The following is a 72,089-nucleotide window of genomic DNA, read 5'->3' on the forward strand; positions in this document are numbered from 1 at the left end:
TAGCAAAAAAAAATTATTGAAAATTATCATTTTTTTGGGCCTCTGACCACCCCTAACCCTTAAAAAAGTCTGATGAATTCTGAAAACATAAAAAATTAAGCCACTACAGTCAAACCTGTGAGGCCTTTTTTAATGAATTTTAATTTCTTGTTTTTTTGTGCTGTTTTGAGCGATTTTTTTATGTGTTATATGTTTTGCGATCCTCCTTTTGTGCCATACATGACACCTCTGTCTGTGTTCCCTTTGAATTCCGAATATAACTCTGAGGCCAACATTCTCAATACATTTTAGTATTTGGACTATTTTATCGAGTTTCATTTCCTCCTCTACTGAAATATGTTTACCCAGCCCATGTTTGGCAGTCTCATCTTCCTCCCTGCAAGTTCCATTGAAGTAGGTATGTTAGGAAGATGATAATTCAATTGGCAATGTCCTGTTACAATTTCCGGGACAATTCTAAAATTAGGCTTATTTAATTCTATATAGTCTTTGTATCGGCTTAGGTTAAAGCTACCTATCATTGATTTTTGTCCCCTGTAGATTGTCCCAGTATGATCCTCTTTGTCTGTCGTGTACTTCGTGAATAAGAGAGGAGGAGCGAAACTGAAACTTTTTTATGCAGCCATACTAAAAAAAACAAAAATGACTCAAAAATTTTGTGAAAAAATATCGTTTTTGGCTATTTTGAAAGTTTTTGAAGATATTTTTTTTTTTTGTTTTTTGGTGTTTTGTTTTTTTGGATGATCCTTATCTTTTCTTTTTTTAAGTGACGCTACAACCTTTTGTTTTTTTTTTGTTTTTGGGTGTTTGGCCGAGCTCCTCCTCCTATTTCTCGTGTGCGTCTTGATGTTGTTCCACAAATGGAGGGACCTACAGTTTTAAGCCGACTCCGAACGGCAGATATTTTTTTTATGAGGAGCTTTTTCATGACAGAAATACACTTGGCGGCTTGTCATTGCCTGCCAAGAGGCGACCGCTAGTAGAAAAAACTTGTTCTATCCTTTTGGTGTTTCATGCACGAATATTCAAATGGTAGTCATGCACCAACCCTTCGGCTGCGGCGGTCGCCTTAAATATCATTATCTGCCGCACTGTTTATTGTGTTCAACTTCAAGGCAAGTGGGCAACGCTTCTTTTTCTTCTTTCACTACTTCTTATTTACTGAACTCCACTTTAAGCCTAACTAACATTTTAAAAAGGCACATAAGCTAGCTTTTCTTTGATTCGATTCGAGAGTTGAGCAGACTCTTAAGAGAACAAAAATTGGGTTCATCAGCATGATAAAGTGAGCTTCAGTGTGAGCGGTTAGTTAGGTGTTTTTTCAAAGAACTTTTTTAAATCACAATTGGAGTTATGTTTTTTAACTTTTTTGCTGTTATATATTTTCTTAATAGTAGGTTCTATGTCCTTATACATATAATTGATTTAATTTTCTTTAAAGCTGACTGTTGGCTGGTTTTTGAGAATATCCTTAAAATTACCGGTTTAATTGTTGTGCTTTTACGACTTATTGTAATATGGGTATGCACGTATGTAAGTGTACGCCGTATCGTTGTTAAAATAAGTAGCTATATTTCCATCATTTGTTCACTTTCCTTAGTGAAGTTCATAAATGTTAAATTTCGGTAATTAAACACTTTCCATATGTTACAAATTACTGCTGTCTGCCGGTGTTAAAATCCCTATAAATCAGACCCACGCCAATATGGCGGCCACAATATTCCAAAGCCAACTCTCGCAATCGCCATTGCCTCCAATCGCAGATATCACGTGACCTACGTGTGAGCGCGTGACAAGTGTGAACAAATTGACGCTGATAAGGCGCAATGGGCACGTACCAGCACACACACACATACATACGCGTATTCTACATAAATATGTGTATGTATAATTGCGCATATAGCCTAGGGCCACAGCAATGCAACAGCTCCGGCCACACATGGCATGTATGCACACACACATATATGCATATGTATGTGTATGTAAGCGTACGCATTTGGTGTGAATTTATTAATGTATTTCACATTAAATTTAAGCGTCTCTTGTAAACTTTAGCAATTATTATTATTTTTTCATTGCATGCGCTGGGAAGCGCTTTGCTGGAAAATTATGTGTTTTCGTGTATGGCCGGCGCAGACCCAGTTGGAAATTATTGTATTATAAATGTCTTTACAATTGTTAAAGCACTTAGTCTATTGCGATTGAAAATACTTTCTCGGCATATTAGCATTATAATCATCACATTTTTTTATTACCCAAACACCACAAATCGACAAATTCTAACCCTGATTTTATCGTCGCTCAGGCGACGTAATTTAATTTGCAATAATTTGCAAATGCATAGCCAGTCCATTCTATTGCTCTGACAAACTATTTCTTAAATTCGAGTTTTACGAGGTGTGCTCAAAAAATAGAGTGAGTTTTGAATTTTCTCAAAAAATATTTTTTATTCAATTTCTATTTTATCTCTTTCGAAGTAGTCGCCCTCAGAAATAATACACTTGTGCCAGCGTTTTTTCCAATCCTCGAAACACTTTTTGGTATATGCTTGAGCTCTCTCAGCGATTCGGTTTCTATCTTCTCAATCATCGCAAAATGCCGTCCGTCGCAAAATGAAAAGACCTATGAACTCTTCAATCTTGGGAACAGCAGAAAGTGGCAGGGGGCCAAATCTGGTGAGTACGGTGGCGAGGAATGATAACAGTGTTGTTTTTGGCCAAATAATCTTTCACAAGCAAAGATGAGTGAGCAAGTACATTATCATGATGCAAAAGCCATGCATTTTTTTCCACAATTCTGGGCGTTTTTTTCGTATTGCTTCACGCAAATGGCGCATTACTTCAAGGTAATACTCCTTATTTACCATTCGACCTTGTGGTGAGAACTCCTGATGCACTACGCCATGGCAATCGAGGAAAACAGTGAGCAAAACCTTGACATTTGATCGAACTTGGCGTACTTTTTTTGGTCTTGGCTCTCCTGGACACTTCCATTGCGTCGATTGGGTTTTGGTTACGATGTCATAATTATATATATATATATTTTTTCACCAGTTATGATCCTTTTAAGCAAATCTGGATTATAGTTGACGACATTCAACAATTCCTGAGCGATGCTCATGCGAAGCTGGTTTTGGTCAAAAATTTCGCTGCCACACGTTTCATGCCCAAAATTTCCGAGAAGATTGCATGTCATGAGCCAACCGCTTTACGTATATGCCAACATCCTCAGCAAGTTCTCTAATCGTGATTCGACGATTGTCTATAACAATTTTCTTCACTACATTTCATTCTCAACATTTTCATCGGTTGTTGATGAGCTGGGGCGTCCAGAGCGACCTTCTGTGAAAAGTGTGTACCACTTGTCAAAATTTTTTTGACTCAGAGTACTCTCACCGTATGCCACTGTCAACATTTCAAGTGTTTCAAGTGTTTTAACTTAACTCCATTTTTTACACAAAATTTGATCCATTTTTTTCGATAGCAGAAAATCGGCGAACACGCAAAACACTTGTCTTATTTATGCCTCTCACAAATAGACAAAAACCTCACTATTGCTTAAACTATGAGCAGATCTTCAAGACGATTGTACAACATAAAAAAAGAATCGATAGTCGAATCTACGTAGTGAAATTTGAAAATTCACCTTATTTTTTGAACACACCTCGTATATGTAGGGGACAAGTAGGGGTAGCAAGTAAATATTTTTCTTCGGGACCAGAAGATAGTGAGTGAGCAGATCTTTTTTTATCCGTATTAAAAATTTCTCGCCGATATCTGATTGATTTCTTGAGAAGCTTGTTGGTAGGCCCTTAAGTAAAGCAAGGACTTTTAAGTCAACCCAAAGTTTGCAATTTAGGCATCATAAAAGATTTTATGAAGGATTTGGCCAATATTACCGTACGTCTCTTGTGGGCTGAGGGAATCCAGACGTTAGTATGCCACCGTGATGAAAAAGTTCCCGGAATATAGCCATCAAAGTCGTCTTTGATTTTTCTATTACTTCCTTTCGGCTGTTAAAATGCCAAAGTACAGAGCCCGGCACTCGAATTGTAACCAATTAAAAGGGTCATAAATTTAGTTTGGAGAATTATTTTTATTCAATTAAAAGTAAAAAATGTGTGAAAATAATAAGAAATTAAGAATCAATTTTCTTTTGCTCCATATGACCACCTTTTTCCTTGACTATGGCATTGTGACGGTCCAGAAACGAATTCCAAACTGCCTGAATGTAACTTGCAGGTCACATTGGCCCACTCGCGGACAATGGCTTTTTTCAGCGCCACAAGAATGGTGAATCTTTTAGTTCGAACTTTGCTCTCCAAAATAACTCAAGGAAAAAAATCCATCGGATTCGCGTCTGGTGAATTTAAGAGCCATTGTGTGGACGTTATGAAGTTCGGAACAATGGTTCACTCGAGCTTTGTGAGACGGTGCTGTGTCCTGTTGAAACGTCCATGGCCTGCCACCGAAATGTTTGTCTGCCCACAGCTTCAAAGCAAACCCCAGAATACTTTCCCTATACTATTTCGCATTTACCTTGACGCCAGACTCGATGAAACCGATTGGAGAGCGTCCATTTGCGGTTACAGCGGCCCAAACCATTACCTTTGGCGAGTAATGGTGCGATAAACAAAAACTTGATTTACTTGACCGTGCTCGAATAATCGCTGGTTGTGATTTACTAGCCAAATATAATGCGATCACACTATTACGTTTGAAATCCATTACTGATTTTCTTTTTTCGCGTTTACTCTCGGGAAAATGCATCATCATATTTTTTCTGTAATTTTTTTCGTGAAAATTATAGTAAGTCTTCTAGAGAAATAAGAAAATCTCTAAACATACGTAAGTCGAGAACAAAAAAGCGCGAAAATCTTTTTAATCCAAAAACAGCCGAAACGGCTGAAGGTAATTTCAGTGTATCGGCAAAAAAATTTAATGAACAAGAGAAAATCTCAGTTCCACGTGATCCGTCTGTTTAGTATCGCATTTTAAATTTTATAACAGTGTTTGCAGCAATTTCTGAACGTGTGAAATGTAAGATCTGTGACGGAAATGTTAAGTTTCAAACTATTTCTAAACGAGGACTTGGTTTTAAAAATGTTTTGCAGTGTGATAAGTGTACAGATCGCAACATAAATTCCACAATTTTTACTTGCCATGAGAGTTCTCCGATTAGGGTTAAAAGGTGCAGCAAAATTTTGGGGATTAATGGGCACGCGAGCTTTTATATCACAACCCACTTACGGTTTAATATGAATAATATTAACTCCAGTATAGAAACAGCCACCGAAAATCTTTTTCAACAGGCTTGTATTGAAGAAAAAAATTTGACTTCCGAACATCAAGATGATGAACATTCAACAGAATTAACTGTATCTGGCGATGGCACACGGAAAAAGCGAGGGTTTACTTCCTTGTACGGTGTGACATCATTGATTGGATACTATTCTGATAAAATCAGTGATATTATTGTAAAAAGTGCCTACCGCAAACTTGCAGGAAGAAACTCGATACCGAAGAATATAATAAATGGTATGCAGAACATAAAAATACCTGCACTGCAAATCATTTTGGTTCTACTGGGAAAATGGAAATAAATAGATTCATTCGTCGAAATGTTCCAACGTTCATTGGAAAAATTTGGAGTCATGTACAAAAATTACATCGGAGACGGTAACTCCAAACTCGGGAGTTTTAAATACTGCACTTTTCGGTGATCAAGAAGTTGTGAAAAAAGAATGTATTGGATCCGTACAGAAACGAATGGCACGCAACTCCGGGATTGTGTCAAAAAAATGTTGAAACAGTTGAAAATAAAAAAGGAAAAAATATACAAAAAAAAAGTTGAAAACGTAAGCTTACTGGAAAGATGATCGATAAGTTGACAGTTTATTATGGCTTAGCAAAAAGGATAAATTGTGTTTCCGTTGAAAAAATGTATAAAACTATCAGGGCCACATATTATCATTATTGTTCAACTGACGGCAAACCTCAACACTATAAGCGGACGGTCCAGACTCATGGTGCAGCTGCCAATCAATTATCCACTTTCGAGCATGATTATGAGCCATTACCAGAAGATGTTGTTGAGATATACTTCGAAAGAGAGGGTGAGCAGCGCGTGAACATTTCCGATATCAGAGAGCGTGAGAGCACACGAGATGGAAGAATGGCCCGCAGAAAACATCAGCTCGAGTTATTAGAAGCTGCCAAGTGGCGAACACTGTATTATATGGTCCTGGTATAGACAACTCCATGTAAGTTAAAAAAAATGTTTATCCTATCTAAATGCAACTGTTAATACAGCGAATATTTTCCACTGGGCACAACCGCTTCAAAGGAGTATTTATACTAATATGAAAATACGTGCACATGCATACATACACATACATACGTAAGCACTCACACCATTTGTTTACATATTTATTTTTTTTTATTTGCGTATTTTATTTTTTGCATTGTCCTATTATTGTCGCTAATTTAAGCATTAAGTGTGTGAATGGCCTTATGTACATGTATATGTGCGTATGTATGTGCAGGCATGTGTGTGTGGTAGTAATTAGTAGCCGCTTCTCATTATTGCTTAATTCTTTTTTTGCATTACAAATTTAAGTTATTGTTGTTGTACTTGTGCAAACAATGGCTCTGCATGCGCACAAATCGCGTGAAAAGCTTAATTTTGCAACAGATTTTTTGCTTCAATTTTTATGTATTTGAATCTTTATTATGCATAACTCATGTTAATTATCGTATTCTTGGGCGATAATTTAGCCAACGGTGTTGAAGCGTAAAATAAACTGCAATTATTTTGAATTCTTGTTATGTGTATGTATGTCACTGTGCCTGCATATGTAATGTGAGATATGGAATTATGTACATCTGTAAGTGTGTGTGTGTATGTACAACAAAAATTATATTTAATATTTAGTACGAAATTGTAATATCGGTGCGTATGCCACACTAAATTTACTACAAATATAGGTATATTAAAGGTGGCGCAAAATTAATCACCCTATCAGAAGATTTATAATTTTTGCAAAGGGCATATTTGACACTTGTGAACTAGACAGGTGCGGTATATGGTATGAACAGAGAAGCAATGTAGCGCGTAAAAGGTCGAAATAAAGATTTCCATCACTCAAATTTTTTTTTTTTATTTAGTAAAAAAGTTATTCAAAAACAAAATTGGATGATTAATTTTGCGCCACCTTGTATAGTAACAATATACACTGGTGGGAAAAATAGATACATGTAAATTTTTAGAATTTTCTTTGTATCTCTTTTTTCAAAAATATTTATATGAGCCTTTAGGTATAAAACGCATTAAGGGGTTAAATACGTCCAGAATTTTCAAAACATCGATTTTTTTACAAATTATTATTCTTTATAGTTTGTAGGCATATTTCTGTGGAAGTCGACTGCCAAAATTTCCCATAGACAGAATCGGCTATAAAAAAACTAATCAATATTTTTTCAAACTTTTTTTTTTATTTTGAAGATTGAACATCGTCATTTAGGAATGAAAAATAATATCGTTCAAATGACTGCCACGACTGGCTTTACAGTAGGCCATTCGATCAACCCAATTTTTAAGTACATTTTAAGCACATTTTCGATTGTTTGGACTCCAATTTCTTGAATGGCAACTTCGATTTCGTGTTTTAAAGCATCAATCGTCTCTGGATGGTTCGCATAGCATTTGTCCTTAACGACTCCGCACAAAAAATAGTCCAACGGGCTTAAATCACAGCTCCGAGGCGGCCAAATGATATCGGAATTTCGGCTGATTATTCGGTTTTCAAAAACGGTAGCCAAAAGTTCGAGTGTAACTTTGGCAGTGTGACAAGTTGCACCGTCCTGTTGAAACCAAATGTCGTCCATGTCATCCTCTTCAATTTTTGACGGTGGTGCAAATGAAGATGTCAACGGCAAGCCAAACAAAGCAAGGGCGGCGGTCAGGAAAATGCGTACAGTATGGGCGAGTTGGCCAATCTTCAGACGCTTTAAACTGCGAATATTCAGTTCATGTGTGAAGTCTGTATTGTTGTACGGAAGTAAATTATGGCTGGTATCCAACACCATCACACAGAGGCTACAAACTTTCGTTAACAAAGGCATCCGCATCATCTGTAGAATATTCTGGCCGAACACCATCAGTAGCGACACGCTGTGGAGATCAACCAATATGGAAAATCAAACGAAGAAAGTGGTAATGGATAGATCACACGCTTAGAAACCACCAGACAACACCACAAGAATAGCACTGGACTGGAACCCACAAGTGAGCAGAGATCGCGGCTGGCCAAATATTACTTGGAGAAGGTCGATGTTGCGCGAGCTAGCAGATGGATCAGTGACATCACATGGGACGGCGCAAAAACAACATACCAGAACGGTGTACGATGGAAGAGTCTTATCGAGGCCCTATGCTCTCGAGCGGAGTGAGGAAGGTAGGTAGGTATTGTAAAATAGTTGAAGTGCCAGTCTGGTACTCCTCAAGTAGCAAGAAAGGGGTTTTGATACCGTTATGAGACCTCCAACAAGCAGATACCTACAGCCAGCCAGAGCTGTTGATATAATAGAGAAGATTGATGGGATTTCGGTTGACGCACTGCCCCAGGCTATCGAAGAAAGGAGCACCCAGTGATATCAATCGTCTAGCTGCCAAGCCCGGACATTTACAGAGAAAGTGCTCAACAGTCTCCTTCTCTGAAAGGTCCCCACAGCTTCTGCAACGGGCGTTAAATGGTAACCCTAGCTTTGCCGCGTGTGTGTCGATCGTCCGGTGACCGGTAAATATAGCTACGAATTTGGAAATTGCATGGCGAAGAGTCCAAAGAACTTTTTGAGTTCTTCGTATATTGAAATGGGGGCAAAGAGTTCTCGAAATAGCACATAAAGAAATGAAGCTCCATTTTTTTTGCGCTTTCCTGAGATGTAATTTATGCAGTTCCCCTTTAACAGCTGTCAGGAGGATGCCGATGCCCGGGTAGGAGGTATCTGAGGCCAATTCAGTTGGCCCTTCCTGGCAAGCTCATCAGCAATTTCACTTCCCTCTTTGTTCCTATGTCCTGGAACCCAGATCGGAGAAATGTTACCTGCACGCCCAAGAGATTTGATCTCCTCTTTATTAGAGTTTACTAATTTCGTTCTGCACCATGGCGTCGTCAAAGCCTCAATCGCGGCTTGGCTATCGGAGAAAATATTAATATCTACCTCGCTCCCACGTTCCCTAAGCATTTTGCATGCCTACGGGATCGCAAAGATTTCTGCTTGAAAAACACTAACAGTATTCGGCTATTTAAAGGATAATAGATAGATAAATTGGCTGATTTAGAGAAAACCTCTGGTCCGACTTCCGATTCCATCTTGGAACCGTCAGTGAGGACAGAGGTGCAAGCTTTTATGCTGACTTGTTTCTGTGTTGAAATTATTTACATGCATTTTTTCTAGACATTTAAATAAGGAATAACGGGAGTAAATAAGAAATTAGAAAATTTATGAACGCTTTTAAGAAAATTGAACCATTTTTATCTTAAGTCTTTCTTTAGCTGCGAAAGCAAAATTAAAATGGGTTTCCCATTTTTAGGGTAGGCCATTTTTACTACTCTAGAAATGAACTAGGCATTTGAAGTTATTATTTTAAACCACTATGGTAAAATTTCCCTGATGCCCTCACCCGAAATGAGTACACCACTGTTACTTCTCTGTAAATGAACCAGATCATGGAAATTATGTTTTTTAGGGAGCTTCCGATCTCACACTCCTCAAAATCTGCGAGAACATAACTGCCGCGTTACAGTGGAGTCTTAACCACTCCTTCCCCAATAATTAGATTTCGTCTAATTAGACGCACTTCTTAGCTAGCAAAACAAAAATCACAAAGACTTAAAAATAATGCGTAAACTGACCTTCCCCACTTGGCAGCGCCATTGTAACTAACACCAAAAATAGTTGCACTTCGCTGCAAAGCCACTTTTTAGCACATCGAAACTCACTCAATCGCCTGGGCTGCAAAGCACCACAATTGAGTAAAAGCTTCGCGCTGTGCTGGACCTCAAACCCACTTCCGGCGGCGACGTTCAAGTGGATTTTGCGCAGTTCTCAAGCACTCACTGTGCTGCACAATCACTGGCAGGCGGTATTTCTTAAAAAGTAATAAAACCCTATACGAACACACAAACACGCAGCATTTGCACGGGTGGCGTGTGTGACTGCGGGCGCATAGGTAACCGCACCACCCCCGCTGTGACCGTGCAAGCGACATGAGTTACACAAATTTTGGGGGTGGCGCCAAATGGCATATTTACAAATTCTTGTTGTACTTATTGTAATTTACTTCTTCTTGTTGTTTTTTTTTTATCTAGTATTTGTTATTGGTGTAATTTATGTTGTTGTTTTTGTTCTTTTGTTATAGCACTTATTTGGCATTTGGCATTATGGGGGGTGCGTTAGCCATTTTTCTTCGGTCACCTTCGGGAATCGCCTACTTCTCATCACATCTTCACATTTATACAATATTGCTGCACGGGCGCTACCTCTACTTCGTCTTCCTCTCCCTCTGCTTCTTCTTCGTTTGCCCACATTTATTACATTATGTATTCGTCGCATTTTGAGCTACTACAACGGGATTGGAATAAATTAAGCGCGTGCAGAGTGGCTGGCAGCCGGCTAACGAATATGAGCAACGAACGCTGCGTGGTAAATGGCCATTCACGTTGTTGCTTAACAAGCATACACACACACACACACACGTATACACATACATACATGGAAATTTAAATACATTGTTACTTTATTTTTTATTTTATTTATTCTATAGCACAGGTTATTATTTAATTTCAATTGGGGTGGTTGTTTTTGCTCCCCTCTATGTATTAGTGAGTGTCTTCGTATCATCGCCTATTATGTTAGTTCATTCTCGCTCTCACGCTTTCGTCCTTTTGACTGTCCTCTTGGGGTCATAGCTGAGTGCAACGAACCTCAGATTGCCCATGAAAAATGGCACTTTTCAGCGTTAAAACCAAGTCAGCTGATGAAGCCAATATTTACAATGTTGCCTGCCAAGTGAAAATATCCATTGATATCCCCTGCGTGGCGAATGTGAGTGGGTGTGGTTGATCGCCTGGCGAGACTGCAATGGAAAGAAAATGGCTGTCAGCTACGGGCGGGCGAATAGCTAGACGAACTGTGCGCACAGTTGCACATCGTGACCTTCAACGACTTTTTAATATGAAGCAGAGGAATTTCAATATAAAATTTCGCTTATATCTTTTAAGCTGAGATTGACAGCGCATCTTGCCTGTTTGTTTTTAGTCTTTCAGTATTACTTTCAGAAAACTTATTTTATTTACTTAGTTAAGACATGAAATTAATAGTTGTATGATTTTTTAAGACCAAAACCTCAAATTATCAGTTATTGATTTAATGAAGTAAGAAAACTAAATTTTTCTTTGTGCGCGTTAATTTATTTGGGCAATGCTGTTGCAAAGCCAGTCGAGGCAGCCACATGAATGAAATTAACAATGGGAATATTTTTTCTTTAAATAAACCAATATTGTACTAAAAAAGTTAGTCGATCTTTTAAGCGCTGTTCTTCGTTTGCTTGGAAACTAGTGCGCCAATATTTATCTATACTAATATTATAAAGAGGAAAACTTTGTTTGTTTGTAATGAATAGGCTCAAAAACTACTGGACCGATTTTAAAAATTCTTTCACCATTCGAAAGCTACATTATCCACGAGTAACATGGATTATATTTTATTTTGGAAATAGGGCTCGAGATATAGGTCAAAACGTGGACCCGGGTAACCTTCGGATGTGTGTGTACAATATGGGTATCAAATGGAAGCTGTTGGTGAATGCTTTAGTTCAGAGTATTTCCATCCGCTCCGTGACTAGGGTCTCGAGATAGAGACCAAAACGTGGACCCTAGAATGTGTTTGTACAATATGGACATCAAATGAAAGCTGTTGATAAGTGCTTTAATACGGGGTAATTTTCATACCTATTGATGACTAGGGTCTCTAAATATATGCCAAAACGTGGACCCGCCATGTCTTTGCACCGAATTAAACCAAACTTATGCACATTGTTAAGTAAGTATTGAAAATGGGTTTCGTAAAGTTTGGTTGTAATTCGGAGCAGTGGCAACGGGTACAGCGTTCTTTTGAGCCAGCCATAATGTCGCTTACTTTTTTAACGCTTGGGGCGGAACTGAACTGTCAAATTGACAGTGTGAGTTACAATGTGTCAATATTTCTTTCTGATTTGGATGCCATAAGGAAAAAACGTAAGTGCAACATGTAAAAATTGTTTGTGAATTTTTTTGGAATGGATTTTGGAACAGTGAATAATTTCTTACGAAATTTGAGAATTTAGTGTGAAATCCGAATGAAATTATGTGTTCGTGGAAAAACAATTTTTTTTCGTTTTTTTTTTTGAAAATTATAAATGGATAATGGTTAAAAAAGCTCCAATGCTTAATAAAACATATAAATTGAAACGAAAAATTCATGGATGATCAGGAAAAAAGACGATTGTTTATTCATATGCGTTGATTTGAAATTTAAAAACAATCTTCTTTTTTCCTGATTTTCAATTTATATTTTATACTTACTCAAAAACAAATAGAAAAACAAAAAATATTGTTTATGCCAAAGCTCTTGAATAAAGAATAAAGAAATAAATAATATAAAAATCATATATTTTCTGTTCTAAACCATATCTATTCTATTTTAGTGTGCCCAGCGAAGGGGGCCGGGTTTGCTAGTGTGTCTATAAAGACATATAAGCTGAAACTCTTTACTTTCGTATTTTACATTTTTATGCAATTTCTCTTCTAAAGGTTGGTTAAATTTTAAGGGCCGATGTTGAATGTGAACCACACCTGAACGTTAAGCTCTTTTCTGCATTTCATTAGACATTTTTCAATTTCAGACTAACTCAATTTGAACCATGGAAAGATATATAATCAAGCAACGCGTTAAAGTTATTCAGGCTTATTATGAAAACGGGCGTTCAAATCAAAATGCATATCGCGCACTTCGTGAAGTTAATCATCTTCAGTGATGAGGCACATTTTCACCTCAGTGGATTGGTCGATAAGCAGAATTGCCGCATTTGGGCGAATGATAATGCAAGAGTGATTGCCGAAAAACCAATGCACCCACAAAGAGTGACTGTTTGGTGCGGTTTATGGGCCGGCGGCATCATTGGCCCGTATTTTTTCCAAAATGAGACCGGTCAGGCAGTTACTATGAATAGTGTTCGCTATCGTGAGATGATACGAACTTTTTATGGCCCAAATTGGAAGATATGGATGTGGGCGATATGTGGTTTCAACAGGATGGTGCCACTTGTCACACAGCTAACGAAACAATGGCTCTTTTGTGCGAAAAATTTTATGGCCGAATAATCTCACGTCGCGGCGATGTCAATTGGCCGGCAAGATCATGTGATTTGACACCATTGGACTTCTTTCTTTGGGGTTATTTGAAAGAAAAGGTGTACGTCGATAAGCCAGCAATAATTCAAGAGCTAAAGGATGAGATAATTTGGCACATTAACGGCATAGAACCTCTATTATGCCTCAGCGTCATCGAAAATTTGGACCATCGGATGGAGGTGTGCCGCCGAGGCTGCGGCGGCCATTTGGCCAATATTTTGTTTTATGCGTAATTGAGCTATAACAATATTATCATAATAAATATAAATTACAGTAATTTCTTTAAAAAAATTGTATTTTATTCAAAATCAACACCGGCCCTTGAAACTTAACCACCCTTACTGTCTTAAGTATTTAGATTCCTTTGTATGAAATGAAATATAGTAGTGTCCAATATCTGGCTATACAATTGCATTATTTCACACAAGTGCATGAAATCTGTGAAGCTATAAAATGCGGAAAAAAGCAATTGAATAGCAAAGTCATCTCTCGGCAAGCAAACAAAAGTCTCTAATAACTCAGGGCATGTTCAGGGAAGTTCCAAGAGCTTCATGGTGATATCCGAACGTCTTTGTGTAGTGAATTAAAGTCAATAGAGTCCCGACTGAATAATCAGCCCTATCACTGAATCCCATCGAATCCATCGTAAGCTTTTTTTGTAGATTATTTTCAAAGAATTTCTCATGACTTTTTTTTAGTTCTCAGAAAAATTGAGAAGAAATAACCAGTTTTATTTTACCAATTTATGAGACATAGTAAATTAGTAAAATGTGAGCCTTAAGTTTAATCTATTTATTAATTATTATTTTTTTTGTAATGCTTGTAAATATATGATTTTTCATAGCCGTAAGTTGCGAATAAAACTGTTCCTTGGAGTTGTTGTTACCATCTTCTATGGGTGTATAGCATTGTATGACAGAGATTTGCCTGTGTATGCAGCTATTGAAGTAGGCAAGGATAATGCGATCGGATATTGGTTACCAATAATAAATTAATAAATTGTAAATAACCAAACCATAAAAAATATATAATATATATAACAGGTGTCGCAAAAGTAACCTTGCGATGTTTTTTGGCTGTAATTTAAAAAAAAAATGAAAAACTTTGATTCTTCTTGTGGATTATTTTTATTTGGTCTTTTAATTTTTTTTACATCAAGTCGAGAATATGATGTCATGTAAATGGCCGCCGCCACAGTTGATTGCCACTTGAGCCCTTTTTATGGCATTTTCCATCACTTTGGCTAAAACTTCCGGTGATAGGTCCTCACATTCTTGACGGATATTGTCTTTAAGATTTGCAAGAGTCTGAGGCTTGTTGATATAAACCCGCGACTTCAAAAAGCCCCACAAAAAGAAGTCTGGAGCGGTCAAATCAGGCGATCTTGCTGGCCAGTGCAAATCCCCAAACCGGGAGATTAGGCGCCCGGGAAATGCATCCTTCAGCATATCGGTTGTGGCACGTGCAGTGTGTGCCGTTGCACCGTTGCTCTGTAGCGCTCATCATTCACAGTAACTGTTTGGCCCGCGACGTCTTCGAAGAAAAAAGGTCCGATGACTCCTCTAGCGAAAACAGCACACCATACAGTGACTTAGAGCGGGTGTGATGGCTCTTCGTGGGTTACACGCGGATTTTCAGTGCCCCAGAAGCGTAAATTTTGCTTATTTACGTACCCGCTAAGATGGAAATGGGCCTCATCACTCATGATTATTTTTAATGAAAAATCATCTTCCGCTTGGTGGTGATTAAGGATGGCTTGACCGTATGTTAGACGCGATTGGCGGTCAGCAGCTAGCAGCTGATGCACCGTCTGGACTTTGTACAGAAATATCTTCAAATCTTGTACCGAAATTCGCTGTAAAGACCGTCGACTGATACCCATTTGCGTGGTACGTCGTCTGGTCGATGTCGACGGCGCTTCCATGACATCCTCGGCTACAGCAGCAATATTCTCTGCAGAACGACTACTCCGGGGTCTGCCACGCCTGGTAGCATCTCGTGTTGTGCCAGTCTCTTCGAGGCGAGCGGCTAAACGTCGCAGTGTTTCACCAGTAGGCGTTGGACGGCGAGAAAATCTGCGACGAAATTCACGTTGTGCCAAAGTCACCGACCGATTATTGGTCAAATAAATAGTCAGCAATATTTCGCGCGTTCTGGAGCAGTGTAGCGTAACATTGTTTATTAACGTGTATTTCGCATGTGTTTACTACACAAATGTCAAAACAGAACTGACATTAGGGGCCAATCGCAAAATTTATAGCATTTTCTGATAGGAGGATTACTTTAGCATCACCTGTTATATATAATTGGCGCGTACACCCTTTTTGGGTGTTTGGCCGAGCTCCTCCTCCTATTTGTGGTGTGCGTCTTGATGTTGTTCCACAAATGGAGGGACCTACAGTTTCAAGCCGACTCCGAACCATAAAAAAATACCTCACTAATAAAGGGCTTAGCAAAAACAGGTGTTTTCTATCACTATCGAGAGATGATTAACGATTTTTTTTGGCCGGAATTGGACGGTATTGATCTGGACAACGTTTACTTTCGAAACAACGAAACCATTGATCTTTAACGGGAAAAGTTTCCGGACCGTGTTATCTCTCGAAGAGGGGATCACAATTGGCCACCATCTTGTGATTTAACAGCTTGTGACTTTTTTCTTTGGGACCACGTGAAGGGGAAGGTCTACGCTAATAGCCAACAGCCAAGGGTCGATTCAAGACCTCAAAGATGGAATTCGTGAGCCTATCGACATACGGCAGCCACTTTGCAATTTGGTTATGGAAAATTTCATGAAAAGGATATTGTCCTGTAAGCGTGGTCGTGGTGGTAATTTGCCTGATGTTATTTTCCACTATTAACGGCATACCTTCCCTTTTTTATAAAGAAATAAACATCCGATCATTTATTATTAAAAAATAGCATTTTTCTTTGAATATCAAAATAACACCTCTTATTGGAAAACCCTTTACAAATCAGTTTTTTTTTTCAAAGTTATTCAATGTTTTCATACCGACATAAAAGATGGCGCACTCTGTAATTGTGTGATTGCATTATATTTGGCTGGAAAATCACAATCAACGATTGTTCGTGAACTCAAGCACTGAAAGTAAATAAAGTTTTTGTTTATCGCACCACTACTCCTTACAATGAGACTGATAGCCTCGCGAGACGTCATAGGAATGGTCATCAAAAGATTGTAACGCCACGTGAAGTGGTTCAAAAAGTGAAGAAGCGGCTTGAGCGAAATCCCTGACGAAGTGCCAATCAAATGGAGAAAGATTTAAACAAAAGAAAACACCTGACCGTAGCATTCGCCGCATATTGAAAAATGATCTTAAAGCCAAGCTTTAGAAGATCCAAAGGCGCATGATCTTAAACCAAAGCAGCAACAAGTCAGACTTGTGAGAGTGAAGCAGTTGCTTCGCTTGGCCGAAAGCGGTTAATTTCCGAACACTGTTTTTTCTGAAAAGAAAATCTTTCAAATTGAGCAATTCTTAAACTCCCAGAACGATAGGGGATTTTTGACCGACAGTTCATACGAGAATTTGAGTTATCGATTGGCCACCAGGAGGCAGCACCCGCCACAGGTAATGGCTTGGGCCGCTGTCATCGCAGATGGGCGCTCTGCAATCGTTTTCATCGAGCCTGGCGTCAAAGTAAATGCGAACTATTATCGGGAAAATATTCTGAAGGTCACTTTGAAGCCGTGGACAGACAAACATTTCGGTGGCACACCATGGACATTTCACCAGGCCTCGGCACCGTCTCACAAAGCTCGAATGAACTAAGAATGTCTAAAACACAACTTTTCGAACTTCATGATGTCCACACAATGGCTTTCAAATTCACCAGACGCGAATCCGATGGATTATTCGCTTTGGGTCATTTTGGAGGAAGGTCCGAACTTAAAGGTTCTCCAGTCTCGAAGCGCTGAAAAAAAACATTGTCCACGAGTGGGCCAAAATACCTGTAAGTCACATTCGGGCAGCTTGCGATTCGTTTCTGGACCATCTCAAGGCCATAGTCAAGGCAAAAGGTGGTCATATCGAGCAAAAGTAAATTGATTCTTAAGCAAAGCAAAGATAGGAATTTACATAAGGCAAACATAAACATGTCTGCACTATAGCGATATTTCCCAGTAATTACGAATAGAAAAAAGAAATTCACGAAAGTTGAAACTTGTATTGACTTCCGAAGTCCATATAAGACTGTTTGAAAGTTTTGAAAAATAAACTTAGCATAGCAGTCGCATTGCTTCATAACCATAACATTAGTCTGCCAATTATCAGTCGACGCCTTGATTAAGGGGTTCCGGTGGTCTAGAGCTCGAAAATTTAGGGTATTTTCAAGAATGTTTTTTTTTACAATAAAAAAAATGAAAAACGATATTTAAATTTTTTAGGTTTTATTTTACATACAAAAAAGAAAAAAAATTTTTTTTTTCAATTTTTTATAATTTAAAAAATGGCGCTGAAGTTGACCCTCCCGAAAAATTGGACCTGGACGGTGTTGTCCATTCTGTCTTTTCTATTTATCTGAAACACAAAAACCAAAAAAAATATAATAGTAATCAGTATGAATGTGGCTATGTCCCGCTACTAGAATAAAAAAAATTAAAATTGACAAAATGGCGCGATTCTAACTTTAACACTCTAAATATCGGGGTTTTTTTCAGTTTTCTAATCAAAAAAATACTTGCCATCCACCTACTTACCCCCTACGTTGAAGGAACAGGCAGTGGCAAAATCTGCTAAAGTGCATGCAAAGACGTCAATGCTGCGGGGGACGCAACAAACAGACTGATTGCTGCAATATCACATCAGTCTGCAATTTTAGAAAAAAAATTTGTAATTCTTCCAAAACTATTTCTTTTTTGAATAATTATTTATTGCCTATTAGGTAGGTTAGATGGTAGGAGTACCACAGGTACACTTCAAGTAGCACTTACGTGCCCCTTTGACACCATAATGTGGACCACTACCTGCGAAAAATTAAGGGAAGAGAACACCATCTACAGCCATTCAGTGCTGTTGATTAAGTGGAGGAGAGAAAAGGGATCTAGGCTGGAGAATTTCCTCAAGCCATCCCCAAAGGGCACGCTAAGAAATCTCAAGCTCTTAGCTGCCAGAGCCGGACATTTGCAGAGAAAGTGCTCAACAGTCTCTTTCTCTGCAGGATCCCCACAGTTTCTCCAATGGGGGTTGTACGGAAGTCCAAGCTTCCCCGAATGAGTTCCGATCACCCAGTGACCAGTGAACACCGCAATGAGTTTCGAAATTGAATGGGGAGGAATTCCCATCACCCTAAGCGTCCTGTTTCTAAGGTAGTGAGGCCAAAGTGTATTTGTAATAGCACAAGATGACAGACAGACTTTCATTTGTCTTGCGCTTTTTTGAGAAAGAAATTGTGCAGTTTCCCTTTTAAAAAGGGTCAAGGGGACACCGATGCCTGCAATATGGCGACGACAGGGCCTTGATCGCAGCTTGACTATCGGAAAAATATTAATGTTAATTAAGGAAGGAAGCAAATCTCCATCTGCTTCCTTCAAGATGCTACCATGTCCTACAGAAAGTTGCCTCTGGAGGCCAATCTCCTTCAACCTAATAGCTTTCTGAGCAGCAGTGGATTTAACTTGAAGATCCACGGGGAGTAAGTGCAGAATGACGTTGAGGGCAGCGGTGGGACATAATCTACATACCCCAGTGATGCCCACACATGCAGTTCTCTGCACTCTCTCTAGTTTAGTGGTGTTGTAGTCCTTCTGAATAGCTACCCACCGAATTAGGCAAAAAAATGTCAAAATTGGCAGAACCACTAAGTTGTACATCCAAAGTACGACACGTGGCTTGAGACCCCATTTTTCGACAAACATAGATTTGCAGGCGTAGAAAGCTATACTGGCCTACTTAACTCCCAGATACTTGACTTCCGATGAGAGTGTAAGATAGAGAACTGTGATGATATTTTTTTATTTTATAATGATGAATTACACTGCGTGACAAACAAAAAAAAATTAAATATACTTTTATGGAGACCTAGCACAACTTGTGGCTATAGTAAAACTAAAAAAAATGGTATAGGAGAAATTTCCAATACCCCAAAATCTTATTTTATGGCCATAAAACCGTTTTTCAGTAGGTTGATGTAAAGAATAACTCCTAACTTCGCCAATTTTCATCCGATTTCGAATTTACTTTTTTAGTTCGAAAGAACAAAAACAAGCCGTTTTGACAGTGTGTTGACATTTTTTCTGAAATGACAACTGACGAGACTGTAGACGAAAGTATTTGGAATTTTTTCTCTATTTTTTCGACTTTGACATAATTTTTACGATATTATCCGATATTGAGGATTTTTTTTAGTACCCTATTGTTATAGTAAATTTAATTTTGCGTCAAATGAGCTATATTTGACTGTAATTGAATTAAAATTAATAGAGTTGTGTGGGTTTTAAGATTTTTTCTTTTTTTTTACTACGAGATTTGGTATGCGTTTCGAAGCATGAAAATGATAACAAGTGTCATTATAAACACATAATATTTATTGGAGTATTGTGCACTGCAGCACTGTACGGTATGGGACGGTGCGGTACGGTGCAGTACACAACGGAACTGGTTCCAAACTTAAAAATGCATTGGAAACGGCCCTTTGGAGTTTAGTATGGTACGGTACATTTGTCATTCTCTTCATCAGTTTTGAGTACTTCTCTGTAAGAAATTCGATCATCATCATTCATCTGAAGTCGTCATCAACTAAATTCCATTGTTTAAATCGAGAAGCGAGCGTTTCAGACTGTCTTCCCGATAGAAGTAAATCACGAGAAAGATAATGAAAATCTGAATTTGATACAATGTGTCGTTCTGAAGACTTAGAACCAGACGGAAAGTACTCTTCATCATCAGGTTAATTGTTATCAGTTTGATCATCATCAGCAATGAGTTGAACTTCCTTCAGTTCATGACCTGCAGTTGAGTCAATCATATCGTCCAAGACTACGGGGTTCTTAACAGTTGCAACATCAGCATACTTTATTGTGCTTTCGAGCTTTATAATGGTGACCGTTTACGTCCGTTTTATAAAAATAACAATCATCTGGTTTATGATAAGACTGATGATGCCACATCATCGGAGAATATTGAGAAATTCGACTTTTCTGGCAACGTTTTGATTTATATCTCTTGAATTTCAATGAAACAAACAATAAAACTTTGACGTTTTAATAAGGTTAAATTATAATAACAAACTTCTTTTGTTAATCAATGTACAATCAATGTACAATGTGAACTTTGGTACACTTGGCAGCTTTTTCATATTTCTATTGAAAAAAAAAGTGCTATAATATGTCAGATATTTTCGTAAGTTCTAACCAGTTCTGTTGTATGCAGTACAAGTGTACTCTTATGTATACATATACACTCCAATAAATATTACGTATCTATAATAACGTATCAAAACACGTCTTTATTCTCATTTAGCGTAAGTTATACCTACAAGCCAAATTAGTAAAAAAAAAAAAAAATCTTAAAACTCACACAACTCTATTAATTTTAATTCAATTACAGTCAAATATAGCTCATTTGACGCAAAATTAAATTTACTAATACATAACAGTAGGGTACTAAAAAAAATCCTCAATATCGGATAATATCGTAAAAATTATGTCAAAGTTGAAAAAATAGAGAAAAAATAAAAAAATTCCAAGCCATAAAATAAGATTTTGGGGGTGTATTGGAAATTTCTCCTATACCATTTTTCTTAGTTTTACTATACCTACAAGTTGAACTAGGTCTCCATAAAAGTATAATTTCACTGTCGCACAGTGTTATATGATTTTATCATCCGAAGCGAAATTGTGAAAGTAACTTGGGCAGCTACGTCATAGGTGAATGGAGAAACAAATTGTGGCCGCTCACTTAAAGAGTCTTTTTACGCTCTTCATATCTGTCGTTGTTCAGTTGGTTGCATTATTTTTTGTTCTTATATCGCCAACCAAAATCCAATTGGTTTGTACGGTTACGGTTATGACTGCGAGATTATAGCAAATCACCTCTAATCGATTGCAGTGTTCCCATAGGTTGGTTCGATCAGCAAATTTATGTGGTTCTGGTCACTGTTAGTCTTCAGTACGCGCATCTACAGCTGAACTCGATCAAATACATAGTTTATCAACTAAAAAGTTTGTGGTGGGTGATGGCTCAGCTGGCTAGAAATATTTTTCCGTCTCAGATCATCTGGATCCAAGCTCATCTCATGACATCCTCTGACCAACAGCAATGTTATTGTTGTTGTTGTAGCAGTAACTTCGGCGAGGACGGCATTCGGGGGTCGGGAGCTTAAGAAGGTGGTAAGAGTCTCCCGATGAATGTCGTTAATTGTCTGTTTGTACACTGTGCGATCCAGTAATTGTCGGCCTATTTTGTGCTGGATCCCGTCCGCGTAGTTAAGGAGGTGCCTCCTGACATGCCTGCGGTTGTTTGGAGACATCAAAATACATTCTGTCGCAGTCCTAATGGCAGTGTTTTGACAAGTTCGTCCACTGCGAATCACTGGTTCCAGGTGCCCAGACAGGCGTAGTTTAAAACCGGCCGGCCTTTTGCCTTAAATGTCGATAGCAACATTTCTTTGTCTTTGCCCCAAATGCTGCCAGGAAGCGATTTGAGGACCTTGTTGCGGCTTTGGACTTTAGTGGCAATTACGGCTGTGTGCGCAGAGAAGGAGAGCAAATTGTCGAAGGTTACACCCAATATTTTGTAATTGTTTATAGTCGGAATTGGTGTGTCATCAACTTTTACCTTGAAAGGCAGTTTGACCTTCTTTGTCTAGGTGGTAAAGAGGGTCGCCATGGGCTTCGTGGGGGAAAGTTGTAGGTTCCTCGCAGTAAGCTCCTTGCTTTATTTTCCTCTGTTTTGAGATTAGGTCTAGAAATAACTCCGACGAATGACGACCACTCAGGTAGCTCGCGGTCCACCTCTTCAGTCCTGGCAGGAATGTCGCCGGTAAAATATCAAGTAGTGTGGCATGGCTGACTGTGTCGAAAGCCTTTTTTAGGTCCAACGCTACTAGGACAGTCACCTCGCAGGGGCGGTTTTGGTTGAGCCCGCGGTGTATCTGAGTATTAATGATGGTGAGTGCCGTGGTGGTGCTGTGTACTCTTCGGAAGCAATGCTGGTGTGAGGCTGGAGTCAGATGTTTCGTGTAGAGTGGAAGTAGAAGGGCTTCAAGAGTCTTCACTACTAGGGAAATGAGAGTTATCGGTCGGGTTTCAGTAATGGGACCACTCTCCCTGATTTTCACTTGTCAGGAGTAATGAGAGTGGCCATAGACAATGAATGAACTATCTTCCGTTAATTGCCTACTATTTATTTTACAGAGTACATCATTGCATTTATTATTGTCTTCAACTGAACCAATGTCGTCAATAGTTCAGCCCTGTCCATTTATATACATACAGTGAGTCACAGTCAAAGTGAGCCACCAATTCCTTGAAGATATTTGTTTAAACAACTTTTGTAAATACTTTCAAACACCCATTATTTTTTGTCAACTTTATCAAGTGAGCATGCTTGTGTAATCTAACTGTATTTTTTCTGTTTGTTTGCTGCCGAAGTAAGAGTAATAATGAAGAACAAAAACAAACGCACAAACTAAGGTCACACTCAAAGTGAGCCACCTAACATTGTTTCTTTTAAAATAACGGGATATGTATTTTTGGATATTAATTTTCGCTTGCATCTTATTCTTAGTGTTTTAGTTGTTTATTATCAAGCGGGTTATAAAGATGGGTCGACAAACAAGTGTTGAAATTAGACAGTTAGTAATTGATCTTTTTAAAAAAGGAAAACCCCAAAGAAAAATTGCGGAATATGTGAATAAAAGTCGAGGAACTGTCCAGCACATCATACATCGCTTTACTAGAGGAGGAAGAGTAGGAAACAAGCAGAAAGAAAGCAAAAAAAAGGCGTTTTCAGAAAGGGACGAGGCATTTATTTTACGGGAAGTGAAGAAAAATCCTCATCTTAGTGCTCCAAAATTGACGAAGATGGTTGAGGAGTAGCTAAATATCCACGTTAACCCCGAAACTGTAAGAAGAGTTCTCAGAAAGCATGGTTATAATGGTCGTACGGCCAGAAACAAGCCATTTATTAGTAGCAAAAATCGAAAAAAAAGATTGGAGTTTGCGCTGAAATAACGGGTGATCAATCATGAGGTGCTTTTTTCAATAGTTAAAAAAAAAACAAAAATGTAAATTATGTTCAAAACCTTTATTTATCATTTGAAAGGACATTCTTTGACATTTACTTTTTGAATATGACTTCATTCAAATGTTGGCCGCAACTACGCTTAAGGTGGTCCATTCTGAAGGTCCAATTTTCAATCACTCGTTCGAGCATTTCGACTAGTATGTCGTGAATAACACGCGTAATGTTGGCTTCCAGAGCTTCAATCGTAGTTGGTTTATCAGCATAGACCTTGGACTTCACGAATCTCCAAAGAAAAAAGTCCAAAGGTGTGATATCACAAGATCTTGGTGGCCAACTCACAGGTCCTAAACGTGAAATCAGCTGCTCTCCGAAATGACTTCTCAATAAAGTCATTGTTTCACGAGCTGTATGGCAAGTGGCTACGTCTTGTTGAAACCAATTGTCGTAGAGATCATTAGATTCAATTTCAGGTAGCAAAAAGTCCGATATCATGGTACGGTAGCGAGCACCATTCACAGTTACGTTGCGGCCATCATCATTTTTGAAAAAATATGGACCGATGATTCCACCAGCCCATAAACCACACCAGACCGTTGTTTTCTCTGGGTGTAAAGGGAGCTCTTGAACCTGTTCTGGTTGCTCTTCATCCCAAATACGGTAATTTTGCTTATTGACGTAACCATTGAGCCAGAAATGCGCCTCATCGCTGAACAAAATTTTGCTCGAAAACAGCGGATCTTCTTCAATCTTTTCAAGAGCCCAATCAGCAAAACGGTGACGTGCAGGAAGGTCATTTGGCTTTAGTTCTTGTACGAGCTGTATTTTGTATACTTTTAAATGAAGATCCTTCCGTAAAATTGACCAAGTTGTTCCATACGACAGTCCAAGTTGCTGAGAACGGTGCCGAATCTATTCATCGCGGTTTTCACTACTACTGCTACTGCCGCTGTATTCTCAATGCTTCTTGCTGGACGTGGTCTATTCGGTCGAGAATTATCCACCAATGAATATTCGGATTCAAATTTGTTGATGGTATGTCGAATAGTGTTTAAGGCAGGCCGATTATGTTGACCATAATGCGGTCTAAGCGCACGAAAAACATTTGTCACAGAACGCTGATTTTCATAATACAGTTGAACAATTTGTAGACGTTGTTGCGGTGTGAGTCTTTCCATGATGAAATGCCAAACGCTGTTCAACAAATCCACGATGACAGTTTGCCACAACTCGCGCGCGATCTGTAAAAAAAAAGCAAATGAATAAAACTCCTCTTAATTGATCACCCGTTATGTCTACAAGGATATGAGTTTCTGGCAAAAGGTTCATAACGGTATAATGCAACGTAGAGGCTATAATAATATTTTTGTAGGTTCTCTTTACAGACGAAAGTAAATTTAACTTATTTGGCTCTGACGGTAAGAAGATGGTACGGCGACAAAAAAGCACTGAGTTTCAGCCGAAAAACCTAACTCCCAGTATGAAGCACGGCGGTGGCTCCGTCATGGTTTGGGGCTGCATGGCAGGTGGTGGAACTGGAAATCTTCAACATATTCCAAGCATAATGGATAAATACGTTTATATAGACGTTTTGAATCAACATCTTAAGCCAAGTGCCAGGACAATGATCCTAAGCACAGGTCGTTTGTTGCGCGGGAATATCTATTATATAACTGCCCCCACGTATTGGAAGTACCACCGCAGTCTCCAGATATAAATATAATTGAAAACTTACGGTTCCGTCTTGACCAAAACCTGCGGAAACATAGCATTTCTTCAAAACAAAGTCTTTTAGATGCCTTACAAGACGAGTGGCGTGCAATTCCTTCCACATATACCTGTAAGTTATTAGAATCAATGCCCCGACGTCTAAAAGCCGTTATTTCCGCCAAAGGTGGCCCAACAAAGAATTAATTTGTTATTTAAGTTCAGTTCAGCTAAGGTGGCTCATTTTCACTGTGAGATAGATGAATTATTGAAGCTAATATTCAAACAATAAAAACACATAAACCTTTTTTCCAATCTGTGGTATTTTTAAACAAATTTCTACTAAATCTGATGACTAGGAAGTGTGGCTCACTTTGACTGTGACTCACTGTAAGTACATAGAAAGAACTGTACATTCCTCTAACAAACCTCGAGTGAGAAATTTCAAAACTCAAACACCTAATATATACAGTTCGTTCCAAGTTAATTGATTATATAATAACTCACCAGAATATTCGCATGTCTGCTCATACACACCTACCCGGGAATCAAATAAATATTAAATAATAATAAAAAATGAAACAGTACACATTTTCAACCAAAACAGTATTCAAATATTTTACTGAGAGAATTACTGCAGATCTATGCTTTGTTGCTACAACAAAATTTCTGTCGTTTCGATACAAGAATGATAAAATACACAGGCCGTGACGCCAGTAGGTACAGAAAATAAACAAATAAAAAAAGGAGCAAGCAGAGAACATTAACGTTCTCTGGGGCAAAAATAAGCGAGTGTGTGTGGAAAGCCCAGAATAATAGTGCCCACACTCACCGGCGTAAACGTACGTTACGTGTCGGCTCACACGATCAAACTTATGAAAGTGCCATCTAAATGAAAGCTCACCAACGTATACGCATGAAGGTTGCGCGTGGCGTAAATGTGTGTAATCAAAGGCGCATTCATTAAAGGTGGTGGCACTATACCAACAACAATGCTTTGTGCGTTTGTTGGGCACAGCAAAGTAATGAAAACGTAAAAAACAAAAAACGAATTCGTTTTATTTCATTCTGTGCTGACAGCTACGTAGACACGGCGAAAGAAAAAAAAAACAAATCAGATGATTTACCGACACCAGAATAGATTCGCATTGGTGTAGTCCAAGATGGATTTATTATAGGTGACAGCAACCACATATAAGTAAAACCCTACATGTATTTGTTGTTGCGTTTGGTCCAAGCATCACGTCAAAATCAGTAATCAAATGTAAACATACGAATGTAAACATACCAATACATACAAACAAAGCATATCATTTTGACGTAAGCCATATCTACGGCGAAAAATTCAGCTGGGTGAATGCTGTCACCTATAATAAATCCACCTTGGTGTAGTCTGAGAATTTTTTGATTTTTGCCGTGTAGCCGCGTGCTCTCTCAACACACAGGGTTACCAAACAGTATATTTTAAAATCTTTAACAAAATAAACTATAAAAAATTAAATTTTTATTAAAATAATTCCTCTTCTATTCGCCATTTTCCCGCTCGCTATTTCTATGCTCGATTAACTTGACGAAAAATTTGCATGCGAAAGCAACAACAAAGTTATCGAGTAAGATTCGCCGCTAGCGAGTATGGCTATAGCTCATTAGGCCGCACTGCCTTACCAGCTCATGTAATTTAAGGCAGCTCTCTTCCCGCTTTGTCGACATACAGTCAATGTCAAAAGAAAGTGTACAGACGTGAAATGTCGTAACAAGGGCTTTCTTTATACGTTTGCTGGGTAATTTTAAAAAACATTTAATATTTTTTTTAAATGATATTTCATACCATAAGAATTTATGGAAAAACAAAAACAAAATTCTTACAACAAAAAAAGTTGTGAACTAAAAATCGAAAATACTTCATATATTAGGTGCCAAAAGAAAGTGTACAAATAATCGACCACGTGTTTGCCAGATAACGGACTTGGAAAAGAACCGTTACATCTATTGCATCTATTGTGAGAGTCATCGTATACGATTCATTTAAAGTCTTTGCTTAGTCGCAATCGGTAGTTGCTTTGAAAAAAAAAAATCGCAATGAAAAAACAAACGTCTTTGGATATTCGGGAGCTTGTGATAAAATATCACAAGGAAGGCAAAACCTTGCGCGAAATCGGTGGTATTATTAACAGAAGCCATAATACTGTAAAAAAAATTATTGACAAGAACCAAAAGTTTGGCAAGCTGGAAAATCGTCCAAAATCCGGCAGACCAAGGCGGCTAAATGTTGCTGAAATAAGGTCGGTTGTGAGAAGTGTGAAAATTAATCCGTCAGAAAGTGCTATAGAATTGTCCAAAAATATTTCACAAACGTCTGGAAAGCCGGTTAGTGCTAGCACAATTCGTCGAGCATTGTATGCGAACGGTCTCTATGGGCGAGTTCCGCGGAAAAAACCTCTTATCTCGAACACCAATCAAATAAAGCGATTAAACTTTGCTAAAAAGTACCAGTATATCGGCGTTTCATTTTGGAATAACGTACTATTTAGCGACGAAAGCAAATTTGAGGTGTTCGGGAAGAAAAAAGCAACAAAAATTTGGCGAACCAGAAATACGGCACGTGCAGAAGGTAATGTGGTATCCACTGTGAAGCATGGGGGTGGCTCGGTGATGGTGTGGGGGTGTATGGCCGCTAGCGGGGTAGGTAAATTGACATTCATAGAAAGCACTATGAATAAAATAGACTATCTCAACATATTGAAGAATAACCTGCGCCCTAGTGTCGAAAAATTGAGCTTGGATCGGTCTTGGGTATTTCAACAAGACAACGACCCTAAGCAAACTGCGAAAGTTGTCAAAGAATGGATGCTATATTACGTACCCAAGCAATTAGATCACCCTCCCCAGTCACCGGACCTCAACCCCATGGAACATCTGTGGGAGCACCTAGACTGAAAAATCCGAAAAAAAACCATTACTAGTAAGGATATGCTCAAAGCCGCGATTTCTGAAGAGTGGCAGAAAATTGCACCAGAAGTGACTGGAAACCTTCTTAGTTCTATGCCACGACGTTTGCAAGCAGTGATAAAGGCAAATGGAAAGCATACAAAATACTGAATATGCATCCTGCTCTTCTGTACACTTTCATTTGACGCTTAAACTATGAAGTATATAAGATTTTTCGTTCATAACTTTTTCGTTGTAATAATTTTGTTTATGTTTTTGTATAAACTCAAATAGTATTAAATATGAATTAAAAAAATATAATATGTTTCCCATCAAAGTATTGAATAAAGCTAATATTAATACATTCCAAGTTTGTACACTTTCTTTTGACATTGACTGTATGTCCATTTGCTTCATCTATTCGCCACTGCTAAGGCTTGGCGAAAGAAAAGAAGAGGCCTATAACTTAACAATCATTGGCATATACATTACGGTCTGCGAACGTAAGAGCGTACGTAGCCTTTCACTTATCTTTGTAATCTGGCCACGCTTACCATCAGGGTTGCTTCAAATTACGAAGTGGTTGCTGTCATCCCAATAAGCTGAGCACTAAGAAACACTGCTGCGTTTCATTTCTGTTGAAATAGAAAAAAAGAAACGAAAACAAAACAAACACAAAAATTGCGATTGTTTACAAAATTTATAATTCCTTAAAATTGTTAAACAAATTAAAACCGATTTAAATATTCAATTCTGAAAAAATATTTGACGCGGAAAAGTTTGGACATTAACGCAAACAAAGGCTAGTCGTCAGCGAGAAGGATGTAAATTGTGGTGAAACGCAAAATTATGCAAGTTGCAAAAAGGACTGTACCACCACTAATGGCAACAAACGCATGATATTGTAACAAACACTCCCAGAAGCATTAAACTGTTTTTTTTTTCCTGATTGGATAAAGAGAAATAAAATGAGGGGAAGCAATGGTTTGTTTAGCAGTTAAGTAAGTAAGTGGATTCGACTATTGACACAAATGCATTTCAAATTGCAGTTGCGGTGGCGAACGTGAAAGCGACCGAAATGGAGTCTCCTAACAACAATACGAACCAACAAAATGCATCACAAAAACATTCCGGCCAGTTTTATATTTCTTCATCACTTTTCGATAACAAACGACTGCGGCAGAAGCGTCTACGTTGGGCCAAAGCTTTGCTCGCCGCAGCAGGCTTCAAAAAGCATCATTTATTGCAACGTAAAAAGACTGAACGCCGCAAACGGAATTTAACTGTTCTACCGCCAAACATCACAATTGACTTACTGTCGGACGATGATGAAAAACCATACAAAGTCAATGGAGTTGTTAAGACAATCGAAACGAAACAAGTGGCTATTGAAAAGCGGCCGTCAATACCAATCGCCGACGGACCACCACCACTTGTACCAATATCGAATTTGCAACCTTCGCCCAAGCAGCTATTGTTGTCGCAAGGCTACACTTATACGGGCCAAACCATAGAACTCTCAAAGATACCGAACATAACGCTTATACCAGTACAGAATCTTATGAACACACCTGCGCCACCGCCAGTCGCTTCTGTAGCGCCCATGCCACGCCGTGTGAAACGCAAACGCAAGTCACAACAACCGAAACGCCATGAACAACCAACTATCGTCAATAATGAAAGCATAGTGCTGAGTGATGACAGCGACAACGACGAATTAATTGAAGTAGCGCCGCCGCCGCCGCCAAAATTAACAAAAAATGCTACTAACAACTTACCCTCGCCAACATTAACTGTAGGCACTCTGGCAGTGCCACGTACAACAACAATAATCCCAACAGTCAACACACCAAAAGCGCAGACACCGCCTGCTCCGAAACAATCCGCTTACCCTACACTTTTAACACCTTACAGTGGACAAGTCGATGAAGAAGTGACTGTTTCGATTGTGCCACGGTCCTCAGCTGCAGGCACTTGTCCTAAATCGAATGCTAGTGAATTATTTCCCATGCTACCCGATGAAACCACAGTGCACACTGTAATTGCGAATCGTACTTATGAGCTATCATTGACCAAGCTGCGTGAAGGTCTTGCTTCTTGTGGTATGCCAGAATTTACAAACGGACAGCAAAAAGCAGCAGTCACACGACGTAAAGGACAAATAGTAGATACGCCACCAATGGTGTCACCACCGCCGGCGCCCATTTCTTTGAAACTATCAAGCGACTTGAGCATTTCGCTGATCTCAGATGACGAGGACGACAACCCGGAACAGCAGCAACAGCAACGTCTGGCAGCCGAGAGTCTATTGCAAAAACAGCCGCAACTGATGGTGCAACATTTGCAATTGCCTGCGGGCGGGGTTTTGCCGTCGGGTGCTAATGTGGCGTTGGTTGGGCCACCCAGGTTGCCGCCACGTCGTCGAAAGCTGGGTTGAATGGGGCTGTTTTGGGCGGGTGCGGTGCAATGTGACTAAGGCTGAATTGCGTATTACACATTTTAGTGGCGGCAGTGTTGAAAAAAATGCATATTTCATTGCAATTAAAGTATTTTTTTTTTTTTTGCGAATCCACAGCTTTTGAGAAATCGTTGCACTGCAAGTTATTCATACACTTTCCAGGGGTTACCGGTAGTAACGTTGAATTGTCTCTTGAATAAGATTTTATTTTCTGAAAACGTATAAGATAAGCTTAATTTCACTACTTTAGCTTATAAAGTTAACGATTTAAATTTTATTTTACTGATTACAGTTACGCAGTTCTATCCACCATAGAATTTCTCTTTTAAATGACAGTTTCACCACTTGCTGTGCTTAGAGGTATATTTTTATAAAAGCAGTAGATTTTATTATTTTTGCGTGTTTATAATTCAAATAGTATTTGTGCTTCATTTGAAAGCAAATGAATTTGTATACAACATAAAATTTTCAAGAAGATTTCTTGTACTGAATATGAACACTCGATTTTCTCGCGCTATATATAAAGTTAAAAAGAAAGAAAGAAAAAAAAAAAAAACGAAATATAAATATGCTTAGAACTAATGTACAAAGTATTTCGAAGTTTTTGTAAAGTGATACAGAATGCTTACATACCTACATATGTAAATGCATATTTACGAGCATACATAGTTCATAAGTCCATACATATTTTATGAGCAAAAGCATACATATATATATGAATACTTAAGTGAAAAGATAAACCAATAAATGAATTTTATGTATATTTAATATATATTTTCCTTTTATTTCATAACACTACAGCTAACATTTTGAAAAAAAAAAACAGCTAAACACACAACGCGCCTATTTGCTTTTACCGCCTCGACGCTTCCGTCCATAATCGATTTCACTGCATAGTAGCGGATTATCCTTTTGACTTTCATAAGCTGCTTTCGCTGTCGAATGATAGCCGCCGCGTGGTTGCTTGGCTACGCGTGTTGCTGCCGTTGTTGCCATACGTTTTAACGCTTTAGGCACAATGTACTCTGGCACGTGCGCCAAATGTGGTTGCACCTTGACTGTCTTCAGTGGCTTGTCGTGTCGCAGCACTTGTAGGTCACGCGAGTTTTCACTGAAAAACCCTTTCAATCGTTCACTGTTGAAAATCTCTATTCTGATTTCGCGCATGCGCGCTTCATGTACTGCAATGCGTGTAATCACACGCCACGCATCTTGTGCGCGATAACGGAAGGGCTCGACTTCCTCCAATTTGAATTGATAATTTCTGGAAAAAGTGTTAGAGCATAAATTAGAGTTTTTTTCAACCATTCGCATGTATTCAATCCTACTTGATCACTTGGTCGTCGCTCAGATAGCCGCTGCGTAACCGCTCCTCCACCGCTTCATTGGCTTCTTTGTCCTTTAAGCTGACAAACGACAGTACGCTGCCTTTATTGGTGCCGCGTGCAGTACGTCCTGCGCGGTGTATGTACGAGTTGACGTCCGTTGGGAAATCGAAATTGATTACATTCGAAACGCATTGAAAATCTATGCCACGCGAAGCACCCGACTCGCGATCACTTTTGTTTGTGCCCGGATTTTCCAACATACGCTCATCTGAGGAGATAATTAGATCGTATATACCCTGATTGAATTGATTAATTGTATGTATGCGTATTTTGGCTGGTAGTTCGGAGTTCAATACGCATGATTTAATTTTGAATTGTTCCAGGAAGAGCTTCAATCTGTTGGAAAAGAAAATCATATAAATAAATGAGCTGAAAACCGAGTAATAGCAAGTTTGTATGAAATTTGTGTCAGCGAGAAGATTAGACAAGTTAATCCTGCGTGCGCCAACATCGCTCGAGATGATGCGCATTCATTTTTTTTACTACATTTTCATCATGTAATTGTTTCAAGGCAGTGATTTTTTTTTTTCAATTATTCAACTTACTTATAGCAGCGATCCACCGAATTTACGAAAATTACATTTTTGCCACGTATTAAACGCAATTTCAATAACGCATACAAAATCGCTGGTTTGTCATTCTCTTCGGCCAATACGCGCTGATGTGATAACTGGCTTTCAGGCACCAGATCCGGTTCTTCTAACTTTAGTATAACTGGGTTGTGTAGCACAATATTTTTCATGTTCATAACATCATCCGACATTGTTGCGGACACCAGCACTGCCTACGTGAATGTAAGAATGATAAAATACTTTTCTTGTCAGTTTCATCTCTTAGTTACCTGATAGATAGGCGGAAGATATTCGATCAGCTTTTTAAAATCTTTTTCAAAGCCAAAAGAAAACACCAAATCTGCTTCATCAACAACCAACATTTCAATTTTCCTCAAATCTAACGCACCAGACACTACATGTGCAAGCATTTTAGCTGGCGTTGATATCACCACATCGGGACGCTCGGACAAGACGTGCCGTTGTGCGGCAACATCGCTGGATGCGAGATCTACAATCCGCACTACTTTCCCACACTTATCTGCCATTTGTTCCATTGCAATGCGTGTTTGCTGGCATAATTCTTTACTTGGCGAAAGCACAATAGCGCTGGTATACTGCTCGGATGCATTTAGTTTGGAGTTGAGCAACTTCTGTAGCAAAGGCAATGCAAATGCAGCTGTTTTTCCAGATCCTGTGCGCGCCCGCACTACGACATCCTTTCCTTCTAGGAGCAATGGTATGGCGGCCTCCTGTATTAGTGTGGGCTGCATCCAACCCATCTTGGAAATAGCCTACAAATGGTTTTGATGCAAATCATCCGGTCACACATTCAAATCAATTTATTTTAACTTACTTTCAAAAGTCGTTCGTCCAATTCCATTTCATGGAATTGAAGCACCTGCTTCCCTTCGCCCATAGTGTTCCTAATTTAAATTACGGCGTTTCCAAAATGTTAAATAATTAAGTTGAAAGTAAAGCGCAGTAAAAGCCAAATACACGTTTTCGTCTAACAAAATTCAAGGGATTATGCAGTGCTTACCATTCATTATGATTCAAAAGAAAAGTAGTGCCAAATTCAAATATTGAAACTTGGTATTACTTTTCATATTTTCATTGTAATTAATAGAATGTGCCGGTTAAAAAATGCACCGAGACTCTAGATTTCTTTCTTTTTCATGGCAATTACTTAACTCTTCCTTTTCTTTTATTCCATCGGCCATTCTTTGGCATCGTCGTTCACTTCTTTTCCGTCTGACGACATATATTTTTTTCAATCTCTTGGAACTTTGCCTGGGAATCTCACTTTTAATTTCCAAAGGTCATTAGTTTCTGAAATGGAAATTGTTATGGCCAGTTTAAGCAATAAATCATATTCCGTGTTGGATGGAGTTTCAAGTGTGATTTTCAAAAACTCTCGTGAAGATCTTTGCTCAACAATTTGCCTCTTGTTCAATACAATGGTGGAATCGTGCAATTTTCCTGACTGCTTAAAAACTCAGAGTATTACCCCAATTTTAAAAAAATGGGAAAAAGTAACCCAGACCATTATCGCCCGATCTCAATTCCCCCGACCCTCAGTAAAATTTTGGAAAAAAAAACTCTACAAGCAAATGTATTCATTTATTTCAAATAGTGGAATTTTGTTCGAGCATCAGTATGGCTTTCGTCGAGGCATGGGGACACAAACGGCTCTTATCGAGCTGATTGACCTCCTGTGTAAAAATAAAGCAGTTAACAAGTTGGTTGGTGGCATTTTCCTGGATCTTAGCAAAGCTTTTGACTCCATTGATCATGGTATTCTCCTTCAAAAATTATAATTTTATGGTTTTTCGGATAACCGCAAGCAATTTATTAATATAGGCGTTCCCCAAGGCTTCGTTCTTGGTCCCTTATTATTTTTATTATATTTAAATGGTATCTCCAAGGTACCCCTAAGAGGAAACCTATTTTTATTTGCGAACGATTGCTCTATTTTCTATCCAGGCGATAGCCCTGTAGCCCTCATTCTCGATGAGTGTTTTAGACTAAAAAAAGAGGTTGTCTGTAAAGTCGGTTTACTGACGATAGTTTAACGTGATAACGTCATAAGAAAATACTAATTGAATGGTTGCATTTTTCAAAAGAAAATTTTAATTTTATTTGTTTGATAGATATTTTGTATGGATATAGAGAATGAGTTAACATTAACATAATATAACATAACATAACATAACATAACATAACATAACATAACATAACATAACATAACATAACATAACATAACATAACATAACACAACATAACATAACATAACATAACAGAACAGAACACAACATAACATAGCATAGCATACCATAACATAACATAACATATAACATAACACAACATGCTGTTCAAGCAAGGTAACGACGCATGAGCAAGATAACGACGCATTTTTTGGTGCGTGCAGCCGGCTACATAGAATTATAAGACGTTATCACGTCAAACAATAATAATAACATTAAAACAACAGGTATTATTAACAAACATGGTTTTATTTTAAATTCTTCAAGTAAATCAAATTAATAAAAATCAATAAGAAGGCATATGCAAATACAAATATGTGAATTTATATATGTACATATGCGTATATACATACACATATACGCTCACTTAAGTAGGAGAGAGCAAGATATCGAACGTTGCCGTTCGTTTGCTTTGTTTGCTTTGTCGTTCGTTCCGCGCTTTCGCTTGCAGTTCATTCAAGGTAACGACAATGAGCAAGGTAACGACATATGAACAAGGTAACGGCAATGAGCAAGGTAACACTAATGAGCAAGGTAACACTAATTAGCAAGGTAACGACACATTTTTTCGTGCGTGCAGCCTGTTAAATCGAATCATAAGACATTATCACGTCAAAATGCACATTTATCAGTGGTCTCACAAGAAAAAGAGTTTCGCATCTAGTCATCTCTGATAACGATAATAATCTTCCATTTTACAGATTACCTACATAACCTTAAAATGCATATGGCTTCTAACTTGCAAAGCTAAGATCTAAGATCTGTGTGAACTTAGTATAATGTATCTACAGGTTGTACTACCAAACCAAACAGCCGGTCAAAGCAGTGCTTCCATTCAATACTGGCACATGTGTTTATTTACATTTTACAATGATTTTGACATATTTATACATCAAGTCATTCATTTACCGGCAGAAACGAAAGCTATTAATTTTAGAAAATTTCCAGTTATTTACACAATATTATCTCTAAAATGGCATCTATTCGTTCCTTACTGTTTGAGGGTGTCCGTGTCAGCGCTATCATGGCAGTCGGGGACGTTATTTGCCAAAAAGTTGTGGAAAAACGAGAGCTTCGCGACGTAGATCTAAAACGTGTGTTGAAATTTTCTTCCGTGGGTTTATTATATATCGGCCCAGCATTGAAATTTTGGTATGGAAGTCTTGATAAAATCGTTCCGAAAAATGGCTCGACATTTAAACGCGGATTGAAGAAAATGGCTTTAGATCAAATATGTTTTGCACCTGTATTTCTAGCCGGTGTGATAAGTGTATTTGGTTTGGTAAATGGTGATGAACCAGCAGTAATAAAAGAACGATTGAGAAAGGATTATAAAACGGTTCTGACTGGAAATTATATGCTTTGGCCGCCTGCACAAATTATCAATTTCACCTTCATTCCAATTAACTATCAAGTAGTGTTTGCGCAGTTCGTAGCACTGTTTTGGAATATCTATTTATCCTTAAAGTTGAATGATGATAATAAGTAATTATTTGTTGTAAAATCGCAACCTCTTACAAGATAAGCCACATAAGAGCATAGCATCGGATGTTAAGAGATATTTATGAGTCTGCCCATAAGAACATGCATTTATCGTAAGATGCGACCAAATCGCGTTAATCCTAATCACCGTAAAAAATGTAAAATATAAAGAAAAATGTAAAAAATACTCATAATACTATAATTCTAAAGAATGTACATATATGATACGAATGAAATACCATAAATGTCGCAATACTTATAAACAAAAGAAATAAATATATTTTGATGTCAGTGGCTTTCATTTATTATTATCAAGGTAAATAATTCAAGAAAGTGGAGTTTTATATTACGATTGACGAATCAGAAATATGGAATCGAATTTTCGTAAATCATTAATTTTGTTCCTTGGAATATTTAGATTGCTGTGAAAACGATTGTTATTAAATTGAAATCTCGAAATTAGTTTCAGCTGTTTTATTATATTATCCTAAACCAAGTGCTGCCACTTTCCTTCAATTGTAGTAGATCTATCACATTTCGGGTAATTCTTCACTTCGACGACAGCTCCACATATTTTACAAAACTACCAAAATTTTGTTTTTGTAAAGTTGAAGCGTCAATGTGAAATGCCGGTTGAAGAGCTGAAGGTGCTGCTAAGCATTTACAATTTCCTATTGCAAACACGAAGAGTAAAGCTCATTTACAGGAGGCTCTTTTCTAAGCGATGTGAAGTTGTTTACAAACTACTATGAAATAACGGCCCTTATTATGAGCAACATTCGATCTTCGACTATAGTCGAAAGTGCTGATCGAACGAATTTTCATTTGGTATATGGTGCTCATTTGTTGAAGAATAGGACTATTGTGAATTTCGATCGCTCGACGCATTTACAATAGATAATTTTTTCTCAGCTGATACAGCAAATCAAAATAAAAGAAAAACCGATTGTGTTGAAATTCTTTGCTAACAACACTTTTAAAAGTTAAAAAAAGTATTTTTTGTGAAAATGAGTACAACGGAGTTGTGGTTCGACGATTCATCGGTCGATGAAAGATTAGTGGAACTAGCTAGGTGAAGAAAACAGCTGAGGGGCGCATCCAATCCCCTAGAAATGGCTTCCACTGAGTAAGTTTAGTATTTTCAAAATGTATTGACGTACTTAATATTACAGAAATTTCCTTACAGTTTTTTAAAGAACTTTAGATTATCTAAAGAGGCGTTTATGAACCTACTGCCCAGTACAGAAAACCAGTTGCAGCAGTGCACCCGAGCCAAGAGCTCTTCACTATTCTCCAAAAAAAGTAACACAAATTATTAATGTGTGTGCAGCTTTGCACAACATTTGCTTGTTTTATAATGTTCAACTTCCGGATGAAGAGTTATCCGATGAGACCCTCAACGATGATGCTGAAGATATTGAAGTGGAGCCAAATAACGGAGAAGCAGGAAACATAGGAAATGAAATTCTTAGAATATTATAGAAAAATCTAAAAAGTATTAAATAGAAACCTGTACGCCACAGTTTCTGTTTTATTTTTGTTATACATTTTCTTTATTCAATTATTCGTCATTCGAAAAAAATATGTATTTCAGTTCCTCTACGTATTTCAACCCATACCTGCCAAGGGGAAAAAAATTATTTCTATAAACATCACAAAAAAAAAACATCCATTATTAACTTTAATCCATTTTGCTGCCGTTCTAACTGGTGGTCCCAAGCAATTCAGCTCCGTTGTAAATTCCTCCCATTTTTTCGCTGCTTGTACTTTGGTGGAAATCCCTTTTGCGAATTGTGGATTCTCTTCCATTAATGCAATTAGCCTTTCTAATTGCTGTTTGGTACTCACGACTTTCGACCTGCATAATATTAACAAAATTAGTATATATTTATTATTTGGTTACTATAAAACAATAAATAATCGCAAACAACTTACATTTTAGCAAGTTTTCCCACAATACGCTACACAATCGAAAGCAAAATTTCATTCGACTCTAAATTCGGTATACAACGAAAATTTCGACAGCGTTGCACCGCTCATAATACCAAATTGACATTCGATTTTCGATCTTCGACAACCAACGAATATCGAAGATCGAATGCAACTCATAATAGGGGCCAACGTTTTTGCAAATATTTGGAAGTTTTGCGTTTATAAACTTGTGTCAGTATGTAATAATATCTTAATTTTTGAAGTGAAACTTCTTACTCGTCGATTTTCGTTCCGCGAAAGAGGAAAAAGATATAACGTAGAGGAAAAGGAGAGAGCTAGATAACCATAGATAACTTTAGGCTATTTTACCTGAGTTTTTCCTTGTGGTTGCTAATTTCTAGTGAGAGATAATACTGTCTACCTTTTGGCGCTTGATTGTTGGTGAAAAATTGTATGAAATATATTTTTAGTGCCTACTTTTTGGCGTTATATTTGCTTGGTGCCACCTGATTGGGGCGTTTTTTGGTCCCAATTTTTTTACGTTGCTTTTGGTGCCTACTTTTTGGCGCTTATTTCCGCTTCCTGGCTAGTGCTTGTTCGTACTCTAAAGTGATATCCATTCCGGCGTCGGATTTATTGGTATTGCCTCGCGGTAATTTGTGCCGTTCCTGCGGTCCTGGAATGGCTGCATTTGTGCGGGTGATAAACGCCCGGAGTAGTACGCGTTGTTGCCACGGTTTGTGTCCGAAATGACGTACAATGAAATGCTCACAAATATTCTACCACACTTTGTTAAAGATTTACCATCGCTTTCATTAATAAACTATCAATAATTCGGATTCTACTTATAAATTCACATAACTACTAAGCATTCAAAAATTGCACAAGTAGTATTTTAGCGAAGTGTGCACTTGGTTGTTGTTGTTGCACAATTACATATAGTTTTTATATCATTTCTAGGCGAAATCCTCAAAATATTTCATTTTTATTATTTTTCTTATCTTAAAAATCAAAATATTCATTGATTGACCAGCAAACTGATAAATTTGCATACAAATATTTGTCTATTTTATCCCTCCGTTGGACACCTTTTTAAAACCCTTCGGCTGGGCACTCGTGTCTGGCTTTTTTCGTCTTGTTCGAGGATCATTTTTCAAAGGTTATATCCATAAATCGGTAGAAAATTATATTTTAGGAAGCTCCTGGAAGCTCAAGGCGTTAGCTATAATAGAAATATGTTAAATTCATAAATTTTCCTTTTCCCCAAACGAATAGTATTAAATTAGATTATATTAGAAATTTCCATATGAATAAAATATAAATCAAAAACGTTTCTGAACAGTTAACCAAAAGAAATTTTACGAAAATAACTTGATTTATAATAAATTTTATCAGAAAAAAATGTTTTTATAAAAATTCGTTTGGAAACATCCCAAGTGATGTTAAAGTAATCTTGTTCTCTAATGATTTTGAAAACGTATTACCCGTATGCATCCTGTGACGACTGCTACGAATTTGGCAGCACTTTTGTCACAGCTGATTTCCTACAAAAAAAACTACCTCGATGTGCACAGCCGTTTATTTAATGCATCGAGCATTTCTTTGATTCTGATTTGCTGCATTTATTTTGTCAACTCAATAATTGACCAAATAAGCAGGAAAACAATTTAAAATGGCCTCCGGTCGTGAGGTGGTAACCTTACAGTTTGGTAATTTTGCAAATTATATTGGCGCACATTGGTGGAATATTCAGGTGAGTCACCGAAGTTTTACATCTGCACATTCGAAATAAATTTGCTGGTACGTACTCTGCAGGAGTCTAGTTTCAACTATAATCCTGAAGGCGCACCTTCTGAAATAAACCATGACGTACTATACAGGGAAGGTGTAAATTTAAATGTAAGTAGACGGAGCTCATTTACGAATGTAAAATTACATTGCAATTTTATTGTTGTTGCTTAATATAGAGGCAGGTCACTTACACGCCGCGTCTATTACTTGTGGATTTGGATGGTTCACTAAAGCACTTACCACGAGAAGGGGAACTGTATGGCAACAGCATTAAACGGACACAGGACAACGATGCTAATGAAGAGGATGCAGTAAAGAAGCTTAAAGAAGATCTCCAAACCTTGTCCACTGAGGTAGAAGTGGTACAACAACCAACAGCTTCAAGACATGACTTTCAAAAAGATCTCGACAATCCAGTGGTCGATATTCAAGACATCGACTACAGTTTAACAGACAATGTAGAAACGTGGACGGACTATCTTTATGCGCGCTATCATCCGCGCACTGTAAATGTAATTAATGAATATAAACACAATCCCGAAAAGCAAACATTCGACACATTTGCATGCGGTGTACAGCTCTGGAAAACGGAGCAGTTCGAGGAGGAGTTTTGTGACAAAATACGTAAATACGTGGAGGAGTGCGACTATTTACAAGGTTTCCAAACTATATTCGATTGCTTTAATGGCTACTCGGGTTTGGCTACGGAGTGTCTAGCGCATTTGAATGATGAGTATGGCAAAGCGAATTTTGCGCTACCAGTTTACTCACCGCAAAATACGCTCTTTGAAAATGCAGGTGGGTTTTTTGAATTTCCCAAACTTTTGTAAAAATAATATGAAAACAAAATACTTTTTCCTACTCCAGATGAGCCCATGACAGACTCCATACGTGTGGTGAATAGCGCATTAGCGTTTCAAAAACTCAGCGAGCAAGCATCATTATTTGTGCCACTCAGCACATGTGATCGTGTCTGGCGACAGTTGGGCAAAGCACGCCAAATACGTGCGCTTAATTACAAATCGGATAATTTGTATCAAACCTCAGCTGTACTTGCTGCATATTTAGATACAATCTCACTACGTTATCGGCTGCGCAATGCGCCCAGCGCTTACTCCCTTGCCGGTTTCTGTGGCGACATAAACAATTACGGACGCAAATTGGCAGCAGCTGGATTTGCGCTACCCTTCCCTATGCAGCATGATCAGGATCTTATTGATTGTTTAGATAAATTTGAAGGCTCAATCTTCACGCCACTCACACCAAACTGCAGCATTGGTACTGATTACATTATACAGTCGCTTTGTGTGCGCGGCATACCACACGAACGTCTCAAGCGTCCTTTGGAGAAAGCGAAAGATCAAATGCGTATGGCTGCCTATAAATGTGATAGCGTATCGGAAATGTTTCAACTCTATTTGCAGTGCGCGAATCATGCGAGTATGGCGCATGTGGCTTCAGTGTCGATGGCTATGCCAACGCGTATTCCATACCCCAGTGAAATGTTTACTGAAGAAGTAACAAAGTTAGGCTTCCTCTCGGCTGCAACAAAACGGCCAGCTGAAGAGAAAGTGGTCTCTGTGCCGACGCTTGCAGCTGCGCAGTCATCCAGCGAGTTGGGTGACACTTTAGAAACATTGCACCGCGAAGCGAAACGCGTGAAAATAGCAAAACTGCATCGCTACAAAGCTGCAGGTATGGAGGAAGATGATTATGTAGATGCGCTCGAGCAGCTGCTGCTCTTCAAAGACAACTATGAAGATAACTTTGAATTGTAGCACGCACGCGAAAATAGAATTACGCGTAAAATCAAGCAAACGCGGGTTTATGTAAAATTAAAATTAAGCACGTGGATATCAATACGATATACTTTAACATTAACATATAGCGCATACTCGAATGAAATGCTTAGGCGCTCTACAATATGGGAGGTTAGAATGTCTCTCCGGGTTAGAGCTTCAGAGCTTACTTAGATTCGCAGAAGACGCAGGCTTATTACAAGAAGCCTACTACAAGGAAACCTAAGGGTCAAGCTCCATCTGGTACCACTAAGGACCAATAGGTCTATGTGAGGGCTTTCAGCCAGCCGGGTCAACCTAACCTCACTTTAAAAATATTAATGTTAAGCTACTACAACAAATACAAATAGCACTTAACACACTAAATGTAAGATAAGTAGGTAGCTTAGTGCAGTAGTTAGTTGGAATAAATCTTAATTAAAGAAAAAATCATGTTCATATAAAAAATAAATGCCTTCTTTAAAAAATCGTAGTATTCTTAAGCATTTTTTGCATTGCAATTTAGCAGCACTTCTTAATAGTTGCATTTTTTTTTACACATCTGCAATGTGTTCCTTTAAACAGCGCACCAGTGTGCCATCCGCTTAAATGCACTGCAACATTTATTCGTTAATGTTGCTCAAAATGGTACTTAAAGTACATGCCAGCTATGGGTACTAAGAGTCTTCGTGAATTGCTGATGAACGGACCGATGCAGACATTGATGCGTTTCAACTGCAGCAGCTGTCTTCAGCACACCGCCCATTGATGGTCGCGCCCATCGCATTATTGCACATCACAAACCATCAAATAGTTAAGCCGCATACACATACATAGATACTTAATATCCTGCTCCGTAGCACGTCTTTATTTCGGTGCCTTCATAAATTGCAATTGTATTGCATTCGGAATTTAGTAGGTAGCTTCAGTCTATGGCATTGAGTTTTTGTGCAAGTAATCTCTTGATTCGATGCTATTTTTTTTTGTGAATTTTTTTGTTGCGCTTTCATCTTTACGCCAGTTCGTCTGCTTGGCGTAGTAAATAAATGATGAGCCATGAACATGCAATAGCCAGGAGGCACCCGTTTAGGCTGAATGATTGGTTGGAAGAGGTGGCAGGTTGAGAATGCCGTTGAAAATTTGCAGTCTCGCATTTCAGCAAACTAATGGCAGGATATGGAGCACTTTGCTGTAGCCACACACAGTTTTTGGCTGTTGTTTTTGGTTAATTTATAGATATAACGGTAGTTTTTAAATTGCAATATACTTCTCTATGCATGTACATATGTATGTATATATGTATGCACTTATTTTTATATTTAATGTTTTGTATGTTTGTTTGCATGTTGTATTAAATACGAACGTAACAACTATTCAAAAGCTTTTCGGAAATGTTGTGGGCGCCACTACTCGCCTATGCCAGGCTGTTTTAGCTGCGCCGATTGCACTTCCGACGTAACCGCTACTTTTACTAACAGTTAGCCTTTCAATATCATTGATTTTTTACGCAAAATTTAGTATAATGCAACTTGCTTTGCCAAAAAAGAATGTAAAAGAGGGATAGATGGGTGCATCCCCATCTTAAAACGTTAAATCGCGCCCTCCGAAGGCTTATAGTTTTTAAGTAATTTATTGTTAAAGTCGTGGCGTATTTATTCATAGATTTGAATATATTCGCCTTGGATGAAGTTGCGCAATTTAGCGAAAAGTTGGTGTTGCCAGACACTTCAAATAAGAACGAAATTGGCATGCAGAGACGTTTACTGGAAGGGTGCTTCTAATTCTGCTGAATTTTTTGCTTTAAGCCAAAGCGAATTTATTATAGGTGACAGCAACCATATATAAGTAAAACCCTACATGTATTTGTTGTTGCGTTTGGTTCAAGCATGACGTCAAAATCAGTAATCAAATGTAAACATACGAATGTAAACATACCAATACATACAAACAAAGCATATCATTTTGACGTAGGCCATACCTACGGCGAAAAATTCAGCTGGGTGAATGCTGTCACCTATAATAAATCCACCTTGCTTTGTGCCCATTGACACAGGGAAACATTTGGAAGGGAAACATTTTGTTAGGGGGTGCAGGACGTCCGCGGAAGAGAGCAGGGAATTTGTCTCCTGTACTGCCGACACACTTTGTGCTTCCTATTCATATTTCCAATCTTAAAGCAATTTTTGACAGTTGCTTCATTCGTATTCTTCTTTTGTGGGAGAAAGTTCTAAATTCTATGTTGGTTTTCAATCAAACGGAAGATATCGACGATGACAAACATCCGAACGCTGCTTGGGAAATACAGGATTATTTTTGGTAGTAAAATTGGTTTAATTTAAAAAAGTTATGGGTCATGTTTATGTTGAATTCTAATTCTTCCCCCCATTTCTAGATACTCAAGTTAATTTTAAGTTAATTTTTTATATATGCAGTATTTTTAATTTATTTTTTTTTTATTCAAGTACAAAAATTTATATATATAACACTTCATATCGTTCACCCTGTGTGTAAATAAAAAAATAGCAAATTATTTATTACTAGCAAACCCGGCCCCCTTCGCTGGGCACACTAAAATAGAATAGATATGGTTTAGAACAGAAAATATATGATTTTCATATTATTTATTTCTTTATTCTTTATTCAAGCGCTTTGGCATAAACAATATTTTTTGTTTTTCTATTTGTTTTTGAGTAAATGTAAAATATAAATTGAAAATCAGGAAAAAAGAAGATTGTTTTTAAATTTCAAATCAACGCATATGAATAAACAATCGTCTTTTTTCCTGATCATCCATGAATTTTTCGTTTCAATTTATATGTTTTATTGAGCATTGGAGCTTTTTTAACCATTATCCATTTATATTTTTCAAAAAAAAAATTATTCACTAAGAAGAAATTCTTGTAAGAAATTATTCACTGTTCCAAAATCCACTCCAAAAAAATTCACAAACAATTTTTACATGTTGCACTTACGTTTTTTCCTTATGGCATCCAAATCAGAAAGAAATATTGACACATTGTAACTCACACTGTCAATTTGACAGTTAAGTTCCGCCCCAAGCGTTAAAAAAGTAAGCGACATTATGGCTGGCTCAAAAGAACGCTGTACCCGTTGCCACTGCTCCGAATTACAACCAAACTTTACGAAACCCATTTTCAATACTTACTTAACAATGTGCGTAAGTTTGGTTTAATTCGGTGCAAAGACACGGCGGGTCCACGTTTTGGCATATATTTCGAGACCCTAGTCATCAATAGGTATGAAAATTACCCCGTATTAAAGCACTTATCAACAGCTTTCATTTGATATCCATATTGTACAAACACATTCTAGGGTCCACGTTTTGGTCTCTATCTCGAGACCCTAGTCACGGAGCGGCATGAAAAATACTCTGAACTAAAGCATTCACCAACAGCTTCCATTTGATACCCATATTGTACATACACGTCCGAAGGTTACCCGGGTTCACGTTTTGACCTATATCTCGAGACCCTATCTACCAATAGGTATTCAAACTATACGGAAACCATCTTCAATACCTACTTAACAATGTGTGTAAGTTTGGTTTAATTCGGTGCAGACACGGCCGGTTAGCGAACACACACAAAAAGTTGACTTTATTTTATATATAAGATTTTTTTCAGTTTGTGTCCGAAAAATCCAAATATCTTACAGAACCCTATTTTTTTCCAAAATAAAATGTAATCCATGTTACTCGTGGATAATGTAGTTTTCGAATGGTGAAAGAATTTTTAAAATCGGTCCAGTAGTTTTTGAGCCTATTCGTTACAAACAAACAAACAAACAAACAAACAAACAAACAAAGTTTTCCTCTTTATAATATTAGTATAGATATGTATGGGGAGTTTTTATACTGTTACAACAACAACTTCATTTTTGCTCATGTTTTTATATTCATTTGCAGGCATCCGGCAACACTTAACTGTTGTCAATTTCAATAAATTGTTTTTCGCGTTTAAAATTGGAAAGTCGTAATATTGAAAACTGCATTTGCATTTAATTTTCATAAAAGTAGGTCGAATACAAGTATGAAAACAAGTAAAAACACGCGAGTGACTGTGCATTTTGTGAATTTTAGTGAAGTGTAAAAAATATATAGTGTAATGTGCAAACTATAGTGAAGTTCACGGAGGCACTTGGAAGGTAAATAATCGCAAAACTATTATAAAGGTTGTTTCTGAACCACTCCCTAACATTTCCACCAAGTTTCATTATATTTTGCTTAAAATTGCCCATGTCGCGTTATATTAAACCCGACACCACTAGTTTTTAAATTGCCATATACGATTCTATGTATGTAACAAAATACGAATATATAAACTATTCAAAAGCTTTTCGGAAATGTTGCAGGAGCCACTACACACCAGTCCTTATTAGTTGTACCGACTGCACTTTCGAAGTAACGGCCATTTTTACTGACAGTTAGCCTTTTTATATCATTGGTTTTTTTCAAGCCATAAAACTACCGAAAGGCTAATTTGCAGCTTTTTGTCAATATCGTGAGCTGACTAACCATCATGCAAAATTGTTAGCAATTAGTTAATAAGTTATTCTCTGCACTAAGAGCAGTTATTGCGATAGTATCCACATTTTACAAAAAATATTTATCGTTTAGGAGTGAAAATTATAATTGGAATTTAAAATTCAGCGGTTAACAAGGCGAATCTATTAAAGGTGATATCTGTGAAAAGAAATAACGAAATGCACAAAATGAAACAACGAAAAGCCCTTCCATTCGCTCTGTCGTCGTTCTGGTCAAGGCGAATCTTTAGAAGGTGGTGTGATTAGAGTTGTTGATTTATTTTTCTTCAACTCGCTTTTAATTTAAAAATGCCGGTACAAGTTGCTGTTATGTTGTGAATACGCGGCAAACTAATTTTATCTATTTGTCATTCATTCCATACTGTTTCCTTTGACAGTTATAATTTACAAAATGTTGTTGTTCGAATGCCACGACTTTGAATAGATTTGCCTTGGTTACAGCTTTATATGCATGTCAGCTGTCTTTTCTTCCTCTGCCCCACCCGTACTAAACTTGATGAAGATGTAATCAGTGCAACGGCTGGTGCCATCTTAAGACCTGCTCAGACCTTAAGACTCACAGGACGTGAACTACACAGGAGTGGACCACAACATGTTGCTCTCATGCGCCCCAAACCTCCACGGCTTTTAGTTGGCCTAATGCGCCAGTGTCTCCAACATCATACCATCTTTTCTGCTCCTTTTCTCAAAACCGCCTCTGCGAGAGTGCAGTCTTGGTAAGGCTGGTCTTATGGAAGGCTTTCGATAAAGTTAGCTTTTCACGCTACTAGATGATATTCAACAGCCGACTCTAACTGGGGACTGAGGAGGTGATCCTCCTTGGACTAAGAGGATAAAAAAAGGAGTACTGCAGGGTGGTGTCCTTTCACATTTATTAACTTCTACACCTCGAAGCTTCTTCAACTAATAGAGGGAGTTTCACAAATCTTGTATGATGACGATTGTTCGATATTGGCGTCCGGCAATTAAATCGTTGGCTTGCGTTCAAAAACGAACGACTATCTCTCAAGCATTTTTCGATTCTTCACTGCAAAGAATTTCCAACTAAATCCAGGGTGACTATATTCACTACCAGGATAAATGAGATCAAACTACAGCTGAAGGTCAAAGCCGATGACACTCCGATACTTACTACAAATAGTCCCAAACTTTGTATTGGGTGTCAACTTTGATTGTTTGCTCTGCTCTACTTCTCGGCGCATGCAACAGAAATTACCACTAAGGTAAAAAACAAAACGCAACAAGGTCCCCCAATCGCTAGCCGGTAACACTTTGGCAAGGGCAATGATTTGTTGCGGGCGACATTTAAAGCAATTGATTGGTCGGTTTTGAACTATAAAGCGCCTATTTGGTTGTTGTTGTGGTATCAGCATAAACATTCCCCCCTAAATATACGCTGAAGTGACAGTCCTTGGACGGATATAAATCCGGGTCGTTCCAGTTACGTAGAATGAACTGTCATGGGAACGTGCCCATTTGGTCGTCTGGCACTAGTGACACGTTGTGGAGGAAGGTCCAAACTTGCCGAAATACTGGCATAAGGACAGCCACGGGTTGCCTCCTACTTTCTCCCTGACAAAATTTCCATAGCGAGGCTACTATGCTTCTTAATTAAGATGACCAGAAAGCAATTCTTACTGGGTTGCCAGCGCAGCGTCCATCCCTGCACTTCCTGGAGGCTGAGCCACCACCCTGGGGCTTCCGAAGCCATCTCTTTAACTATACTGAGAAGATTCAGGGTCAACGTACCTACTAAACAACTGTACAACTGTACTACTGTATAGACACGCCTTAAACGGCATTCCTCAAAAGTCTTTTACCAGTTTCTTAAATTCGCGCTCCCCGAATGCCGCTATCGAAACCCAACCACAATCTATCGCAGACGAAGAGCTTCAGCTGCTTCGTGAGAACCACGTCACCTTGAAGCAATTGTGCTCAAGATATTGTGGCAGGTCAAACTCCATCCAGAATCCTATCCAGAATCAACCCCCCCGACATACTCAACATAAATATGTGCGGCATGTGAAGATATCCCCCACGACACTAAGCACCTATTCACATGCACCTTTAAACCCACGCATCTAACACCCCTCTCTCTTTGAACCCACCCGTTGAAAAAACATGTGTTTTGGGCCTACCGTTAGATGAGTTAGACGATGTTGACCAGTGACTACACTGTACCGGCCGGGTTTGATGTACTAATACAACAAAAACAACTGATGTATACAATAAAATCTTGTACCTTTTTTTATCTAATTTTCATCAAAACCACCCTCGTCTTCTGCGCTACTTTTATCAACTGATTTGCCTACTGCGCTTTGTATTCCAGGCACTTCCGGCGGCAATCAATGTTTTGACGTGTTTACAATACAAAATTCAAATTTAATAATCGGCTTTTGCGAGTAGATCAAGCCATTGAAGGTGCGCTTGGCGGTGTACAAAGAAACAAGAACATGAAAAGGTAAGGAAGCAAAGTTAAATTCACATAAAAAATAAAGCAAAAAGTGAGGCAAAAAAAAAGTAAATAAAAACAATCGATAACCGAAAATAACAATAGGAGTAGCTTGTTTTTCAATGCCGCGCATACTTTTCCGACTTTCAACCCTTTTCCATTGCACACACACACACACACACATACATACACATATGTACATACAAATAGAAATTATTTTTCTTTTTAAACTTGTTAACGCTACGAATTTTCTGGCTACGTGAAAAGGAAACAAACAAAGGGAAAATTGCTTTGTAAAGAGGTTACTGATGATTTTGTTTGTGTACTTTTCATTTTGTTTTATTTTTTATTTTTTCTTCAGTAGGCAATCACTGCGCGCCCTGAATGTTTCCCCTCATACCCAATAACTTCAATAGCAAAGCGTTTAAAGCCGCGTTGTTTATTGCAAATGTTCGTAAATTGTACAATAAATATTTGGGTTAAAGTTTGCTGTGCCTTTAAAGGGGTTTCTTTTTATTAATAATTTTATTTTATTACTATTAAACATTTTTAAAATTTTATACTATAATTCGTTTTAGTAAGCATTATTGAGTTTGTTTATTTACCTTCTGTTCGGAATGTGCCTGATATTAAATTTTAAATAAATATTTTTTCGTCAAATACTTGTTTAAATTACCTCAAGCCACAAATAATGCAACAATAAGACTGAAAAATAAATTTACGTAATAAGAATTACGCCATAATTTTAATTTTTTGTTCAAAAACTTAAGGGGACAAATACCTGAAACGGCCATATTTTCCCTGATTTTTATTAAAATTATTTAAAATAAAGAAGTCAATCTTTTTTTTTTTCAAAATTGGTATACAATTTCTTTATACATTAAAATAATATAAATTTTTATTTTTTATTATATTTTAATCATTTAAAATGGCGGATGTACACTCAATTCTTCCAGGAAAGTCGCAGCGGGGCTTCTCATATTTCTATATGAATTAAAAAAAAAGATGGAAAAAAGTTCGCGGAATAAAAAGCTTAAAAAAGAGTTTTGGGGAGAATTTCCCTACTATTTTTGCTTCGAAAAAATTATTTTTTCAATAAATTTTTGAAAACTTGCAAACTCACATAGAAAGTAATATCATAAAAAAAATTTGTGCAAAATTTCAGGGAGATCGGTCAATAACTTTAAGAGTTATCGTGTACGGCAAATCGAAAAATATAGTTTTGAGAAAAACGAGTCTAAAGTTTGAATATAGTACATGAAAACTCCTCTCCCAGCGCTCGAACGCAAAGAATAGAGTCGTCACGGTTGACGATCTATAATATAAGAAATACTTAAAATTACGTTTTATAAATTTTTTGACATATTCTTAAAGGATTATATTAACATTTTATGAAAAAAAAACATTTTTTTCTCGAAACTTTTTTTACCCCTTCAGGGGACAGATATACAGTTAGAATTTTCAAAAAACGATTTTTTATATATATTTTGTTTCTTAATGTGCATATATTTAAGAATACACACAGAAAATTTAATATAATTCCGGTAAATATTTTCGAAGTTATACGCAAATTTGAAAAGGCGTTTCAGAGTGCTTGAAAGTATCATACAAGGTGGGACCCTATACGCGTTTTTCCCAAAATGGCGTTTTCAAAGTCGGTGATCAACATTACTCGAAAACGGCTAAACCGATTAGTCTCAAATTTTAATACGAGCTTCTTAAATATATTTTTTAGTAATTAATCGAAGATTTTTTCTCACCGATAAATATTTGTTTTTATAAACAATTTTAGGCAATTCGGTCAAAAATCAATTGTTTTTTTGAGAAACCGCCATTTTGTGAAAAAAAATTATTTTGCTTATTCCTTCGTTTAAGTACTAGATTTAACATTACTTTAATGAAATCTGTATGGTTTTTTAGCTTCAGAGGATCCAGTTCAGAGACATTGTGGTCACCGCAAAACGCATTTTTTGACAGGAGCCCCCGAAGATCAGCTGTAGCTCCTTTCCAAATAAATATTTTCACTAATACTAAGTCTTAAAATACAGTTAAAAGATGACATAATATGTGTACAAATTTTTAAATCAATAAATTTAAAAGTTTTCTCAGAAAAAATTCTGGAAAATTCGCTTTTTTCGGCCTTCGAACTATATATGAGGCAATGGCAAACTTCCGAGTGTATTTCTGCCATGAAAAAGCTCCTCATACAAATATCTGCCGTTCGGAGTCGGCTTGAAACTGTAGGCCCCTCCATTTGTGGAACAACTTCAAGACGCACATTACAAATAGGAGGAGGAGCTCGGCCAAACACCCAAAAAGGGTGTACGCGCCAATTATATATATATATAACTGTATATGGAAATAATTTCTACATTACAAATTTTCTTTCATTGCTCAAGTTACATAAATTACGTAAATTGAGAGCAATGAGAGAATGATGCTGCGATATGATTCATTTCTCTTTAACTCTTTAACTTTAAGATTTCAAAAATTTGTATGAGATATACATTTTTGGCACGAATTGATGCGAGAGTTTTAAAAACGACCTATCGGTATGTTGTAAAGTTATTATCTTTGGGCTAAATATAAACGATGTGATAAAATAAATACGATACAAATAAGTAAATAAATATGTAACTTTTAAACGGTATTATTTTCCTGAGAGAGAGCACGAGACCAGATTTAGAGTTAGGATCGAGTTACAGGAGGTGGGAACTACTTTTGTATGCACTATGTATGGACAAATTACGTGCTCTCATTTATTTGACATGAGGCTTTACGTTCTTCATTCAATAATTTAAGTTAAGTTAAGGGGTTAGGGGTAGTCAGAAATTTCAAAAAATTTGATTTTTTTGCATTTTCTTAAAATATATGAAGGTTGAATTAGTTTTAAAGGTTTTTTTCGAAGATTTGGGGCTTTATTGTGAAAAAACGGTACAAAATATTTTATTCGAAGTATTGGCCATCGCTAGCTACAACTTTCGCCCATCTTTCGGGCAATTTCCGGATGCCGTTTCTCCAAAATACTGGCCGCTGCTTGGCTATCCATGACTCAACCCATATTTTGGTAGCCTCGTACGAGGAGAACCGCTGGTCCGCCAAATCGAGACTCATATGCCGGAACAAATGATAATCGGAGGGAGCTATGTCTGGACTATACGGCGGGTGGGGTAACACTTCCCAGCCAAGCGTTCCAAGGTATTTTTTGACAGGTTGAGCAACATGCGGCCGAGCGTTGTCATGTTGCAAAATAACCTTGTCGTGCTTTTTTACCGTTTCCGGCCGTTTTTCTTTCAATGCCCGGCTTAAACGCATCAATTGCAGTCGGTAACGATCCCCCGTGATTGCTTCGCCCGGTTGGAGCAGCTCAAAATATACGACGCCGACCTGATCCCACCAAATGCAGAGCATGATTTTCTTGCCGTGAATATTCTGCTTGGCCGTCGACGTTGATGCGTGGCCGGGCAAACCCCATGATTTTTTGCGTTTTGGGTTATCGTAGTGGATCCATTTTTCGTCGCCAGTCACCACCCGATGCAAAAAACCCTTCCGATTTTGTCGCTCGATTAGCAATTCGCACGTAAAAAATCGCCGTTCGACGTCGCGCAGCTTCAACTCGTACGGGACCCAATGTCCTTGCTTTTGGATCATTCCCATCGCTTTTAGACGCTTGCAAACGGTTGATTTATCAACGCCCAATGATTCAGCAAGCTCTCCTTGGGTTTGGCACGAGTCCTCGTTTACCAATTCCCCCAATTCCGCGTCCTCGAACTTTTTGGGCTGGCCAAGACGCTCCTTGTCTTCGGTGTGAAAATCACCACTTTTGAATCGTCGAAACCAGTACTCACATGTTGAAATCGACGGAGTATGGTCTGGGTAGGCCTCCTGCAGCAATTCACGGGCTTGGGCTGTATTTTTTTTCAAATTGAAGCAGAAAAGCAAAGCTTCCCGCAAATTGCGTTTCGACGGCACGAAAGTTGACATACTCGGAGCACGAAAACACTGCGTTGTTTATACTTCAGCGAAATGACAGATACTGATAAACAAAGCCTAGGGATGAGGCTTTGTCATGAATATATATTCAGTATTGCCAACGCGATAAAGTGATAAATAGCGCCATCTGTGTGTCACCTTTAAAACTAATTCAACCTCCATAATATCTTAAAAATATTGTGTGAGAATTTGAAGTGAATCGAATAAATATTTTTCGAGTTATACAACAATTAACAAAGTGAGCTTGGGCGCTCCGGAGTGTTCGCAAAACTTTAAACGCGTTTTTCTCAAAATCATTTTTTTTTGAACTGTTGATAACTTAACTTAACTTAACCCTTGGTAGATTTCAATAAAATTTGTACTGCTTTTAGAAAACATAAGAAAATCGGGCCTGATCGAGAGACTCTTTTTCAAAAATGTCGATTTTTTTTTAACAATTAATTGTTGGTTTTTTTTCTTGAAAATCTGAAAAATATTTCCTGAGGCTACCATATTGTTAATTTGGATTAGGCACAAGATTATCTATTAATAAAACTAATTAATGTTGTCCGATTGATTTTAGATGAATCTCCTAGGACGCAAGCGACTTCTGGAGAAACGGGCTCCACACAAACACCGATAACTTCCACAATTATTAAAAATTTTTTTCTGAAATTTTGCTAAAGCCAAGTCAAAACATGAATTATTAATGCTATGTTTTTATTTTTGTAAAGTAAAGCAACTGACTAGCAAAAAAAAAAAAAAATGATTGAAAATCATCCATTTTTCGGGCCTCTGACTACCCCTAACTCCTTAAGTTAAAATTAACCCTTTTTAATTTGATTAATTAAAAAAATTAATTTACTTCCATTACTCGCTACAGAGCCCAATAGTACACAAATTTTTCATACAAAAAACTAAGTAATATATTAACACTCCTCTTAGAATTTCAGTAATCGCCCCGTATAATCAAAAATTAAAATTCACTACCACAGCTACATTCAAGGCAAATATTGCATTAATAAATAAATAAGTAAAAATGTATGCGTCGAACATTCAAAGCGCAAATTGGTAATCTGTGCGACAATTCGCCATACACACACAGCCTCAATTGCTTGTATTAGTTACTTTTCTGTTATTACAATTTTTTATTTTTTTTTTTGGATTTCTTAAAATCTACCTAAACCCAAAATTAAGCAAATAATTTACGCTTTTAAAATGGCAACAAGACGTTTCTGCTCATTACAATATTGTCGCGGTGTTAATTTCGTTTCCTTGGCGCATACGAAATGGCTCGACATTGTGTAAATTCAGTGTGCCTGGCGCCTAAAAATATGCAAATCATGTACACAGCTGCGTACTTCATGCGCCAGTAAAACGAAAACAAACAAAAAAAAAAGTCAAATGGAAGTGGCGAAAAAATGAGACTCTCCTTCGACATAAGCAGCTGCTTGGCGTTAGGCGGCATGTTCTTGTTGCTTTTGTTTTTCTACGTTAATTTGCCATTCACGTTTGTAAATTTAATTAGGTGCTCATTATGCATTAAATGGAGTTGATTACATTACAAATTTGAGACAGAATTCTTAAGCTATAAAAAACATATTTTTTTGCTGCACTTCTAAGCTTTCGCTGTAGTTGGCGCGGCTGTTGGGAAATATAAAATTTAATCTTGACAAACAACTTCAAAGTGATCCATTGTGGTAAATGGGGTGAAATATCTTTTTATGGTCCCAATCGAATTGGTATTAGAATTCAATTAATTGTGTCTTGTTTCGATATGCATTACGGCCTTTTTATTAAATAAAATTTGGGTAAACTAATTTTTGAATTTATTTATTTTATTCTATGTACATTGCAGTTGTTCTTTCGGCTAATAATATTTTTGAAATTTTAAATTAAAATATTTACTTGTTAATGAAGTGAAAAATAGTGGAATGCTAGCAGACTTGAAGGGATTACTGTGCAAAACATAAAAAAAAGTTAAAAATCCGAGCGGACGATATTTTTTAAAAATGAGAAAAAAAAATTATTTACTTAAAATTTTTATTTTATTTTTTTTATTTATTGAATTTTTTTTATATATTTAATTTTTTTATATATTTAATTTTTTAAGTTTTATTTAAAATGTTTTTTTTTTTTAACTTTTCAAATTGCATTGCACACACCATTTGTTGGTGTGAGTAAAAAAGTTCACGATTTAATTCCATTTTTGGACCGAGATGAATCTTTTAAGTTACTGTAAACAACACAAATAGCGCTGGTATTTCAAAACGTTCTGAGTACGTAAAAACCAAAAAATGTCGAACTTTGCGATACAGCTGTCAGTTGCCAGATTGCAACACCAGGGTTGCCAAATCCCGAAATATAAAAGGCACCCCTCGTAGTAACTTAGTACATATTAATTAAAAATAGTTTCATTAAAATTTGAGAATCTCGAAATTGACTTTGAAGCTCTGCTTCTGCTTTTTCTTAGAATTGTATGCAAGAACTGAACTTGCTAGGAACGACGTCGAAAAAAATGCATCCACCCTAGCACATATACCCGTACTAGCAGGGCTTTATAATTTACGATTATTGCGCTAAAATTTTAAACGCCTTTAAAGAGTTTGTAAGCCTATAATAACAACAATTCAAAGTCTCACAAGCTACTCAAGTAGTTTAGGGTATGAAATGGATATGAAAAATCAATACTTCAATTTCTTTGCAGTTACTATTGCTATTCTTGTTATTGTTGTTTTTAACATTACCCTAAAAGTTTGCACATTTACATAGCAATTTATGACCAAGAAAGTCAGTACGGTAATTGAAATTTCAACCCAAAAGTGCGGGTAAGTCAAAATTTAATAGGCTGTTGTCAAGCAGCTGCACAGTGGTATCGACTTGGAGTACAATTGCATACAAAAGTTAAAAGTAGGTTACATAAATGTGTGTAAGATATTTTTCTGTGATAAATACTTGTAAATAAAAGCTTTTTAAAAGTCGGAAACATTGCCTAACTCGTTAGTTCTCACTCATGGTTTGAGCTTAGTTTCTAAGGCAGAGCTTGAACTTACGCACCTAGACAAAGGTTTGAGAGTTAAACAATTGTTATGCACACAGAGCTCACTTTTTACGCAGAAAACTAACTTTTTTATATAGAAAACTCAGCCTTATGATCTTTTCTGCATGAGACGGAATTCTTTCATATAAAATCGCGGCTCGGTTCAAATTACACAGGGCAACAAGTCTCTAGTACTTGATTTTTTTTTTAATCCATTTAGTATATAGAATCAATCATAAAAAATTGCATTTGGTATTACTTATAATTACAATTGAAAGAAATTTATTTTGATGGGCGTATTTGTTGTGCTGCAAAAGTTTATGAAAGTTTACATAACAAAATCTGAAACTAATTTTTAGCCAGAGATCTGTTTTTTTATACGTATTTAAAATTGGTAACTTTTAAAGCAAAAATTTAGTAAAATTCGATGGTATAATTCTTTGGGAAAGCTGCGGCATCTTACTATTTCTGAGATCGGGAAATTGATTTTTGGTTTTTATTTTACCTAAAAACTACGCTAAGTGGAGCTATGTAAAATTGTTGCTATATTTCCTGGTTTTTTATAGAAAACTTTGAATTTTTGAAAACTTTGTATTATATTTACTATTTTCAAGGCGGAAAAGTCTCTTTTTGATGTCTGTTTATTATTAAAGTCTGTTTTTATGTCGTTATAAAATTGAGGCGGCCGCCGTAACCGAATGGGTTTGTGCGTGACTACCATTCGGAATTCACAGAGAAAACGTTGATTCGAATCTCGGTCAAACACAAAAATTAAGAAAACAATTTTTTTAATAGCGGTCGCCCCTCGGCAGGCAATGGCAAACCTCCGAGAGTATTTCTGCCAGGAAAAAGCGCCTCATAGAAATATCTGCCGTTCGGAGTCGGCTTGAAACTGTAGGTCCCTCCATTTGTGGAACAACATCAAGACGCACAACACAAATAGGAGGAGGAGCTCGGCCAAACACCCAAAAAGGGTGTACACGCCAATTATATATACATACAGGGTGGCTGATGAATTTTGCTACATTAAGAAACTCAAATAACTTTTTTTTTAGTGTATGGAATTCATTTATTTTTTTTTTCAAGTTAAAGGTCATTCAATTTTATTAAATGTAGCTTAACTAGTTTTAAAAATAATTGAATTTAAATGCCCCCATGCTCGTTGACACAAGTGCGGCATCTTAGTAAAAAGTTGTTCATTGCTGCTTTGAGAGTTGCGACAGGAATAGCCGCAATTGTTGCCCGAATGGATTGTTTTAGTTCATCCAAATTTGTTGGCTTTGTTTTATAAACTTCTTGTTTACATAAACCCCACAAGAAAAAGTCAGGTGCAGTAAGGTCAGGCGACCTGGGGGGCCAACGAAATTCGGAGTTTCTTGAAATCAGTTTATTGGGAAATTTTCGTCGCAACTCTGTCATAACAGTCTGGGCTATGTGAGACGTTGCCCCATCTTGTTGAAACCATACAGAGTTGAAAGGAATTCTCTTCCGGCGTAGTTCTGGATAGAAAAATTCTTTCAGCATTTTCAAATAACGGTCTCCAGTAACCGTAACGGAGTGACATTTTCTTCAAAAAAATAAGGCCCGACAGTACAGCGTGAAGAAACCGCACACCACACTGTCATGCGAAGAGGATGAAATTCCGTCTCGTGGAGTATCTGTGGGTTAGAAGTACTCCATATTCGACAATTTTGTTTGTTCACATTGCCGTTTAAATCGAAATGGGCCTCATCAGACATGAAAAGGCAGTTTAACATGTTTTGGTCTTCTTCCACCATTTGTAGGATCTTCTGGCAAAATTCCAAGCGAATCGGCAAGTCTGCTGCATTCAGTTTGTTAACCATTTGAATTTTGTAGGGAAATAAGTCTAAATCTTTGTGCATTATTGTTTGCAAAGACTGTCGGCTGACACCAAGTTGAGCAGATGAGCTTCTTGTTGAAACCCTTGGATTGCTTTGTATAGCTGCAGCTACAGCAGCGATCGTTTCCTCCGTCCGAACTGGTGGGTTTCGATGATAAGGCCTTCTTGCGACTGTTCGGGGGGATCGCCGCCAAACATCCGCCTGTACTCTCTCTGTACCAAAACTACGGACTCCAGTGCGTGATAGCGGCGGACTATCCAAATTCTTGTTTGCGTGTCCCAGTTATCCATTTTAATAAATTTTAAAGATCAATCTGCAAATTAAAACAAAAATGGAACAGATAACTTAAAAAGAAAAAAAGTTATTCAATTTTTTTTTGGTAGCGGCTTTCATCAGCCACCCTGTATATACATATATAAAATTAATGCTTGTTGATTTTACAAAGATCATTTCATTATTAGGAAGAAGAGCAGTGTCAACTGTTTTCTGAGAAAGGTTAGTATTTCATTGGGGAACAATTTTTTTTTATTAAAAAAATTATTCTATTTAATAAAACAAGTATTTTATTTTATAAAAAAAGTATTTTGTTCTATAAAAAAAATTTATTAATTTTTTTTTTCTTCAAAACATATTATTGGAATATTATTTTATTAAATTCCTTTAATTAAATTACTAGTATTTTATTCAATTTTTAAATAAAAAAAGTTTTTTTTTTATATTATATAAAAGCATTTTATTGAATTTTTGTATTTTAAAAAATATGTATATCATTTATTTGTTTTTTATTTAATAATTTTATTAATTATTTTGAAATTTGAATTTGATATAATTGAAAAACGTATTTTATTAATATAAAAAAAACTTTTTTCAAAAAAAGTATGTTATTAAATTTATTAATTAAAAAAATATTTTATTTTATATTATAAAAAAGTAACTGGTTATTTCTTTAAATTAAAAAAAGGTTTTTCTTTGATAAAAAGAGTATATCATTTAATAAAAAGTATTTTATTAACTTTTTCTTTAATAAAAAGTATTTTATAAAATTTGTTTAAATACAAATATAGTTTTTATTCAATAAAAAAAGACTTCGGTTAACACAAAAATATTTTATTAATTTTTTTTAATTAAAAAAGGTTTTTATTTTATAAAGAAGTGTTTTATTAAATATTTTTAAGTTTTCGTTTGATAAAAAAAGTCTGTTATTTAATAAAAACGGTATTTTATTTTTTAAACAAATTTTCTGTTCTTTTTTTTAATTAAAAAATGATTTTTATTTGGTAAAACAAAACTATTCAATAAAAACTAAAGTATTTTATTAATTTTTTTTTAAATAAAAAAGGGTTTTTATTCAATGAAAAGTCTTTGATATTTTAAAATATTTTAAATAAAAAAGGGTTTTTATTCAATAAAAAAGTGTTTAATATTATAAAAAAGTATTTAATTAAATTTTTAAATAACATTTTTTTAATTGAATAAAAATATGTATGTATATTATTCAATAAAAAGATTTAATTTTAAGAACAAGTTTTAATTAATTTTTTTCAAATATAAAGTGTATTTTATTGAATAAAACAATTTTTTTATTTAATATTTGTATTTTTTAATAAAAAACAATTATGGGATGAAAATTATCAAAGTTGTCATTTTTACGTTTTTCTACCAAAGAGCTATACCATGTTAAAATTTATGTTTTTCTAACTGAAATATTCTTGGATCTTTTTAAAAATTTTATGAAAAATATGATGCATTCTTTAGGATGAAATATAAATATGAAAAAAGTTATTTGAGAAAAAGTTATATTTTTTTTGTTAAAAACTTAAAAAAATTAAGTTAAATTTTTTAAGATAAAATATATTTGAAAAAACAAATTATTTGAGAAAAATATTATATTTTTTTTATATTACTGAAAAAAAAAAAATTTCTAAATAAAACTTAAAAAAATTAAATAGCTAAGTAATTTGTTAAAAATGTTTGAAAAAAAAAATTTTAAAGTAAAGTATTCACTGTTCCTTTTAAAATTCATTTACTTAAAATTTTTATTGAACTTTTTTTTATTTATTTAATTTTTTTTATCTATTTAATTTTTTAAGTTTTATTTGAAACCGTTTTTTCAAAACTTAAAAAAAAAAAAAAAATGTAAAATTGGATGATTGATTTTCCACCACCTTGTACAGGGTGTTTTTTTTTTAGCTGCATATGAACTATCGATATCGATAACTATTTTTGACAGCTGAAAAATTTCTACTAGGTTGGGGAATAAGTTCATAGCGTTTGTATATTTTCTTTTACTTTACAATGATTTGTTGGTTGTTTGGCAAAGGGTAAGTATTCTTTCGATTGAACTTTTTCTGTTCTGACGCATGCACAAAACCATTTAAATTGTATTTTTGAGTTATTTAATTCTTTATTATTTTCAAGGCTTAGAAATGGAATTCCCAGGAGGCAAAAATCAACATTTTCGACTCCTGCTCTTCTCTGCTTTTCATCGAGGTCAAAAAGCCGACGAAGCAGCCCGGGACATTTGCGTCGTGTATAGAGAAAGTGTATAGGCCGCAGCGGAAGGCCTCCTGAATTCGATGAAGAACGTCTGAAATTACTTTTGAATGAGAATGGTTACTAAACCAGTCATGAATTGACGGAAAAAATGAACTACGATCATAAAACGATTTTAAAAACATCTTTTACCGGGTTTACCGAAAAATTGGGAGCTTAGGTGCCTCACGAACTGAACGAAAAAAAACAAAGAAAGTCGCCTTCAAATTGCTTCTCAGCATCTCGCCCACCATCGAGCAACTCGCAGTCATAAACAGCACTTTTTGTACCGAGAGTCAAGCCGAATCTTCATTCGAAGAAGATCATGATATGTGTTTGGAGGGACTGGGAGGGCATGGTGCATTGCGAAATGTTCGAAAAGAATGCCATGGTCAACAAGGAGCTCTACATTGCCCAGCTACACCGCGCGAATGAGGCTATTCGACTGGAAAGAGGAGATCGAGATGGTCAAACAGTACTCCTTCACGACAGCGCCAAGCCCCATGTTGCACAAGTCGTCGAAACCGCACTCCGCGATTTTTTGTGCAACGGCTTCAAAAAATTGGACAACCAAAATGCTACGAACTTCTTCCCCAAACTAATATTTTGTTTATCATTTTATGTTGTCTCAGTTAAGTTAAGTTAAGTTAAGTTAAGTTAAGTTAAGTTAAGTTAAGTTAAGTTAAGTTAAGTTAAGTTAAGTTAAGTTAAGTTAAGTTAAGTTAAGTTAAGTTAAGTTAAGTTAAGTTAAGTTAAGTTAAGTTAAGTTAAGTTAAGTTAAGTTAAGTTAAGTTAAGTTAAGTTAAGTTAAGTTAAGTTAAGTTAAGTTAAGTTAAGTTAAGTTAAGTTAAGTTAAGTTAAGTTAAGTTAAGTTAAGTTAAGTTAAGTTAAGTTAAGTTAAGTTAAGTTAAGTTAAGTTAAGTTAAGTTAAGTTAAGTTAAGTTAAGTTAAGTTAAGTTAAGTTAAGTTAAGTTAAGTTAAGTTAAGTTAAGTTAAGTTAAGTTAAGTTAAGTTAAGTTAAGTTAAGTTAAGTTAAGTTAAGTTAAGTTAAGTTAAGTTAAGTTAAGTTAAGTTAAGTTAAGTTAAGTTAAGTTAAGTTAAGTTAAGTTAAGTTAAGTTAAGTTAAGTTAAGTTAAGTTAAGTTAAGTTAAGCTTAAAAAACCCTTTTATGCACTTTGTATTGATTGCAGATAATTTCTTTTAATATTCCAATGGCTTTAGAGGGTTGCTCTAATGAACATTTTTCTTTAGCGTTCTATGTAGAATCTGAATCGGCCAAAAAAATATAAAATATACCATACAAATTTACCCACCCTAATACATGTATGTATTTTATATAACTTTTTTTTGTGTTTTTTCTGCATCTGAATCAACTCAATTTCAGTGGGCACAATTTGTTAATGAGTTAATTATATTATTGCGAATATATGAAATTTTAATTACTTCAAGCATTTTGAGTGTTGCTCAACAGTTTCAATTGCTAATTACATGCTCAATGACGCATGCACATACACATGCATACGCAATAGCATAAGCACATGTACGCCAATTTGACACATTCAATTATGCGTTCACAGGCAACAAATTACACGTATTCAACAAAAACAATTCCAACAATTGCAACAATGCCAACAACCAACACTAGTGACACTAATGTGCACTCCAATTGCCATTAACACTGTTGCCACCTCCTTTGCTCTTGTTACATACCTAAATACATACGTATAGTTCCCACTAACGCTGCTGCTCAATTGACGTTGCACTCAAATCCCCACATTGATTAACAGCAAATTAGAAGCTTATTAGTGTTGCAAGTTGTGGGAGTTGGTAAATTTACTCCTACAAAGTGAACACACACACACGCACGCACATAAGTGTGCGTAAACAATCGCAAACTTAGGCACACATACCTGCAGATGCGTATATGTATGTGTGCATACATAAATGTATTCTCACTTTCCCAGCATGATTAACTCGCAAGTTCTCTAAGTGTTGTATGTGTGTGTGTATGCATGTTGAGCTCTACTCTTAAAATTTTCTCCTCCACCCACGATTTGCTGGTATTTGTATGTGGGTCGTATGTATAGCTGCAGGGGACGTAGGCGATGGATTCATGGCACACACGCGACCACTTAAACAGCTATTCGAGCATAAATGATGGATTTACACGAAATTACTTGCTCGTGCTTTTCCACACAGACAATTAGTTCAGCTGTGTATTGTAGGTACTATTGCGTCTGCCTGAAAATGCAAAAGTTGTATAAAGTGAGTAGTTTGGCTATTTTTTAAGCATAATTTAAAAATTTTCCTACATATAAACTATTTTATTATAAAGAAACGAGATTACAGATGTTTTCTCACCGGGTTGATAGGGAATACAGAAAGTGCTCCAGGTCATTCGCTTCTTAAACACTGCCTATATAGACTGAACATTCGGTGTTTAGGCAAAATGTCTGCTTCAATTTATAGTGTGCGCCTTGGTGTTACTCCTTCTCCAAGCAGGTAGCCTAAACTTATAGTTTCATGTCCCCGCTGATAGGTTGCTGCTGATGGAGGTTTTATTGCGGGTTGACGCCCCATGAGAGGGAACTCTCATGCAGATTGGGTAGTTTGGGGAACTGTCATGACTGAATCTATGGAGGTATATTCGAAATACTCCGTGCCCTGAAAGAAATTGGGTTAGGTTGAAGTTTGTTTCCCCATGGTTCCTTTCTAACCACGTCGTAAGAATGGGTATTAGCCCATGCGTCCTTTCGGTGATCTGTTCCACCGGTCTTGCCAGTGGACGATCGGACGACGCTTTTCTTCTTCTGCATTATTTTTACGACTTGCTCTACCGCCGTGTTCAGATAGCCTTATAAATACACACTCACTGCATTTCTTTCGCCAAAATGTATACGGGGACTAGCCCTTCTATAACGAAGGAAGCATCGTCCGAAATTGTACGGCAGCCACAGATAGTTCGCAAAGCGCTTAGCCGATAGACGGCTGTCAGTTTTTTTGTGAAGCTATTTAAGTTCAGTGCATTAGCCCAGATCGGTGCGGTATACAAAAGATCCGAGCTGACTACCCTGCTATATAGCATTCTTTTGCTGTGGCTAGGTCCGCCATTGTTTGGCATGATTCGCGCCAGGCAGGACTGCACACTCGATGCCTTCTTCACAGCGTATTCCTGACCCAACATTTACATTTATAGTTTCTACTTTCTTGCTGCTGCTTATTAGAACTACATCGGCCTTATGCTCAGCTAATTCGAGCTTCATAGACTTTAGACAAGTCTTGATCCTGCTTACTGATTCGCTAGCGATCCTCTCAATTTCGTGGATATGTTTTGCTCCCATTACCACCGCGATGTCATCCGCGAATCTAACGACTTTAGTTCTAGGGGGCATATTCAGTCTTAGAATCCCGTCATACATTAGGTTCCATAGCAGTGGACCCAGAACTGATCCTTGAGGAACCCCTCCTCAACGCCTTTGTCACTTCTAAACCCCAGTTTACGGTCCCTGAAATAGCTCTCAATTATTTTGATTATACAACTAGGCGACACTATTTTTGCGAGGGTTTCTAGTATACGCTGCCAGCTAGCTGTGTTAAAAGGATTTGTAACGTCCAGAGTTACCACAGCGCAGTATTCTTTTTTACCGCCGCGCCATCTCTTGCCTTCAATGGCTTCTGTTGCTAAATCTACCACGCATTTGATAGCATCTACTGTTGAACGGGATTTCCTGAAGCAAAACTGGAATGTGGATAGAACACCTTTGTCTTCAGCGAAATACGACAATCAGTCGCAAATAATTCTCTCCAGAATTTTCCCCATTGTGTCTAGTAGACTCGGGCTCTCCAGGCATTTTGTTGCTCTTGGGTAAGTGTTTGCTTCTTCCACCTCTTTGGAAAAGTGCCTTCGTTAAGGCAGGTTGGGAATTGCTAATTTCAGGGCTCTATTTGGTATGCCATATGGACCTGCAGGTTTTTTAAACTTTATTTTATTACACGCCGCTTGGAGCTCTTGCTCGGTGACACGAGGCATGTCACCTCCTTCGTGTTCTATGCAGGATGGCAAAATGTTTTCAGATATTGGAGGAAAAGGAGTAGTAACAATTTTGCGCAGCCTAATTGCCATTTTGATACACCACTTGCAGAACCAATACTTTTAACCATATTGATTTTATTATAATATAAATCTGCCTATGTCGTCTATTTTCTTATCTGCAATTGCTTTCAAGTTGACCATCGAGAATTTTTCCAGCATTCTATGTCGTAGAGTACCCTGACTTGGGCACTCACACAGATATTGAAAGACTGTTTTCTTAGATTCTTCTTGATTGCAGCTTCCACGTCTAATGTTGAACGGCTTCCCATCTTCTTGACATGGTCTCCCAAAGGCCAGTAGCCGGTTATTTTTGACGTGTTTTTTGAATATGTCTGCTCGTGGCTTTCTTAACAACTCATCAGTTATGGATTTGTTGCAGTTGGGCCACGTTTGCTTAGTTATTTGAAGGTATCCGTGTTAGTCCATCTGTCAACGGTCTGCTTTTAGAATAGCGAGAAGATCTCCATTTTGCGCACTCCTTGCGGACAGCCTATTTCTACCGCTTCAGATTTGTTATAGGATTGCCAATTCATCAGCTTTCTTATTCCCTTCTATTGCCAGTTACCCAGATGTGAGTGATGTCTGTGGTGCGTGCTAAGGCATTTAATTCTTCTTTGCATTATCTGACGATTTTTGAATTGGTTGTTGGCGACTTTAAAGCTAAGATTAATTAGATGCTTGATTATCTGCAAAAATACATAGGTACTCCCGATAGTTGTTGTAGATGGTATTTAAGGACGAAGTCTGGTCAAATACTAATTTTTTATAGATATATTTTAAGAATTTTTTTTTAAGAAAATAAAATGCGATCGTTTTGATTTTATAGTATGTTATTATTGACATCAAATAGTATACAAAAACATTTTTTTTTGTTTTTGACACATTAACACACAATAACAAAATGGCCGACTTTTGAAAAAAGGTATAATTATCCTGCAAGCTTGCCTTACCCTGATAACTTCTGGTTGAAAGATACTATTCCAATTTCCCAGACGAAAATACTTGGATATTTCGAGGTCTTTCGAATCCAACAGCGTAAAGTGCAGTTGTATTCTCTTTGACTACTGGATTCAAATCCCACTCCGCTATTTTAGTTTCTTTACCTATGATCACCACCTGTAGATGGCCTCTTACGACCTCACTGAAGTGCCTTATGACTATTGGATCTTCACCTTGTTGCTCATCAACCTTTGTTGGGTTCTTGGGATGAGCATTACCGTTTTCATTCTGAGAGCGGTTTCTTTTCTGGGCTTGAGTAAACAGTAATAGTAGCAGGCGCGGGTGGACTTTCCTGGAACTTCTTAGGTATACTCCTCGATCACCGCCTCGTACGTTTGCTTGCTGATTTGATCATGCTAATATACGGTGCTGATTGCTGCATACCTGGCTATTCTGTCAAGCATGTATTTACATTGGCCTTCTGGTACCGCTGCTCCATAATCATACCCATCGACTACTTCCTTTTTAGCTGATACGAACAAGGCCGCCTGCAACGCTGCTTTATAGGTGGAAGCTGCACCTAGAGGTGTACTCTTCTTAGTACTTTCCCGTGCTTTAGTTGTAGCCGGGTTTGGCTTTCGTCCGGCTTGCGATTTATGCATACTATGTCCGGCTATTCAGCTGCGTTCATCGGAAAATGGGCGTCAAGAAGTTTTTGGTCAAGAATGATGTTCTAACAGGTTTATTGAAAAATGTAGTTAGATTAGATTAGATTTGTACTACACCTGGATAGATTTCAGTAGAAAGAATAGAAAGATAGGAAAGATAAAATGTGAGTGGTAAGACGGAAAAATTAGTTTGAGGTCACTCTTCTTCACAAATCTCTTAGATTCATTGATGAGTCTTAAGCTATCCGGAAGAGTATGGACTTTATCCATACTCAGTATATCGCAAACAAGTATCCTAAGTCTGATTCTGGAAAACGCTGGACAGCTACAGAGAAAATGCTCTGCAGTGTCGTCATCCTCAAGACAGGGTAGGCATATGGGGCTGTCGATGACCCCCTTGGCAGCCTTATGCTGGCCACAGGTGTTGTGCTCAGTACTTTCAGATCCTTTCTGCTGAGTTTTAGGAGAAAGGTTTCTATTCTCCTGTTTGGTTCTTTCACAAAGCACTTGGCTACTTTGCACGAGTTCAACCCAGACCAACGTCCTCTATGGTAGACCTCATGAAGTCTTCAATCCATAGTTGAATCGTTGCAGAATTGACACCTAGAAAGGATTCAGGGCCTAGTGGTATACTTGCATACTCGTCTAAGTACCATCCAGATCCGCTATCATCACTGGTTTTGGATCCGTCCCGTTAATAGGTTCTCTGGACTTAACCATTGATCTCTATCTGGGATCAGACCATCATACCTCCTACCGCAGCTAACGAAAGGTACCCGATTGTCCATTGGTATCGAGAAGAGTGTGCACCGCTTGGACAACTGGTGGTATATCTGACGGTGGCCAGTGCTTCCTTCATTTCCCTAGACTCCGTCTAACTTCAGCTTGTACACCGCCCTCATCGCTTCCTTTCGAATTTGAAGATCTAAAGGTGGCAAGCTCACAATGGCATTAAGGGCCTTACCAGATGTCGTACTCATAGCACCTGTGAAACCCAAGCACACATTTCTCGGTAGTCTGTTTAGAGGTTTTACTCTGGAATTAACCATTGTATCCTTCCACCATACTACAGAGGCGTATGTAATACTGGGTCTAATCAGGGTGATGCACAACCAGTGTACTATCGCCGGTATTAAACCCCATCTCTTGCCAAAGGTTCTCTTACACTGCCAGAAGACTTTTAGTACTTTAGTTCGAGAGACCTTCTGCTCGACGTGCTTCTACCAGGTAAGCTTACTATCTAGGATTACTCTTAAATATTTAACCTCAGAAGACAGTTGCAGTGTTACCTCTTTCAATGTGGGTAAAAACAGGCTTTCCATATTGCGTTTCCTAGTGAAAAGCACTAAGGTACTTTTTATAGGATTCACCGAAAGACCATGCAATTCACACCAATACTCAATCTTATTTAGAGCTACCTGCATTTTATTGCATATAACTTCAAGTGATCGTCTTGAGATTAATACGCACACATCGTCCGCGTAGGCTTGGATGTGTCAAATTTCCTGCAGATCATTAAGAAGAGAGTCCACAACAAAGCACCAACGTAGGGGGGAGAGTACACCGCCTTGTGGGAAACCTTGTCCTCCTTCTTCGCTTTCTCTATCCATGGTAAGCAGTCTTTTGGATAGCATAGAATGGATCCATCTGAGAATGATTTTGTCTACTCCATAACTGCTGATAGAAGAGCACTGTTAAAAGCTTCTCCATTGCCCACAAATACACCAAGAGTGAACTCTCTTGTTTCCAGCCCTTTTTCGATTATTTCAGTTTATTAAAATATTATTTTTATTATATTTTATCAAAAATATTTTGCAACGGCTCAAGTACGATCTGCAGAACTTGCCACATAGTTTTTTTATAAAAAATATATTTTTAAATATTTTATATGGGAATAAGTTTCCGTCCGCCAAAGTTACGAATTACATATTTAAACAATTATGTGAAGTATATGCCATTGGAAGCTTCAACTTTAATCCGTCTTTCAGGCAGCTTACGGATTTTTCTGACGAAAAATTCGAGTTCTTTTGATTTGACCCATTCATTAAGCCAGTTTGCGATGCTTTGTTATGAAGTGAACCGCTCTCCAAAAAGGGCTGACTGTATTGATCGGAACAGATGATAATCCGAAGGTCAATGTCTAGCAAAAACGGCGGGTGTGGCAAGATTTCCCAATTCAGTCCCTCTAAATATTCCGCACCGATTTAGCAGCGTGCGGTCGTCTTTTCCAAACGACACTGTAGTCAATGAAAAAATTAGAGTAATATTTTAATGCTGTACAAAATATTCGATACAACCCAAAACCCATAATCAATTCCAATCAATATTAACAAAAACTTTATTAAGCTACCACAAAATTGGCACTAATCCTTAAGTATTAAATTAGCTAATAACGGATTACACTAAGTATCATGTAAATACAAGCAGCTTAAGCACAAAAAAGTTACCACCAACCAATTAACACATAAAGCTTATAATACCAAGCAAACACAAAATGATCTCAAATGTTATGTAGGCAACATTTTTTTTTTATAGCTGCCTATGCATGTACACTATACACGCACACTCTGGCGCAAAAGTGAACACAAAAATATGGATACACAGAAACATTGATGTGTAAAAAGTCATTTATATGCAAAATTGGTTTGGTCAATTAGACTATCGATGATTGGAAATAGAAGTTATGACCAGACAAATGCAAATTAAGGAGATTATATTTAGACGATATGCGATATTTTTGGCCACATACTGGCACGTAAGGTACCTAAAGTCAGCAAGACACTATTCAAATTGGTGGCGGTTGGCTTATGAACTGGGCGGCTTACGACTACCAGAGAGAGTGCGAAGAATAATGAAACGAAATGAAAATTTTCTAGTAGTGGTAAATCAAATGCAATGCGCAGAGGATGAGGTAGTTTTCTAAAAGGAATATTTTAAATGTTATATTTTTATATTTTTTATCTATTTACTTTTTTACTATTTTTTTCTTACATTGTTTATATAGGTATATATATATATTTTTTTTTGAAGTTAACTTCTTAGGCGCCGATGGACGTGCGAGAAGGGAGACTAAAATTTCAAGGCCATGGGCGTTTTCGTTCCACGAGACAGAAAAAAGATATAACGTAGATGAAAAGGAGAGAGAGAGATATGCCTTATATATATATATTATATCTTAGATACACTTTAGGCTATTTTTCCTGAGTTTTTCCTTGTGGTTGCTAATTACTAGTGAGAAATAAAACTGCCCACTTTTTGGCGCTTGTTTGTTGGTGCAAACTTGTAGGAAATAAATTTTTGGTGCCTACTGTTTGGGGCGTTTTTGTCCCAATTTTTTTTTGTCTGTTTTTTGGTGTCTACTTTTTGGCGCTTATTTCCACTTCCTGGCTAGTGCTTGCGCGTACTATAAAGTGCTATCCATTCCGGCGTCGGATTTATTGGTATTGCCTTGAGGTAGTTTGTGCCGTTGCTGCAGTCCTGGAATCGCTGCGTTTGTGCGGGTGATAAACGCTCGGAGTAGTGCGCGTTGTTGCTACGGTTTGTGTCCGGCGTTTACCTACACCGGTCTACCCTTCTCCGTTTTTTGTAAATTTTGTCTATTTGTATTCTCGGCAAATATTGCGAATTTATTTAGATATATATTCGTTCCCTCTCTCTCTCATTTTCTCTCGGGTCTCTCCCTCTTTCTTTGTCTGCCTTGAAAGTTTCACTTCTGTTATGTGTACTACGCTACACGCACTTAATTTTGTTTTTGGGTTTTCTAGTTGAATTTACTTTTTATATTTTATATCTGATTTACTGAGATGCTATGAGAGTTAAAATTTGCCGACTGATATAATGGAAATTGGATGTAATGACCAATCATCTGCGGACGATGTCTGTGCGCTAACATCGGATAAGTCCCTAAAAAGGCTTTGTATGAAAGTGCAGAGAAATCTGACTAAATTCACTGACTGGTGTAGAGACAGTTCATTCCGTCAATCCTAATAAAACAACATTAGCGTTTTTCACGAGAAAACGGAATTGTGTGGACTTAGTCTTTCAGCACTGAAAGGTGTGGCACTCAGTTGGACGGTAAAGAATCAATAATTGCATATTGTCTCAAATCTCGTTTGGTATGTTGTTGTTGTTGTATCAACATAAACATAAACAACATAAACAAATATGGGTCGTGCCGGTAACGCAGAACCGACTGTCGCCGGAAAGTCCTCGTTTGGTAACAAAGATCTTGGTAGCAAAGAGGTCTTTCTCAATTCTGAAGGTGCTGGTAGTAACTCAATGGAATTTTAAGCAACCGTGATAGTTTTCAGTTTCAAAGTACTTCCCATTAAAGGCAAAACACCAGTGTTTGATCCAACCCTCGAAACATTTCTGGAACTCTATTTTCAGTTTAACCAACAGAACCGTCTTTAATTTTTCAATCTAAGTAGTTCCTCGTAACTGTTTTTTCACTTGATCCAACAGAAAAAAATCACAGGAGAATTCGATATCTGCTGGATTGTATTCGTTTCGTTCTTTTGTCAAAAATTCACAGATTATGATGGCACTATGCGATGGGGCGTTATCATAGTGCAAAATCCACGAGTTGTTTTCCCACAAATCTTTTTTGGCGAATTGCTTTACGTACACGTCTAATAACTCCCAAATGATAGTCCTTATTAACCTTCTGACAAACATCCAGTGTGTACAATATCTATGTAAGCCATAAAAAAAGCTTACGAGGTTTCTGTTTTGATTGAAAACTTCGTGTTTTTTTTTTAATCTTGGTTCATTCGGCTATAGAACTTCATTAGCGATACTGAGAAGAGGAATTTCACTTCGCTTTGTTGTTCATTGGGAAGTTTCTTACGTAGCGACACGAAAGCCAGATTCTCTTTCGCCTTCACTGTCGTGGTAACCATCTAAATGATTTGGGTTGGGTACAATAAAATTTAAAAATCGTTTCTTCCTTGTGCTAATTGCCTTCATTTAAAAACACTAAGTGATGTTAAGTTCTTCCCCACTTAATCTTCCCAACGCATAGCATCTTCCCCTTGTTTCATCTCCTAAGGTCCGCAGGTGCTGCATGGAGTATTTTCAGCCCTGGAGCCCTGTTCCGCGAAACTTGCTGTCACCGACGCGTAAAGTCCCATGCATCTTTCGCGGAATTTCTTTTTCAAATACCCTAAAAGCGATGTCATCTGATACAATAGAAGGGCCATGATGAGGGACTTACGAAGCGTGTAGTTTGTTCAGCGAGCGAGAAACTTTACTCCGTAATTGTATATTTAGTTCAAAGTAGCAGAGTGGTTACTAAATAAAAGAAGTTCCGCACTATTTCAAAGTTGTTACTATCAACACTGCCGGAATGAAAGTGCGCTACGTATTTGTTTTTGATGAGAGGAAGTACCAGGTTCTGTTCTTGTCTAAAGCCGTACTGAGATGAGATCCAATCAGTTGCTTGACAGTAGATTACAGTCTTTTATATACTGTTTTCAATAGGGCATTAAATACGTTGTTGAAAAGACGAGTTTCGCTTACTCCGTAGCCCGTAATATATTTTTTTGTTGTGGGTGAGGTAGGATTCAAAATGTCTTCGCACGTACATCGACCTTCATCAACTGCGTCGAATGGTGTAGCCACTAAAACAATCACTTTTTTCTTCTGGGGAGACTCCCTTCTTCTCACGGAACTACTTTTTGCATTACTTCGGGAAGGCCCCGAATGGTGTCCATTAAATGGACCAATACTATTTATCCACGTCTGGGGTTCTTCTAATGTCTCTGTGCCGTCATACCAGTGGTATGTGGGGCATGCTCCCAGGTTTCTCTCACATGGGCGCGTGAAGGTCATACGCTACGGTTTCTTTTGTATCTGCAGCAAAACAGGAACATCGGAAGACGTTGCGATAATATTATGCCCTTACTATAAGCATGCTCGATTCGCCCGGACTAAAATCACCCCCTCCACCGCTTAATCCTGCTGTTCCTACCGGGGTCGTCAGATACTCCTTCGTAAGGTAGGTTATTTGGACGTTTCGTCCCAGACCTTG

The 72,089-nt window shown here is 37.3% G+C and overlaps 4 protein-coding genes across 4 annotated transcripts; 3 read left to right on the plus strand and 1 right to left on the minus strand.

Moving 5' to 3' along the window:
- The first annotated feature begins 28,925 nt into the window (after positions 1 to 28,925).
- On the plus strand, positions 28,926 to 31,518 carry LOC129237953 (protein a6). The gene is made up of 2 exons (XM_054872954.1): positions 28,926 to 29,274; positions 29,340 to 31,518. The coding sequence occupies exons 1-2, from the start codon at positions 29,259 to 29,261 to the stop codon at positions 30,725 to 30,727; spliced, it is 1,404 nt and encodes a 467-aa protein (XP_054728929.1). The 5' UTR covers positions 28,926 to 29,258; the 3' UTR covers positions 30,728 to 31,518.
- On the minus strand, positions 31,493 to 33,709 carry LOC129237952 (probable ATP-dependent RNA helicase DDX56). Its single transcript, XM_054872953.1, has 5 exons — positions 33,544 to 33,709; positions 32,978 to 33,481; positions 32,682 to 32,920; positions 32,077 to 32,472; positions 31,493 to 32,012 (listed from the first exon to the last, which is right to left on the minus strand). Exons 1-5 carry the CDS (start codon positions 33,604 to 33,606, stop codon positions 31,592 to 31,594), a joined length of 1,623 nt encoding a protein of 540 aa, XP_054728928.1. The 5' UTR covers positions 33,607 to 33,709; the 3' UTR covers positions 31,493 to 31,591.
- A 2,129-nt stretch (positions 33,710 to 35,838) lies between these two features.
- Positions 35,839 to 36,727, plus strand: LOC129238590 (mpv17-like protein). The gene has a single exon (XM_054873659.1). The coding sequence runs from the start codon at positions 35,928 to 35,930 to the stop codon at positions 36,441 to 36,443; it is 516 nt and encodes a 171-aa protein (XP_054729634.1). The 5' UTR covers positions 35,839 to 35,927; the 3' UTR covers positions 36,444 to 36,727.
- Positions 36,728 to 39,927: 3,200 nt separating this feature from the next.
- Positions 39,928 to 42,131, plus strand: LOC129238591 (protein misato). The gene is made up of 4 exons (XM_054873660.1): positions 39,928 to 40,121; positions 40,184 to 40,267; positions 40,336 to 40,957; positions 41,027 to 42,131. Exons 1-4 carry the CDS (start codon positions 40,041 to 40,043, stop codon positions 41,935 to 41,937), a joined length of 1,698 nt encoding a protein of 565 aa, XP_054729635.1. The 5' UTR covers positions 39,928 to 40,040; the 3' UTR covers positions 41,938 to 42,131.
- The last annotated feature ends 29,958 nt before the right edge of the window (positions 42,132 to 72,089 follow it).

Source organism: Anastrepha obliqua, chromosome 2 (genome assembly GCF_027943255.1).
Source record: "Anastrepha obliqua isolate idAnaObli1 chromosome 2, idAnaObli1_1.0, whole genome shotgun sequence".
Taxonomy (NCBI): Eukaryota; Metazoa; Arthropoda; class Insecta; order Diptera; family Tephritidae; genus Anastrepha; species Anastrepha obliqua.

Bases quoted from the DNA above. Each gene is read 5' to 3' on its own strand.
- LOC129237952 (XM_054872953.1), bottom strand. From the start codon at position 33,606: ATGGGCGAAGGGAAGCAGGTGCTTCAATTCCATGAAATGGAATTGGAC. The intron at 32,921-32,977 runs GTAACTAAGAGA...ACATTCACGTAG, and splicing joins ATCTTCCGCCTATCTATCAG to GCAGTGCTGGTGTCCGCAAC. The intron at 32,013-32,076 runs GTAGGATTGAAT...CACTTTTTCCAG, and splicing joins AGCGACGACCAAGTGATCAA to AAATTATCAATTCAAATTGG.
- LOC129238590 (XM_054873659.1), top strand. From the start codon at position 35,928: ATGGCATCTATTCGTTCCTTACTGTTTGAGGGTGTCCGTGTCAGCGCT.
- LOC129238591 (XM_054873660.1), top strand. From the start codon at position 40,041: ATGGCCTCCGGTCGTGAGGTGGTAACCTTACAGTTTGGTAATTTTGCA. The intron at 40,268-40,335 runs GTAAGTAGACGG...TGCTTAATATAG, and splicing joins GGGAAGGTGTAAATTTAAAT to AGGCAGGTCACTTACACGCC. The intron at 40,958-41,026 runs GTGGGTTTTTTG...TTCCTACTCCAG, and splicing joins TACGCTCTTTGAAAATGCAG to ATGAGCCCATGACAGACTCC.